The 52,548-nt window shown below is 38.4% G+C and overlaps 1 protein-coding gene across 2 annotated transcripts; it reads left to right on the top strand.

Moving 5' to 3' along the window:
• The first annotated feature begins 11,307 nt into the window (after positions 1-11,307).
• mob3c.S (MOB kinase activator 3C S homeolog) lies at positions 11,308-49,198 on the top strand. 2 transcript variants are annotated; one of them, XM_018259588.2, is made up of 4 exons: positions 11,308-11,590; positions 24,236-24,718; positions 44,139-44,341; positions 47,741-49,198. In XM_018259588.2, the coding sequence occupies exons 2-4, from the start codon at positions 24,301-24,303 to the stop codon at positions 47,768-47,770; spliced, it is 651 nt and encodes a 216-aa protein (XP_018115077.1). In that variant the 5' UTR covers positions 11,308-11,590; positions 24,236-24,300; the 3' UTR covers positions 47,771-49,198.
• The last annotated feature ends 3,350 nt before the right edge of the window (positions 49,199-52,548 follow it).

Genomic DNA, 52,548 nt, shown 5'->3' with positions numbered 1-52,548 from the left:
GCAAAATACTAGCCCTGAAAACATACAATGCAAACATTTTTTTAAAATTTGGGGTGGATACAGACCAAATGTAATATACTGTAACTAACTGTTTCAAAGGAAAAAAACTACTCTGTTCATATGTCAAGCAAAGGTGAATACTTTGAATAGATTTTCATAATTATATTACTATAATACACAAAAGTTATGAATATCTTGTAAATTATACATAGTTACATAGTTAAATTAGGTTGAAAAAAGACAAAGTCCATCAAGTTCAACCCCTCCAAATGAAAACCCAGCATCCATACATACACCCATCATTACTTTTAATTAAATTCTATATACCCATACCTATACTATATATCCTTATAAACGGTGAGTTCTGATGTAATTCTGATGTCACGTGACTCACTGAAATTTGTGGCCTTCGGCCTTGTGTTTTTATATGGTCATGAAACTCTTAAGTAACGTCTGATATCCTTATTTTTTACAATAGTACTTTATTCACTATATTATATATTATTGGTAAATAAAATCTTTGCCACAAGAGGGCACACTTGTACTTTTAATATTGTCAAATGTGAACATATGCATTGTTGTTCCTTTTCCTCACTGTCTTTTTTTTATCCTATTATTTTTCTTTTTATTACAATTCTCCTAAAGACATATAAAAAGCACAAAAGAGAAATGGCTCATTTTAAGTGATATTAAAAGATCATCCCCAATATTGCTAAGCAAAGGCTGGCAGATTATGGGATAAATCAGGGACACTTCTACAAAGTGCTGCAATTAGGTAAAGTGCAGCCCAGTAACCTGCATTTATTAGTCACATCCCTGGTTTTAAAGCAAGCTTGGTAACCTAAAGCTTGGCCATAGACGTGCAGATTATATTCTTTGTGAAGCACCTCTTCACTTCCTGTTGTTCCATTCATTAGGCTGGTCCATTTGGATAATCAGTACAATATAATGGTGGCCATAAATGTGCATGGACCCTTTGGTGATATCTGTCTATTCTGCCTGCAAGATGTTAGTTTGGAATACCATACAGGCTAGCCTGTGTATTGCCACCTTAATCATGCTGGTTATCACTGACAAATGTCACCTTTTCTAATTGACTGATTCCAGTATGAGTAAGCAATCTACAGCATGGCTGAATTGTCTGTAACAGGATGCACATTAATAGATGGATATGTCTCCTGGAAGAAAGAAATAAACTCTGTGAGTCGGTTGTGAATAAAAGTGATGGAAATAGTTATGAAAGACCAAGAGAGGTATGTGCTCAGCTTGGGACTCCCCAAGTAGGCCTAAGTCTGGAGTCAAGTGCTAGCTGCAGAATCATCTCTTTAGTGTTAACAGATATCTGTTGTTTCTATTTGATTATAAAAGGTTATTCACCTCTGAGTCCATTTTTAGTATGATGTAGTGAGTGATATTCTGAGACAATTTTCAGTTGGTATTAATTTCTTTATTTGTTGTGTTTTTTGAGTTATTTAGCGTTTTATTCAGCAGCTCTTCATGTTGCAATTTCAGCAATCTGGTTGCTAGGGTCCAAATTACCCTAGCAATCCTGCACTGATTTGTATAAGAGAGGGAATATGAAGAGGAGAGGGGCTGAAAAGTAGCAATAACAATACACTTGTAGCCTTACAGAACATTTGCTTTTTAGATGGAGCCAGTGAACTCCATTTGAAAGCTGGGAAGAGTCAGAAGAAGAAAGCAAATAATTAAAAAACAATAAAATAAATATTACAGACCAAGTTAAAGGTGAACCTCCCCTTTAAAGTGAAAACCGATATTCCTGAACCAGTTCCTTCTGAAAGTGACAGAAGATTCACACCCACACAGCAGGTTTCTGCACCCCAGGGGCTCCCAGCCCAGAGCATTGCCCCATGCCAGCAAGTATTGATTGAGTGCCCCCTGACCACCAGAGCAGTGCGGTTCATACTAGCAGCAGGTATCGGTGCCCCAGAGCTTCAGCTACGAGCAATGCAGAACTAACAGGAAGCCGGGATATAAGTGACACGTGGAAAGAAAGTTTTAGTGAAACAGATCGTTCCCAGCAGCAGAGAAGTCTCAGCTCCTTTCTCCGGCAACTTCCCGATGGCATCATCCCTGGGGGGCAAAATCGTGGGGTACCAGAGCGAACTGCTGGGCGGTGATCTGCAGCCCTCCAAATCCTAGAGCGGCAACGGAGGAGCAGCAGAGACCCCTTTTGGTCCTTCTCACATATACCTGGTACTGACACCCCTTGTCGCCTCAGCGCTGCATACTCGCACCCCTATCCACCCAGACACAGCACTTCTTGGCTTATCAGAAAATCCTTGGCCCGCGGAGCTGACACTCATTTTCTATGCCCTGCCACTGGATGTGTAAACAAATCAGAATGAGACCCTAGGCAGTTATGGGGTTGACTCATGGAGAGAAAGGGATGCAGGATGCACCAAATCTGGCCCTTGTAAAAAGTTTGGACACCCCTGACTCAGAGTCAGACAATAAGATAAAATGCACATGAAGTTCTCTGTGTCCCTTCTGCCTGATTCTCTAAATGCACTCCACATGCAACCACTGTACCTGTAAGAAAAGCAGATGAAGGCTTTTTTGGATAAATGTCTGGCCCTCCCAAGCAGCCTAAATGTAATTTCTGATTTTACATTCAGAATTGTGTCTGTGAATATAAAAGCTCAGGCTGCCATCTCATAATCACTGTCTCTTTCCCTAATAGCCACATTTTGAAAAATTAAATTTGTCCTTCGCTTAAAAAGAACAGGTCTATTATACATTTAATTACTGCCAAATTGCAACTCTCTTTATGTGTTTATTGTAGGAAAGTTGAAATGGAAGCTACTGCATGTTGGGAGATGAGAAGAGAGACAAGTAAACAAGCACGTACTCCTCCAAAAAGCAGCTTGTATCCTGATGTGACACCTCTAATGAAGCAGTTCAACACCACCATCAGGCCTCTGAGGAGCAGGACCTGCTCATATCTCTGTCAGCTTAGACAGTAAACCCCAGAGATGTAGTTTCAAGTGAAATAAACATATATCCAGTTAACTCTTAATCGGAGTGTTGCAGGTAAAAACAGTTCTAAAAAAGTCTGACTTTACTGACATTCCAGGTTGGTCTTTTAAGGGGAACCCCAGCTTCTAAACCAAAATTTTATAAAGGGGCCCACATAACACAGAAATCCTTAATATATTCATCACAGTTACCTGTTTCTTCAAAAAGTATGAATAAATGCCATTTACTATACTGAAATCCAGCTGTTTAAAGGGGTTGTTCACCTTCCAAATGCCTTTTTCAATTCAGTTATTTTTTTTGTTGTTCCCCAGAAATAAAGACTTTTTTCAATTACTTTCCATTATTTATTTTTTTACTGTTTTTCCAAAATCTAAATTTAAAGTTGAATGTTCGTGTCACTGGTGTTTGAGTCCGGCAGCTCAGTAATTCTAATACACTCTAAATTGTTACAATTTTGCCACATTTAGTTGATACATTTCTCAGTAGCATCTCTGGAGTATTTGCAACTTTTGTATCAATTCTAACAGCTGCCTGTAATGAAACCCAGAGATTCTGCTTAGCAGAGACAAAAATAAGAAATATATCAACTAAATGTATCGATTTGGAACAGTTTACAGGGTCGGCGACCCCCTTCCCAGAGCTGCTTCAGAAGGTGATGAATGAAACTTCACACTTCAATATTAGAAAAACAGTTACACATAGAAAATAGAAAGCCATTGAAAAAAGTCGTTATTTCGGGTGATCTATCTAAAAACAACTAGTTGTTTGAAGGTGAACCACCCCTTTAATAGTTCTTCTCTTTCTGCATCATTTGAAATCCTGGCAGGGAAGGAGGGACTAAACACTGATGTTACAAATTGTAACAACTTCTCCACAGCTTACAGGCAGCATGCAGGAACTACATAACCCAAAATGCATTGCACTGTGATGTTCCTTTCCTTATTTAAATCACATGTGCAGGGAATTGTGGGGTTTGGAGGATGCAGACAAAGGACAGCTGGCTGTTGATACAAAGTAACAGTAGTCAGTCAGCTCGGCAACGTAGTCAGACAGATCAACAGCAGAGCAGGGAGCTAGGCTTAGGGAACTGTCCCAAACCATTAAAAATCATAAAACGGCTGCATATTTTTTTAATTGATGTATATTGCAAAGTTGCTTGAAATTATGTATACTTTTCAAAAAGCTTAAGTTATGTTTTTGTGGAAAACAAAAACATGATTTATTTTACTACTATAAGAGTGATACATTATTTTCCCTGTAACACCCCAAAGGTACAGTAAATATTATAGTGATCAATGCATATGAAACCCACAAACTGTGCTGTTTTCCTGGGACCACATTAACCATGTTACTACTGCATCACGCTGGTTTGAATGCAAAGCACAATGCAGTGTATGCCAAATAACATATTTATTGAATCAAATTGCTATTACTAAACCACAATAAAAACCTCAAATAAAAAGCTTGCCTTTATCATTGATATAACTTGTAAAGCTATGCAATGCAAAAATTGTCTTAACAGCAACAATATGAAATAATAAATATTATACAGCAAATAGAGAGATTATTATTTGCCAGTACAGAAAACCAAACATCCAGCTGAAACACAGGGGGTTCATTTACTTTGTGGAGTCCTTTTCAAAATATAAAAGAAAAGCACTTATGTATTTTTCCACATTGCACCTTGCCCCTCGGTTATTTGCATTGCACTCAAAATGGAACGGAAAACATTTGCCCATTTATGTATGCAGTGGCAGTACTGCATTATATATACTGTATGTGTAGTCCTAAGCACAACCTTACTTTATGCATCATTCAGGACATACTAAAGAGAAACCTAGTTGGCGCAAAAACCCTCCCCCCTCCCGTGTGTTGCCCACCCTCCCTCCTCCCCCCTGGCCTACCCGTCCCGCTGGGCAAATGCCTCTAACTTGTTACTTACCCTTCTGCGCAGGTCCAGTCTACGGAGTTCACAGACGACATCTTCTTCCACGCGATCTTCTTCCTGCTTTGACCGGCGTTTTGGCGCATGCGCAGTAGGAGCATTTCGCCGGTACGGATCTACTGCGCATGCACCGGTCAAAAGCAGGAAGAAGATCGCTTGGAAGAAGATGGCGTCGGTGAAGGAGGGAGGGTTTTTGCAAAACTGTCTTCAAGAAGTTTACCTTAGAATTTGATCTCAAAATTATTCTATTTACTGTAATTGTAATATTGAGTTTATGCATAAGGATAATGAAACCATCTGTAGCCCCCTGCACTTATAGCATATAGTGTGACTGCCCAAAGGCAACGCCCCGATGATTCTGAAATGAGTGCACATCTTATTAAAGAGATACTGTGACAAGCAGGTGTAGCGTAAGCGCCTGATTGTATCAGAGGGAGTCACTTGTTTTTAGTGGATGGCACTGGATATCTTCAGATCATTGCTGGGGTAAATAGTACCTTGTTCTGTAGGAGAACAAATTCATTGACGGTTGAAAGAAAAGCCTCAGGGCTTCTAAGCCTACAAACGTCTGTGATGAAAATGCACTTTAATGTTATTAAAACAAGATGTTCCAATTGTTAAAATCTGTGTGGTAAGTTAAATAGCCCAAGGCTTTACAGAACCATAAAATGAAAATGCAAGTTCAAAAAGAAGTAAAAAAAGAACAGCTCAAGAGGAGAAGGAGAGCTACTTTGCCGACACTTTTATTTAACAAAGGCAATATGTTCAGACTAACCATTTACTGGTAAGGTAATCTATTGTAAGTCAACTGTTACCTGGCATATTATGCAGGAACATCGTGGATCCTACTAACTATTTTCTGGCATTACTGTATTATCATTTAGGAGAGGTCCAATGATACAATAATAGCACAACCTGTTTATGACCACTAGAGGTGGCATGGTTATGGTGAAACTGTTGCTGAGGTCTTCTTCCTGTAGTTTTGCGTGTCCCCTTCTGCTCTGCTATGGGTATGTAAGGCACCCCAGAGTACTAGGATGTTCTTACAAGCTTTTTTTTAAAGGATTTTAGTCCCTCAAATTGTACACAAAGTTCACACCATATTATAGACTGACCTGAACCCGCAGCCTACATCCCGAAACGCAACCCGCATATTTATCCACTTGGATCCACTACCCGACCACGGCCCGCAAATGCCTTATCCGCAACCTGCTCCGCAACCCGCCAACCCCCATTAAACAGGAAGTGCTGTTGCTGCAAACCGAAAGTGACATCATCAAACGTGGTGTCAATGTTTTGTCAAATATAGACAATATCATATAAGAAATATAAATGAGACCCGCAACCTGACCCGCAGACCTGCATCTATATCCGCACCCAAAAATCCAACCCTTATTCCGCAGGGTACCTTCTTTTTTGGACGTAACCTGCGTGTACCCGACTTGATGCAGGACTCCTTATTACATATTATAATCCCACTTCATGGGGGCACTATTTTGATGAAATGGTACTTAAAGGAGTGGTTGACCTTTAAATTAACATTTGTTTTGATGTAGAGAGCGATATTCTGAGACAATTTGCATTTTTTTAAAATATTTTTTTAATATTTTTCATTTGAGTTATATAATTTTTATTCAGCAGCTCCCCAGTTTGCAATTTCAGCAATATGGTTGCTATGGTCCAAATTACCCTAGTAACCATGTAGTGATTTGAATAAGAGACTGGAATATGAATAGAAGAGGGCCTGAATAGAAAGACGAGTAATGGAAAGTAGCTATAACAATACATTTATAGCCTTACAGAGCCTTTGTTTTTTAGATGGGGTCATCATTTGAAAAATGTAAAGAGTCAGAAGAGGAAGGCAAATAATTAAATAACGAAAAGCAATTGACAAGTTGCTTAGAATTACAGTTCTATAACATACTCAAAGTTAACTTAAAGGAGATATAAATCTCACATTCATAAATGAATGTAAAATTGCACTTTTGCAGCTTACAATATTATTTTTAGTTTAGTAAAAGCTATTAAGCTGTTATAAACTGCTAATACAATACCTTTATAACAACAGTGCCACCTGTACATTTAGTGAGGCCGCCAATTTGAAGCAACGTAGGGGGTTCTTCACAGTCAGGACAGTGAGGTTGTGGAATGCACTGCCGGCTGATGTTGTGATTACATAGTTACATAGTTAGTTACATAGTTAAATTATGTTGAAAAAAGACAAAGTCCATCAAGTTCAACCCCTCCAAATGAAAACCCAGCATCCATACACACACAACCCTCCCTACTTTTAATTAAATTCTATATACCCATACCTATGCTAACTATAGAGCTTAGTATCACAATAGCCATTGATATTATGTCTGTCCAAAAAATCATCCAAGCCATTCTTAAAGGCATTAACTGAATCAGCCATCACAACATCACCCGGCAGTGCATTCCACAACCTCACTGTCCTGACTGTTTAGAAGGATAACAGAGAACTAATAAGGAAGAGATCAGAAACCTCAGCTGACCTTTCAGTTGTCTTTCCTGAGCAGAGCAACATCCAAACAGTTTTCTGTTTCCCTTCAAAACCTGTTCTCCCCAACTGTGCAGGTCGAAAAACTGACCAGCAGGTGGTGTTTTTCTTACAGAATTCTAATTATATTTATAGTTAAAAATAAGCTTGATAATGCTGAAACAAAGAAAACAGATCCTCATGCATCCGGCACAAACCTCTGTACACTGTACACAAGGTTTACTAAAGTATAGCTGTGTATGTCAGCTTCTGTCACAACCGTCACAAACCCCTTTGCTTGACAAAGGGGTTTACCCCGAAACATTGCATTGCACTCTACCTGCTCTCAAGTAGGGTGTGTGAGTCCACACTATAATTGTTTGGACAACCCAGAGATTGCCATTGTATGGAAAATCTCATGCCAGAGGGTCTTGCATCACTTCTGGCATGTGACGTTAAAATGGCATTAGCATGTGATTATTTTTGTGCATTTTTTGATGTAACCCATGTTCAGAGTGGCAGTAGCTCTAGGGTTCACCAGCATCAGTAGATTCATAGCTACAGAGTTAAAGGAGAAATAAATTCTAAAATTGAATATGGTTAAAAATGTCATATTTCACATACTCAACTTATTTCACCAGCATAAAGTTTTAGCATCTCAATAGCAGCAATATTCCGTTACTTCAAACTTGTCACAGGGGGTCACCATCTTGGAAAGTGTATGAAACACTTACATGCTCAGTGGGCTCTGAGCAGCTGCTAAGATTAGGGGTTGTCACAAATTATCAAGCAGAAAGTTAGGATGGTCGGTATTATTAGCTGATGCTACAATGCTGATTATTAAATTCTAATGCGAATTGTGCTGATTTCTGAGCTGATGTAGTAATTATCTGTATTAAGTACTTATCCGCCTCATATTGTGACATCTGAATAAACAGTATATTTTCAGTTAGTCCTTAAGCTCAGTAAGTGACAGCAGCACAGAGCATGTGCAGTGAATCAGCAGAAAAGAAGATGGGGTGGAGCTACTGGCGCATAATCAGAGGCACAGATCTTTACTACTAAAGGGATGTAGTTGCCTTAGGCTGATACAGAATCCTAAAACATAATGTACAGCATTTCTAGCTACTTCTTTAGTTAGGCTTTAGTTCTCCTTTAGGTAGGGTTGAAATAAGACCAAAGTCCATCATGTTTAACCAGTCAAATTTAACCCAGTGCGTATATATAAGAACTGCATTAATTTTGGTGCAAAGATTTGTGTTAATGGGCCAAATGTTATACACAATTTTAACAAACTTTATTAATTGGGAACCTTAGTTGGTATGAGCGGTCAGTATGTTGGGTATGCTAATCTGTAACTGTACATAGACGCTACACACAGAACAGCATGGAAGCTGGATGCATAATGTTATTGTACAGCAAAAGGGTTAATTTATTATAGCAGTAGGGCATTACTACTACAAGCATCACTGTGATTACTTTTCTTAAGCCACAGGCTAGAGATGTGCCGTAATCAGCCAGGTTGTACAAGAACTCAGCTTTGGGTCATGCGGAGATGCTGTATCATGTACTATATTAGCAGTACAGAACAGGAAGCCTATTCTACATTAGAAAATATACAGAAAGACACATTGTCATTAAGTATACTGCAGATTAGCAATAAATAATAAAAACGAATTGTGGGCTGTCTTCTTTTCATTCACTCCTAGATATGCTCCTCCATGCCCTCTCACTGCTCTGCCAGTGCACTGTCTGCATTCAGCCTTATCTCAGCTACACATGTTCATGTTCTACCTCCTATGGTTCACTTATTTGCCTAGAAACATCCTTTAATTTTTCCCACTTTATGGCCCCTTCCAGCTGATAACATGCTGCACTTGTTATAGCATATCTTCTATTTTTCCCTGGCCTAATCAACCCCCACCCTGCCAGGGATAAAAAGAGCACAGTTTCTAGACAGGCAAGCTAAATTCAGTTTTTTTTTTTGGATTAGAGAGGCTCACAGTTTTACTGGTTTGTCCGGCCATTACCTACATATATATGAAGAGGTTTTGAACTGAATGTATGAGTCTTTCATATATTAAAAGACTGCCACTTATTAGGATATAGAGGGTGTACTGACAGGAGCATAAAGAAATGTTGAACACAGATACTTAGTGGCGTGGTGTTGTTAGAACAGGCCCCTATGGAGAAGACCAGGACAGTTAAATGAGAAATAAACATTAAAAATTAATATGGTGATTCTAATTAATTAATTCATCCATTCATTAAACTATTTAGTTATTATAAAGTAACATCAGCTGTTTATTTTGGGATCTATTTACTGAATGGTACAGGTGTTTCCTACATTCTCTTTTCAGCTGTCATATGACTGATTATTGGGCCCCACAGCAAGATAATTGGGCCCCTGAACATATGCAATTTATGTAACTTGTGGAAAAACTTACATTACTTTTGTAGAAATGTACTTAATCGAACTCTTTATATGAACTTCTTATTATAGAGTAAAATCACCCTCCATTGTGTTTTAGCAGTTTGCTTCAATTTGCCTACAGATTCTGCACCAGAGTGACATCATTTTTGGTCTATGATTTCCTGTTCATGGGTCCTGGGTCAGAAGGTAAGTTTACTCTTTGTAGTCTGGGTTGGGTAGGGGGTTTAGATAGGGGGGACGTATTGGGTAGCAGGTGTGGGTCGGGTCATGGGGCAGTGGGTTCAGGTCGGGCACGGGTCTGTCAGACTGGACCATTGCAGGAATCTACCCCAAAGTTTCTGATGGTGGCTCTGGTTTGAACACATTACCACATATGAGCCAGAAGGATGGGTTTTAGTACTGGAAACGGTTGTGTATCAATTTGTGGTGCAATTTGCTACATTTGTTGATACATTTCTCAGCAGCATCTTTGGAATATTAGCAACTATTGTATCGATTAAAACAGTAGCCTTTAGTGCAGGGGTGTCCAAACTTTTGGCTTCCCTGGGCCACATTGGAAAAAGAAAAATTGTCTGGGGCCACACATGAGATACACAAACACTTTTGATTTGTAGAAGTAAAGAAAATACACATAAAATAACTACAATACCAGTTGGATAACCAGTTGGAGCTATACACTGGAATATGGGCCACCTGGATATTACAGTAAATAGACTTATTACTATACTATTATGACATTTCCTCAGGAACCAAGTGTTTCAAGCTGGGCCGCATTCATATCCATCCTGGGCCGAAGTTTGGACACCCCTGCTTTAGTGAAACTCAGGGATTTTGCACAGTGGGGCCAAAGATAATAAATGTATCAATTTAGAACAGTTTACAGAGTCGGCGACCCCCTCCTCAGAGCTGCTTTATCAAGACAAATAGTTTCCCTTTGTGCATAAAAATGTCACTTCTGGGGTTACCGCACATGTTTAAAGGTTTGTTCTTGCAGTTACCAAGTTGATTAAAAAAAAAGACAGTTGTCCTTAAATTTCAACCCTTCACTGTATCTCCCTGGGCCATTGATCTGTATTACTACAGCAACAAAACCTTTATAAAAATCAACTTGTCGACTGTAACTATAATTATTGCCTCAGCAATCACATGACCTGGTTGATCTGACCCCAGACACCCCGTTGACTTGGCAGGGTCTCAATCGACCCCATCCCTTGCTCAGGCTTCTGACAATTCACTGACCCAGGCAACTAGAAATTCAGCAAAATATAGAGACAGGAAATAACCCAACAAAATGACATTTTATTTTCTGCTGGGCAATGGGCAGATGTATGTTTGTGTGAGTTACTAAGTTCAGCTATTCAGAGCGAGTACAGCGGGAGCCGGCTGCCTGCAAGTTCTGACACGAACAGCTGTGTATACTTCTAGACACAATCAGGATGTGACATCACTGACAGGAAAAAAAGCAGTTTGTTTGAAGCAAACTTCCCAAAGCTCAGCGCACACTGCACCGTCCTGCGTTTGCACGCAGCCAACAAGAACACGCTCCCTAAACTTTGGTTCCAGTTGGTTCCCCCCGTTTCACACACTTGGATTGGTCCTATCAGTTCCACACACTCGGAAGTGCCTGCAGGACCGCTGGACTTTATGGGGCAGTGCGGGGGCAGCAGCTGAATAAGCACATGATTTCTGACTGAAGGCACCAGTTCCCACGGTATGTACTTATGTGGCCCGGAGCTGCAGCAGTTAAATAAATGGGGAAAAGAAGCGGCTCAGCTTGTGTTATTTAGTTACACAGCTTTGCTGGGATGTGTGTGTGTGTGTCGCTCATTAGTATCTTAGTTACTGCCGGGAGGCGAGGAAATGAACTGAGGTATCTGTACCATGTTTATCCACGAGCTCGTCTACCTGCTGCTCTACTTGCTCACATTTTCAGTCAGCTGACCAGGACTATAGTTTATACTTTGTCTGCTGGCAGCTGACACATTTCACCATAGCAAATAGCAGTAGCCTATATATAAACAGAGTCCAAGACACTGTGGCTACCAGCCAGGTGGACATCTTTACATAGTGATACTCTATAAAGTAGGGATGCACTGAATCCAGGATTTGGTTCGGGATTCAGCCAGGATTTGTCCGAATCCTAATTTGCATATGCAAATTGGGGGCGGGGAGGGAAGTTGCATGACTTTTTGTCACAAAACAAGGATGTAAAATAAGTCTTTCTCTTCCCACCCCTAATTTGCATATTCAAATTAGGCTTCGGTTCAGTATTCGGCCGAATCTTTCACAAAGGATTCTGGCGTTCGGCCGAATCCAAAATAGTGTATTTGGTGCATCCCTAGTATAAAGTGTAAAACAGGTCACAGGTTTCATATTGTTGGTGAGATGTCGGGATGTTTCTGGTTGCCTGGTCTATGGGAAACTGTGTTCAATGGAAGGGAAATGAATGACATACCAGAGATGCCAGGCACTTGGCTGCCACGTTTACTGTATGGGCAGTGAGGGTAGAGACTAGGGATGAACCTAATCCAGGATCTGGTTAGGATTCTGCCTTTTTCAGCAGGATTTGGATTCAGCAGGATTTGGATTCAGCAGAATCCTTGTGCATGGTCGAACCGAATTTGAATTTGCATATGTAAGTTAGGCGTGGGAAGGGAAATCATGTGACTTTTATGTCCTAAAACAAGGAAGTAAGAAAAAATGTTTACAACTTTTTCCTTCCTGCCCCTAATTTAAATATGCAAATTAGGATTTGGCTTTGGTTCGGGAATTCGTCTGAAACTTTCAAAAAGGATTCGGCCGAATCCCAAAAAGTGGATTCGGTGCATCCCTAGTAGAGACCTCGCTAGAAGTCACAGGAGTGGAAAATCAGGTAAATTGTATACTCCAGTCTATAATTTAGACCAGCATAATAAAGGATATCAACACCCGCAGCCCGCCAAAAAGCCTTAGACCAGGCTCAATCTCAGTACTATTATTCTCAGTGCCGGGCCAATCTGAACCGGCTGTCCTAGGCGACCCGGCCGGTCACCGCGCTCCCCTCCGTGTGCAGTGTTTGCATACATGTGCAAAGCACCTGAGGGGAAGGCAGAGGGAGGGGAGGGAAGGTGGAGCAGCTAACATGGACTAGGGCAGGCCCGGACTGGTGATCAGTGGGTTCTGGCAAATGCCAGAGGGGTTGATGTAAGTTGCCATAGACGGTCACTATATACAGGGCCGGATTTACATAGCGGGCGCCCCTAGGCCCACTGTCGTACTTGGCCCCGTCCCCTCCCTTTTATTCGCTTAACTTTTCATCATCGGGACCACAGCAATGGGGATTGGCACACAGAAAATTTTAAAAACTGTCATATCACCTGCGCATCTTTAGTGTTTCTGAACCAATGTGGGTGTGGTTGGGCAACATGCTGCCCCCTAAAATACTGCCATCCTAGGCCCGGGCCTTGTTGGCCTCTGCACAAATCCGGGCCTGGCTATATACTGGGCTAGTGGGAGGCTGTTTGGGCTGCTGTGTGGCCTGTTTGGGCCTCCGTGTACCTGAAATGCCAGGGCCTATTGTGAATCTCAGTCCAGGCCTGGACTAGGCATAGGCAGAAGACTGGTACCTGTACCAGTGCCCCCTTCATTGCGCCCTAGGCAGGTGCCTCTTCTGCCTACCTCTAGTTCCGGCCCTGATTATTCTTCCTCTACTCACTCAACCTCTATTTTCTTTGTCTCTATTCTTTACATACTATAATCTATTATTTCCTTTATTTAGCCTCTTTGTCCTCATTGAAGTAGGGAATGACCATGAAATGCTGCTAATTGTTTAGCAGCATCAGGGCCCACTGACACCTGGGCCCACTGGGAGTTTTCCTGGTATCCTGGTGGGCCAGTCTGACACTGAATGTGGCCAACAAAAGGCTCTGTTTCAAATAGTTTCTCAATAAGATTCCCTCATCAGGGCAATCATCTTTTGTCCATTTTTTTTTGAAGATTCAGAGAAACCATGGTATAAATGCAAGTTAAAATAACGTTTATAACAATAATCTATTGTTACTTTATTATTGTTCTTTCTATTTGGTCCCTCTTCCATTCATCTTCCAGTCTATCTGTAAACAAATGATCTAGATGATAGCATGACGCACCCTAGCAACTAGCTATCTGTAAACATTCTGCTGACTAAAAACCGAAATAATTAAAAATCCATGAAAAAAAACCCCAAAGAACATTAGTAAACTAGCACAATCTACAGCATACTAAATTCAAAGGTAAAGCATTACCCTAGTGTGTGTGTCAATACATTGCATGAAAAAGTATTATTGTTTGATTGTTGCTACTAGTATTTGCAACAATGTTTACGGAACGTATTTTAGGACATCTTCCGGAAAATTCCTGTCCTCCATGCGATGTCCTACGGCTTAGGAATGCCGCATCGGGTGCTTTTAGCATCACTAATCCTACAAATCTGCAGTCATACCTCCGTCCTCTACCCTCCCTTCTCAGCCGTTAGCCATACGAACTCCACCCTCATCCCTCCGTCTTCCTCCCTCAGTCCTCCGCCCTCTCCCCTCCGCCCTCAGCCTTTTGCCCTCCCTGCTCAGCCCTCTACTCTCTTTCCTCAGCACTCAGCCTTCCGCTTTACCTGTTCATCCCTCCGCACTTTTCCCTCCGCTCTCCCCCCTCAGAACTCATCTGTCAGTCTTCTCTCTAAGCTTTCAGTCAAAGAAAGTGGAAATGTGTTTAAAACATCTCTATAATAATACTGATGGAGGGTTGAAGAGGTAAAGCGGAAGACTGAGGGAAGAGATCGTAAGTCGGAGGACTAAGGGCGGAGTTTGTATGGCTGACAGCTGAGAAGGGAGGGTAGAGGATGGAGGTATGACTGCAGAGTTGGAGGATGAGTGATGGTAAAAGCACCCGATACGGCATTCCTAAGCCGCAGGACATCGCATGGAGGACAGGTATTTTGCCAGAGGCAGGGGTGCTCTGCCAATGAGGTGAGTTGAGGCACTCGCCTCAGGCGGCAGCTCCCCCCTGGTTGCCAGGGCGGCAAAAATGCCGCTCCTGGTAACTAAGAGCCGAATTTTCATTTTCAACCTGGAAATTCGGCTCTTTTAGTGCAGAGAGCGCAATTGCGAAGTGGACCTCCCCGACCCCTGTCTGGCGCTGAAGGTGAGTGTCACGGGGGCGGCAAAACAAAGGCCGCCTCGGGCTGCAAATTGGGCAAGATCTCCCCTGGCCAGAATATGTCCTAAAATGCGTTCTGTAAATGTTAGCAATCTTCAGACATCATTCAGTAACTCTAGTTTAACTGAAAACAACTTGGAGATAAAGGTAGATTTCCTGTTCTGTGCTCTGAACAATTTAACATTTGCATTCATACAGTGCCTTATGTATTGCCACTTCATGGTCAGTCATATGACTGCAAATGGTTGTGAAAGCTTTCCTGTTCCTTGTCTCTATGTTCATCGGTTTTATTATTATACTTCTAGACTTCACTTCCTTTACTTGCTTGATTTGTTAAAAGGTTAAGTGCTCATTACCATGCTGTGTTTTTATTGGTTCACGTGGTATATAACTGGTCTGATCTACAGTATCAAGTATTGCATACAGTGCAATGATTTTTATTCCTCTGTGTTCTTTTTAGGCCAGCAAGAAAGGACATCTGTCACTAACCATTTCCTTTCCAGTTGCCCAATTGTCAAAATGCATTTTCATTAAATAAAACCACATGCAAAACGGAGGCAGCTCATATTTATTTAGATTATGCTATTATTTGGGATTTTGCTTAAAATTAAGTATGTAAATGAAGACTCTGATTCAGTTTGCTTGCATTTGTATTTGAACAAGTTTAAACGTAATGGACTTGGTGCATCCCTAACATTTATGAAAGCAAAGTGCTTTACATTGCTGGAATGTTTTCCTTAAAGTGATAGCAGGATGTTCTTAAAATAAGCATGTGCCCTTATTGCCTGTAATCAAAGGCTGCAACCTTTTGTTTGGCAAATGCCCCTAAGCAGCCCCTATCCCAGAGGTACTCTGATCCCTCCAATCCCTTTGGCCAGGCTAAAGTTGTTTTTTTTCCTGTTTCTTGTGTAAGGTTTATATTTGTACTCCAGAAGATTGCAGCCTTACAATTGATTATGCTTATATAAGCATTATAGGAGAATACACATAACGGCAAAGTATGTTGCATAGCCAATTCGATAGCTTTAACGTTAAATTAGAGATAATATATTATATAGTTTTTTAGCTGTAACTAGAATAGGCCTACATAGGCAGGGCTGCCATCAGGATGGGACTGGGGGGACAGATGTCCCAGGCCCGGTGCTCTTTGGGTCTTAAGGGGGCCCGGCCGCTGTACTCACTCTGTAGCCGGGCCCCCACTGCAGTCAGGGAGCTGTTTTCAGCCCAGATGATTATGTTGTATGCGGCCCCGTGACTTGTGATGGCAACCTTGTACATAGACCTTAATACTCACATAATAGCCAGTAACATCCCACTTGTAACTGAACAAAGCAAAATCTAAAGCAGCAGTAAATTTAGAACTGGACTTCAAACATGAGGCTTGTCAGCCAAAGTGGAACTTTAGGATGGGGTGAGAAGCTGCTAAATGTCAGGGTTTTCACGAACAAAGAAATCAGTGAATAATTGTATTTTTCCTTAAAATATTTAACCACCAAGCAAAAATGGCACAATGCTAAACCATATTGGTAATGAGGATTAAAGCATATTAAAGGCATTGCTCACATTCCATACACTTTTTTTCAATAGATTTGTTTTCAGATTGTTCACTAGAAATATACATTTTTTTATTATTTATTACGGTTTTTCCAAAATTTGAGTTAGAGTTTAATGTTCCTGTCTGTGGTATTTCAGTCGACAGCTCAGTAATCCAGGTGCAGAATTGGAACTGTTACAATTTGCTACATTAGTTGATACATTTCTCAGCAGTCTATTTGGAATATTAGCAACTTTTGTTTCAGTTTAACAGCTGCATTTAACGGGCAACTCCACAAAAAACATAACAAAGAATATGTAGACTTTTCATGATCTGTAATGGTTTGGAACAGTTCCCTAAGCCTAGCCCCCCTGCTGATCTGTCTGACTACTTTGCTGGCACTGTGGCAGACCAGGTTGCCTAGGGTGCCTGCCCAGTCTGGCCCGGCTCTGCCAAATGGTATTGTAGTTCTTTTCTGTGTACTTTCTTTACTTTTAAAAATCAAAAGTGTTTGTGTATTTCATGTATTGCCCCAATGTGGCCCAGGGAAGCCAAAAGGTTGGACACCCCTGCTGTAAGCTGTGGAGATGTTGCTACAATTTGTAACATCAGTGTTTAGTCCCTCCTTCCCTGCCAGGATTTCAAATGATGCAGAAAGAAAAGAACTGTTCAACGGCTGAATTTCAGCATAGAAAATGGCATTTATTCATACTTTTTGAAAAAAATTATAACGGTGATTGGTATATTAGGGGTTTCTGTGTTATGTGGGTCTCTTTATCAAATTTTTGTTTGGAAGCCAGAGTTCCCCTTTAATGAAACTCAAGGATTCGGCTCAGCAAGCCCATATATAAGAAATGTATCCGTGTAATGTATCAATTTAGAACATTAACAGAGTTGGCAATGATGAAAAATTGGTTTCAAATTCGTAACCTGAAGCCGTGAGTTAACCTGCGGGTTCAGCCGACCTCCACAGTACGTCTTTGCACCGCGGGCAAATTCAGGCTGAACCTTAGTCTCCATTCACCCTGCCTGCAGCCTTCTTCTGCCTCAGTGCGTACCTTTAAATATACTCATGCAGGCCCCACCCCTTTCATGACATCACAGCGGAGCAGGCGCAGGGGGAGCGAGCCGGGTTAGGGTTGGCTGCGGACTGGGGTGCAGCGGGTTAGGGTCAATTGAGTTTTTCTCGAGTCGCATATCACTGTCTCAAATAGAAAAAAAAATGTAATTCTTTATTTCTGGTGAACTCAGAAAAAAGTATTGGAAGGTGAACCAGCCTTTAACACTTTAAGTATGTTATAGAATGGTATATTCTGAGCCACTTTTCAAGTGTTAATTATTTTTTTTTGTGTTAATTATTTGCCTTTTTCTTCTTTCCAGCTTTCAAATAGAGGTCACTGACCCCATCTAAAAAACAAATGCTCTGTAAGGCTACAAATATATTGCTATCTTTCATTTCAGGCCTCTTCTATTCATATTCAAGTCTCTTATTCAAATCCATGCATGGTTGTTAGGGTAATTTGGACCTTAGCAACCAGATTGCTGAGCAAACTGGAGAACTGCTGAATAAAAAACTAAATAGCTCGGAAAACTCAAATAATAAAAAATGAAAACCAAATGCAAATTGTCTCAGAATATCACTCCAAACATCATACTAAAAGTTAATCTAAAGATGAACTGGTGCTTCTAAGTGCATTTATTTCATGTTCTTATTTTTTTTTCATGGAATTTGCCTGTATCTGCCTTATGTTCATCCTTTCTACTCCATCCACATTCATTGATTTAGTGTTGATTGGTAATCTTTAAACACAATGTTAGAGTAAAAAGAAATCAAATCCAATAAATAACATGTAAAATGTATTATGCAATCTTACAGTACTATAATGCCCATGCAGCAATTTGGGGGCAAAGTGAATGATCCATATTTATGAACAGATAGTATTGCTTTGGCTGTTGTGAAATGTTTTTTTATATATAAAAATCAAATCCAATCACTTTGTTGCAGAACAGCAGCTCCTGCAGCACAATACTTATTCAACTCTTGTTTCTATAATTGCCGGGCCCAGCAGGCAAATTTTAAGTCAGTATTGATGCAGTGATTACCTTGAAAAGCTCGAATTTTATTACCAAGTGGGTGTAGACTTATTAAAGCACTACATGTCTATCCCTTTGCTGTGTGTTGCTGCATATAGAGCACAGTCTTTCAGTCGTGTTAATGTACAATGGACTGTTGTGCTTGTAGGAGCTAAAAGGTATGAAAGATATTTTAATGTATGGAGATCGAAATTATAGAGCGATCCCTTTTCTGAAATTCCCCATGTCCTGAGCATTCCAGATAACCAATCCTATGCTTGTAACTCTTGTGCTGCATTAGGTCCAAGTCAATAATTAGTCGTGGGAACAGAAATAAACATTTCATGCTGGTTAGATTTGTAACTGATGTAGCTCCATATAGGTGAGTGACATGGCAACATGCCATAAATCCAAGAAGCTTTATTTTTTCAAAAAGTGAAGCCTATGTGACCGGGGGTGGGGGGGGGGGATGCATGGCCATATGTCAACCTCTGAGACTAGTTTTAGGGTCCACAGACTGATTTATATGCAAATATAAAAAATATAATCCAGCATCCCCATGTGTCCTCTATCCTTTGGACTGTACTTCTTTAAAGCAGGGAGAATCTGAAGTAACCTTGGAAAGGAAAATCAGAGCCCTCTTAATTTATAACAGGTGGGCACATGGCACTGCTTTAATCTATATAAATATTAATTTAGGGAGAGTATATTTGCGATAAGCACTTAAAAATATTTGATTTCCGTTTTGTAGATGTTCATTCCAAGGATGTTTAACCTTTATCTTAACTCCCAAATCTCGAACAGATTGCGGCTAGCCTGGTTCACAGACTCACCAAACATGGATGTCGAATATGCTTATCATAACATTTTTATTATATATCTTCCAAGTTGCCACTATCAGGGTGGAACAATCCTGATTATTAATATTCAATGAATTAAAAACAAAGCAAATGAAGTCTTTATACCTGGTTTACTGTTAACACCTATACTAAAATAAAAATGTTTGGAAGTAACCTTTTAATAGGGTAAGCAGTCTATTAGTGTTGATAGGGTGTTCATCTGAAACTTTAAGGTAACCAGAGTTAAATAAGTATAAATGTGTACTGTTTGTTCAAACAGGTAGTATCAACCTGTGTAAACATGTAGGCACTCTACAAAGGATAATAATGGGACAGCCAAATATTGATACCAGAAATGCCCCAAAGGAATGTTTTTTTAACGTCTCACTGTGTATTCCTATGTACAAGTTTACTTTTGACTTTGAAATGCAAACACACAGTGCTGTAAGGAGTGCTGCTGACTTGTCAGTTCCCAGATGCTTTATAACACTGCTATATTGTAATATTATTGAAAGATATTTTCTTTTTTCCTACTGCCATTCATTTAAACTTTCCTATTAGGCACTGTAGTTTGTTGGTCTGTTCCCACACTATCATATATACAGTGCTCAGAAAATGAATATACTGGAGGATTTCCTGTGCAGGATCTGAAATTTTAGTGCCTTACAAGGTGGACGGGAAGGATGTGATCACAAAGACCTCAAGCTGATCAGGAAAGGGAATGGCTGGAGAACAACAGGTTCACAGAACATCATGTGGGGGGGGGGGGGGGGAACAGCAGGTTTGCAGAATATTACTTGGGTCTCTGTAAGGCTTTTTTTTACTTAATCTGTTATCCTGGGTCACAGAAGCTACAGGGATATAAGAAATATATCTAAAATCAAAATGAATTCACTGTAAGCTTTACTTTATATGCATTCCTATTTAAGCTGTATATATTTTGCAGTTATACAGCATGTATTTGACAAATTAACTAAAATAAAGTGCAATGGTCTGCATGTTGAATTGAATATGGAACTGCCTACATTTGACAAAGTTGCATTCAGGTCGGTGAATGAGTGGTGGGCAGCACATGGACTTCTCATATAATGCTTATAGCTTGTGTGTCATTGAAACATGAAGGGGCAGATTTATCAAGGGTTGAAGTGAAAATTTTAATTAAAAAATGTAATTAAAAAAAATTCAAATTTCGAGCTAATTCGTGTGTACTTCGACTAGGGAATAGTCCAAATTTGATTCGAATTTGAAAAAAAAGAGAATTCAAATATCGAAATTGATCATGTATTGTCTCTTTAAAACTTTAATCATTCACCATCTAAAACCTGCCGAATTGCTGTTTTAGCCAATTGGGGGACCTCCTAAAACCCATTTTGCTTTGAAAAAACTTTGAATCGAATTCGATTGAATATGATGTACTTATTCAAATTCGAACGAAAATGGCCTATTCACCCAAAAAAAACTTTTTTTTAAATAAATTTCTGTTGGTTTTTTTTTTATTCGAATTTTGAGGGTTTTTTTTTTTATTCGAAATTCGACCCTTGATAAATCTGCCCTGAAGTGTAAGGAGCAATAGGGCCGGCGAGATCTATACTCTATGGCAGACATTAGAGATACTGACACCAGAAAATAAACTTTTTTTTTTTTTTATGTCGGTCATATCATTATCTTTGAATGCTATTTATAATGTTGCCATAAATGTATCTGCCTGATGCTTTTACATTACCTTTCTGACCCCCTTTTTTCTCTATGAGGGGGCTGTCAGGCCCGGACTGGCAATCTGTGGGTTCTGGCAAATGCCAGAAAGGCTGCTATAAGGTGCCATAGAAAGAGAGTATTTAGTGGGCTGGTGGGGGCTGTTTGGGTCTCTGTGTACCTGAAATGCCAGGGCCTATTTTAATTCTCAGTCCAGACTTGGGCTGCCATATCTGTGCAGCAGAAGTCCGTTCGCATTAGAAACTCTAACTGACAAGATGAGACAGTCAGGTTGGCAAAACAGTCAGGTTTAGGAACTTCAAATAACAATTACTTGCAAAAGCAGAACTATCTGCGAAAAATGATCAACATGACCTATAGGTAACTTTTAATGTAGATTACTATCTTGAAATAAAAATTTGTGTCAGTATCACTTTAAGTGCAAGGCTCTATTATACCAGACTGGACAGTGTAGTATGCAAAGCTCCAGCACAATTGGCAGAGCACAGATGTTGTTCCAGATACAAGTGCTCTGTACATGGGCACTAAGGAACAGAATTTTGTATCCCTTACTTGTATTTCACTTATTTCTGTGACAATTGTAAATTAACCTGGCCTGGACCTTATGTCCAGGGGTCATTAAAAAAAATGTTGCAGTATAGCCACTGATTTATTAATGTGCATACAAATTAGCACAAAAAGATCTGGCGCACGTAGAGCAGCAGAATTATTTTTTATCACACCCCCCTAATTACCATGTCCATTTTACAAAATTTGTCAGGTTATGAAAGTTTGAACACATTTCTGGGAGTTTTAATGCAGTGTTTTATGTGTTATAACAGTTGTGTAATGAAGTGAAATTGCACTTTAAGCTGCAAGTCTCTGTTTTCCCAAGAGATTTGCTTATTGTACAATTGTATCTTTGCTTATCTTAAATGATTCCAAATGTATCTAAGTGCAGGTGCTGAATGTTCTGGACTCTCTGCCAAAAGCCTCTTATTTTAATTAGGTTTCAGAAACTTTGTATCTTTTTCTGGCATCAGTGCAGGAGATCAAAGAGGAGCTCTGTACTTATTAAAGGGGTTGTTCACATCCAAACAACTACTGTAGATGTTTTCCGATAGATCACCAGAAATAATTACTTTATCCAATCACTTTTTATTTCAGCGTTTTTCTAATATTGAAATGTAAAGTGTCTTATTTCACCTTCTGAAGCAGCTCTGGGAGGGGGGGGGGGGGGTCGCTGACCCTGTAAACTGTTCTAAATTGATACATTTGTTTGATACATTTCTTATCTTTAGCCCTGCTGAGCAGAATCTGTGGGTTTCATTACAGGTAGCTGTTGGAATTGATACAATAGTTGCTAATATTCCAGAGATGCTGCTGAGAAATGTATCAACTAAATGTTGCAAAATTGTAACAGTTTAGAGTCTGCGCCGTCTTTAAATCTGTTGATGACAGTTTCTTTTTGAGGGTAGTATGGTGTTCTGAATCATAAGGACTATGTTGCGCAGATATCGGTGATACTGCTGCCAATGTGGGTGAATACATTTTTCAGTTGTACCAACATTTGCAAAGGACTCCTTTCATTGTGGTCAGTCAGAGGAAAGTTAGCTGCAGTGGCTGGTTACCTGGTTAGAGCACTAACACCCTGAAAACGTATTCTGCTGCAAGAAAGAGCTATGAACTCTACAAGCACTTCCTCTTTGCATGGAGCCACAGAAATGGCCCTTAAGACCTCATCATGAACAGGAACATGACATGGAAATCACCTTTTTATAAAATGAATCCCCTTTACAGTATTAATGATTCAGTATTGGTCATCCAGTGTCTAAAATAGTTACTAATGCATACAAAGTACAAGACTGACCGAGGTGGAGCAGGCAACCATATAAATGCAGGTTTTAATAGCCTGATCATCAAAATGAAAGAAATGAAGTCCAACTTTCTGAATTCGATGCTATTGACACGAAAATAATGAAGTTAATAATTTTTTAAACATTATATATATATATATATATATATATATATATATATATATATATATATATATATATATATATATATATTCCCCCACAATCACAGCACTCACGTTTAAGGATCTCTTCTTGGCCTGGGTGCGTATGTCCAATGTAAACTGTAGTCCTCCAAAGCAGAGACCGCACTCTCAGGGCTTATGAGAATATAAATTATTTTATTAGAAAAAACTTTTTTTTTCTAATAAAATAATTTATATTCTCATAAGCCCTGAGAGTGCGGTCTCTGCTTTGGAGGACTATATATATATATATATATATATATATATATATATATATATATATATATAGTTTGTATAGTTTATATAGCTTATATATATATATAGTTATATAGTGAATAAAGTATCCTCTATTGTAAAATATAAGGATATTATAATTTACTGAGTAGCTGCATGACCATATTAAAACACGAAGCCGAAAGCAGATTGCTTTTATACAGGTCATGGAACTCCGAGATTACTTCTAATATCCTCATATTTTCCAACAAGGGGTACTTTATTTATTATAATACACAAGTTTTAGTGAGCTGAGTGAGCTTTAGTGAATGGCTAGTCACCGTTTATAAGGATATTGTTTACAAGATATTCATGGCTTTTGTGTATTATAAATGTTTTATTGTTCTCTTTGGAAAACTGCCTTGTTATGCTCCGTGTTAAAATAGCTTTGCTCTTTGAAATATGAGTTTGGATGTGAGTTTTGGTTACCCTTGAGAAACCGAGCTGTCATTCTTCCGTTAATTGCAAATATACTACACAATTTCGGCTAGGATTTCAAGATAAACAATGAAGAAATATAGTCATGTTTCCTATAAAGTTTTGAACTGAGATTCAGTGTCACCAACTATGAAACGCAAGTTGTTGATTTAAATCTTTAATTTTTACTATACATGTAATGTTCTTGGTGGATTACTGGATTAGGGGATTATTAATGTTCTTGATGAGCACTGGTTATAAATATACCTCATGTAGACTGGAAACCTGACCTAGAACTTTCTATTTTGTTTCTTTGTATAGGTTAATACTTTGAGAGTGGTTATTCATATCAGTTTTGGAGTTGACTATATATGTAGTCAACAGCCATGGCTCTGTGCCTTAACCAAGTATTCAATAAAGACAGAACATTTCGTCCCAGGAAGAAGTTTGAACCAGGAACCCAACGATTTGAGCTCTACAAAAAGGCCCAGGCCTCCCTGAAATCTGGACTTGACCTTAAGACTGTGGTCCAGTTACCTCCAGGAGAGAATATAAATGACTGGATAGCTGTGCATGTGGTGGACTTTTTCAATAGAATAAACTTGATTTATGGAACCATGTCTGAGTTCTGCACAGAGAGGAGTTGTCCCATCATGTGTGGTGGTCTAAAGTATGAATACAGGTGGCAGGATGATAACAAGTACAAGCGGCCTACAAAGGTTTCTGCTCCACTCTATATGAACATGCTGATGGAATGGATCGAAACATTAATAAATAATGAGGATATCTTCCCAACCAGAATGGGTAAGTGAATGAAATTACTTCATTCTGGCTCTGTTACAGCTTTTTTAAACTGAAAGAAGAAAAATCTCCTGAAATATTTATTTATAGATGTGGATGCCTCAAAAGCTGAATGCTGCCTTATGTGATGCCAGGGAAATGAATGCTGTGTTCATTGTTTTTGTTTAGAGGGTTTCCCACAGAGCACAAAATACATTTGAAGACCAATAAATGGTGGGGCCTTCCTGCTGTGAAGGGCTTAAAGGAGCAGCAGTGGATTTATCAACTCTATCTTTTTGGAATTAGAACTGATCTCTACAAATGCTGCACATGCTTTTTGATAAACTATGTTTAATTATAGCTTTATATTGACTTTTATGTTCTCAAACAAAACTAACAACAAAATATGGCAACAAGCCTCCTACTATTGACCTTATAGTGAGAGTAAAACATAAAGGAAAATAATGTTTGTATAAGTAAGCAAGCTGTGATAGCCAATATTCGCTTGCAGTACTTTGTATAATAGATATCATTTTCATTTTTCTGCACTTTTTAATACATTAGGGAAGCATTTTTCCCTGCAGTTACATTATTAAAAGTTTTTTGATTTGGTGTTATGGATCAGTTTGGGGGCATGTTAATTACTGAGAAGAAGGCAGCTAGAAATGTTGCACATACAATTTTTGACTTGTGTAGCAGCCTAAGGCCACCACAACCCTTTAGTGGTTATAATTTATGCTTCTGAAGATGCTTCCAGTAGCTCCCCATTTTCTTTTCTGCTGGTTCACTGCACATGATCTGGGCTGCTGTCAGTTACCTGGGCTTAGGGAGTGACTTATAATATACAATATATATTATATCCAACATAAATTTCACAATACAAGTGTAATTCATAATTAATTCTGACTTACATTACATGGCAGTTCAGAAACCATGGCATTCTGCGTTATAATTTACCATAATAGGGATGCACCAAATCCAGGATTCAGTTCGGGATTCGGCCAGGATTCGGCCTTTTTCAGCAAGATTCGGCCGAATCCTAATTTGCATATGCAAATTAGGGACAGGAAGGGAAATCACATGACTTTTTGTTACAAAACAAGGAAGTAAAGAATGTTTTCCCCTTCCTACCCCTAAATTGCATATGCAAATTAGGGTTCGGATTCGGTTCGGTATTCGGCCAAATCTTTCGCGAACGATTCAGGGGTTCGGCCAAATCAAAAATAGTGGATTCGGTGCATCCCTATAATTTAATGAGCAGCTCTGTAACGTCAGTCTCTAAAACAGACAAAACCCCATTTTCTGCTTGATGACCTCCTAAGCTTAGCTTCTAAATATCAGCCAGAGCACACTGAGCATGTGCAGTGTCACTGACACATAAAAGTTGTCCTGGCAAGACCGTGATCTCCTGTTTATTGTTTTATTGTTACAGGGCTACTGAACCCCTGGGCAAGTATATTAAATTCTGTATAGAAAATAGACTCAACACACTTCCTGCTACATTATTGAGGTATCGCAGGAAAATATTGCTGATACTCTAGACATAAACAATCCCTTTGGTTTGGTATCTTATTCACTGTGCCAAAAACACATTTGGCCAGATTTAGTTTTGTTAGGAAAAGGTTTATAATGTGAAAATTCACCAGATCAGATTCACTTTGAGATGCAATTCAATTGACAAAAACTTCTCTTACGTTTATCACGTGAAAACTTTATTGAAGTCTATGAAAACTGAAACTGATTTATGAGAAAAAAACTTTTTTTCCTCGAATTGAGTCTTGTCCATGAATTTTCTCATTATAAAGCAGGACATAACTTTTCTCTGAACTGAATCTGGCACATTGTAGGAAATAACCTTAAAAATCACTGGAGCCAAATGTATCTCCAGGGGCTTGGGTGTTGAAATGATACAAGCCTAATATGGCTGCACATTAGTAAACAACGTATCAATAGTTGCAAAGGTTTTAATAATATTAGAGTATTAAACTTATGGCTAGAGTTATAGAACTGTAATATTTAATCCGTGTAAACAAGCTGAAGATGTTAACTGGGGAAACAAAATAATCAAAGCTGTCCAACTGTGACATCCTTGTCTTTTGGCTGTTTGTTCATGCTGGGGGTTGTTGCACAGCAGCTGGGGGGGGGGTTAAGCTGGCACATTCTGCTATAAATCTGTCTAATATCTGTCAGTTGTGCACTTTAAAATTATATATACTGCAGCCTCAAACTGCATATGTGCTGAGATAGCCCTGAGAAATGTCTGAAGAGCTTAGGCCTCAGGCTGTGAGAGAAGAATGAGAGCTATAATTCTCATGCTGAAAAAAGGCTGAAGGTTACTACCTTCTGAGTTTAGTGGTTTTCTGTAGGTTGCCATGGCAACTTGATGTACTTCACAGGTGATGGAAGTGGCACAGTGGCAGGTAGAGATATATTAGAATGTGGTTACCATGGCAATCTTATATGCTAGTCTAAACTCATGTTGGTGCCATTTGTTGACCCTTATGGAGTCATCTACCTGCTTTATCTAGGACTGAGGATAAGTTAAATCGAAGGATGCTACATGCATGATTATAAATTGTGTTGGGTTTCAAGTTAAAAGTTATGGTAATTAACATTTTAAAGGAAAAGTGATTGCCTCACTTACTAAGCATATTACAAGGGCTGGCCAGTTAAGCTGGTCAAAAACCCCCTTGCCACCTCTAACTTTTTCCCTCACAGGAGTAATACTACAGAATGTGCAGTGTTTTTTAAGTGCAGTCCCGTCAGTACAAATCCCATAGATAAGAAGGCAGTCAGCTAACTCGCACTGACGTTCAGTGGAATGCACAAAAAAGCTATGTGTACAGCCCGTGAAGCAAATTGATGCTTCCCAGTAGTGCATTGCATGTTTTTTTGTACTTGGTCAGGCAAACTTTACATTTTGATCATATTGCAATGAAAATATGACTTTTCTGTGTAGACTGTGGAATGGCCCGATTTCTCTTTGAACTTAACAAATGTGCATTAGTAAGTCAAGATGTTACAGATTTATTGAAACGCGATAAATCAATATTAGCATAGAAGCTGTTCAGAAAAACGTGGTATAGTTTAGCTAATGTTACCAGATTGCTAAAAAAGGATCAAGGATAAAGGCCCTAAGGTGGGCCAAAATATTGGACACACAGATTGAATGCAAAAAATGTGACTTTATTCATCTAAATAATTTGGAGTGCGGTTCTATGTGAAATTTCATTTTCTGTAACAATGTGGCTCACACTGTTAGAGAGAGAGTCTACAATGACCATAAATTTAGATTAATAAACAACGCAGTGCTAGTGCAAGGAGCAACCAGCAAACTGAATAGCGACTTTCTTTTCATTTAGCACCAGATGTAGCAAATAATAACGTGGAAATTATGCAGAAAATTAATAGTATATTTATCACACTGAGAATGTATATATCATGTTTGTATACTACCTACAAATGGAATTAGAAGAGGATACCTTGATGTGTGATTGTAGTGTATAGTTAAAGCAATGAACTAGACTTTTATGTAGAATATTTGAATAAACTTTCATAATATCTTAAAACTAAATCTAAATAATATCATACATTTCCTAACCCAAAACAACCACAAATTTTCTTTTAAGTCTATATTTCCGCACCTCCCTTCCTGTTTATCTCCTGACACCTCTGACATTCACATTATATTAGCCTATGCAGCTATGTGTGTCAGTAATGTGAATAGATATGCCACCTGTTCCGTTTTGACCTGGACAGCCTGGTTTTTGGTGGGCTAGGGGGAGGAGGGACGTGGGGTCTACATAGGGTAGGGGGGTAGTTTTAGTTAATGGTTAAATTCTCCTTCAAAGTTGATCAAAGTGCTCTCAGTTTACTATTTAAAACAAATCACTCTGCGATATGCTTTCAGTGTTTGTTTCTGTTTGGAGATAAAAACACCTGCTCAATTCCGAATGATTAGCAGTATGCACATTTGGGCAGAACCGGGCCTGGGCATGGGGTAAGATGCACCTGAATCACTTCCCGGTTGTCCTCTCTGCACCAGACATCACATGTCAGAAAAGATGCTCTAGTGTCAAGTTTTTCCATTCTAATGAATGGAAGCCAGCAGGGGTGGTAGGGTGCTTTTTCTGCCATCTGAACATGTGACATAAACATTTGGCTAAGGAGCACTAGGCATTTTGAGTTTCAAAAACGCTTATTGCTTCTCATTTATGCCAAAGGGAATGTTGCAGTCTATAGTGTGATTAACTGCTTGGCTAGCAGTGGCTTACACAATTCCACTGTGTTGTTACAGGTGAAGCAGTCAGATAAGCACAGTAATATTTGGTACATTTATGTTAACATGGCAGGTATAACTGGCCTGCTCCATAATTTCTCTCGGCTTAGACAAGAAAGAGGAAATAGGAACAGGAATATAAATCATAAGACAAAATAGCAGAGGGTCCTTAACCAAAATATCCACACAAGCAGGTTATCACCGTGTAGCAGAAGCTTTTGGTAGAAGTGTCTATCAAAGGCAGTGTGTTTTCCTTGCATGAATTAGAAACCGCTGCAGACTTTGACTACTATTGAACAAACTTTCTTCAAGGTGAAGCAAAATAAACACAATTTTGAAATAAATGTGATGGAACACACACAACATTTTTACTCAAGCACTAAGTAAAAACACAAGCGGTCATTGTCCTAAAAAATTGTTGATTGATCCCATTTGACTTTAATAGAAACTCAACAACTTCCCAAGTTTTTGTCCTGCAACTTTTCCCTATTTTTTTTTTCTTTGAGATATCTCGAATATTTGAGGTTCTGCAGATATTCTTGTTTATATTTGTATAGGTGCTTTATTGCCAATGTCTAAAACTGTTATAAATCTCTCCCTTAGTGTATGATTAATTCCTAATTTAACATTTTTCATGCCACCCTTCATTTTGACATTGGGACAAGAATGAATGACCCTAGCATCTTGTGGCAAAAAGTACTACATTCCAAACTGGGTTTAAGAACCAAGAGTCCAATAAATATAAGACTAAAAATTGATATCATTGATTGATATATTATCTTTCCTTTAAGAATTCTGGGTGCCAAAATCTTTTGCATGATCCTACCTGTCTACACCTAGCGGATGTCTGCCTGAGGGTCTGTGATTCACTAGCATGCTTTGTGTTGGTGGGCACAAAACTTAAAAGGTTTCCTAAAAAGATTTAGGGGATTGAAAGGCAGACAGACCCATTCATAACGAGCACAGAACAATCATAATTCACAAACTGTTTACTTTAGTGTGTGCAGCTTGCAGACAGTACAGTACACTGTTGTCTTTGATGTATTCCTATAGTTATGTGCTGGTAAAGAAAGATTCTTAGAGGCTTATTTATTAAAGGATTTTAGTGGTGTTAATGGTTTTTAAAACCAAGGCTACACTCAAAACAACAGGAAAAGCAGCGCTTTTCTAAATAACGCAAACCAATAATTGAGATAGTACCCATAAGTGTGTAAAAATCCAGGCTTGTAAGAAACCACAAATAATTAAAATTCATTAATAAGGTTTTTGTGATGTTAAAATTCATGTAATCATATATGTGCACAATATATTGCAATTCTATTCCAGTTCATATAGGAGGAGAGTCCAAAAAGATTAAAAATGGTCCACTAGGATCACTGCAGCTCCCATTGACTGACTTCTGTAGGACCTTGACAGCTTTTACTTGGAGCAGTTTTGTTTTAGTGGTTTTCATGTTTTCTACACTTAATTAATATTACGTTTTCAGAGTTTTTTTTTTTTAGCACTCAAGAAATTTTTATTTTACTTCCAGTTCACACAATAAAAAAAATCATACTTTCGCAGTTGTACAGTATATCCGTTTCAAATGTTTATACAATGCTGTATGACTCATGTATTGATTACTGAACCAGATAATAAAAAGTAACAAAAGGAAAAGAAAAGCAAGAGAATAAAAAGATAGATTAGAAGATGGATCCCCCACTCCACACAATATGTAAGCAAAACATAGCTTAGAGTATTACCCACTATAGCTCCATTATATTACTGCAATGCAAGACGTCTTGTAACCATATAATCCTTCCAGGACAAAATTTCAAGGAAATTGTCCATATTATCTTGTATACGAGCAGTAAGCTCTTCCATTGCGTAAATAGCATTTATTTTGTGCAAAGTTTGTTGCCAAGGTACATCTGGAGATAACCAGCTGATTGCCAGGGTCCGCTTAGCCTAGCTGATCTATTAAGCAATGTAATTGGAAGATTATGCAACAATTCCCATGGATTTAATGGAAATGTCACTGAAAAGAGTTCCTGTATCAAAGCATGTACTTTATGCCAATGATGTTGCGCCTTGGGACAATCCCACCATATATGAATTAAAGAGGCAATATCATCACAGCCACGGAAGCAGAGAGGCGAATGCATTTGCGAAATTCGATGTTTTCTTTGAGGTGTCATATACCATCTGGTCATAAGCTTATACGAAAGTTCTTTTATCGCTACATTCTTAGACGCTTTCTTAGTAGCCATCCAAATTTTATTCCAGCCATTGCTAGGAAGCATTATCGGTATATCTCGTTCCCATGCGATGCAGTAAGCTGGGCTAGCTTTAAAAGTAGTTGAAAGCATCGGAGTATAAAGTGTTGAAATCATACCTCTAGTAAGTGGGGAAATTTTGCATAAAGCTTCAAAATGGTGTTGGCCTGGGATGTCATATTATGTATGAGACCCTATACAAAATGTCGCACTTGAGCATAAACATATACTTCAGAATCAGGGAAGTCATATGCACATTGTAAAAGTTGAAAAGACCATGTGATAAGGCCCTAAAGGAGATTGTACAGTACTTAAACCATTTTGCGTCCATTTTTCGAAAAGTTGTGCTTGCAGCCCTGGTACAAAGGAAGGATTACCTACAATAGATTTAGGTTTACACAATGAATAACGATATTTACATGAATCCCAAATCCGGAAAGAGTGTTGTACAACCAAATTCTGAATCCCAAACTTATTGTGTGGAGGCCTTGTTTTAAAAAACATAAAATCTATGTTTTGTCCACTTAATAATACGTTTTTCTGCTTCAGTAAATTGCAGATCTGCCAATTCACGTTTCAGTACCTGTATCTCTGCAGTATTTTGACCTGGACTGCCAAAACAATGGGTTAATCGTCAAGTTAGCTGATTTATTTTTTGTTGTCTAATTCTTTTAGTGTATGCCCCTATTTTAATAAGATGGCCTAGTATAAAAGGATTAAAGGCTGCCCAGACCAAAATTGGAGAAGAATCAGTTGTACAATTATGCAAAAACTATTCCTCAATCTCCGACTTAGTTTTAATGAGTTTTGGGAATTCAACAATAACGACTCATTGAAAGACCATAACCGAGTCCGGGGAATTGAAGGTGCCATATGGATCGTCACAGTACAAAAATTATGGTCAGACCAACCTACCGATATAATGTCGACCTCCTGAATCTGCGGAATGAAATCAGAATGCACAAAAATATAGTCAATCCGCCCCCAGCCCAGTGTGACTGAAACAACTAAGGAAGATGATTTAATGGTGTCGGAGGGTCGCCGTTACTATGGTTCGCTGCGGCTTTAGGGAGCTTTTAGCTGCTTATATTTCACATGCAGCTTCTTTTCACTGATACAGACATGTTCCTATTTTTATAGGAATGTGTCTGTATCACTTTAAGTCTACTAGAAAATCATGTAAACATGAAAGGACATGTCAAGCTTATTTTTAGGTTTGAGCATGGCTGCATAGATCAACTTATCCCAACTTGAACCGCATTAATTGTGCTCCCAAATTCGCCTCCTGAGCCCTACACCACTGTGTTGTTCCTGGCTGCATTCGTTTACCCGGCAGCCATTTTTCCTGCATTATGTTCTTCCGGGTGTATTATGCATGTGCCGATAGTCCCGCCTGCCTGACCTCCCATTCAGTTTATTCATTCAATAAAACTTTATTTAAAAATATCTACTGTAACTGAAAACGAACACTATTCTGAATAGTGCTCTTAGTTGGGATCAAGTACAAGGGACTGTTTTATTATTACAGAGAAAAAGGAAATTGTTTTTAAAAATGTGGATTATTTGATTATGGATTATTTGAGTCTGTTAGAGACTGCCTTTCCCTAATTTGGAGCTTTCTGGATAACGGATCCCGAACATGTACTTACCTTTTTATTCAAGTCATTTAATATTCATATTCCAATATCTCATTCAAGGCGCTGCTAAAGTAAATTAGACCCTAGCAACCAGATAACTGCTGAAATTCCAAAATCAAATCAATTAAGATCAATTGAAGTAGATTATAGGAATAGAAAGAAATAGATGAAGCAACAAGGGCAGTGCTGTATGCCAGTCTTGACAATGTGATTCACTTATTTACATCTGTAACATATGATTCAACGCAGTCCACAAAGTGGTGTCTAATCACTGGTATTTCACTTGTCTGTACCTGCTGATATACTTGATATACTGTCAGCTTATTATCTTCCAACTTTAGGAGACTGCTAACCATCAATATTCCCAGCAGCACGATTTCCCTTTTAATATAAATGTAAGTAACCAGCAATCAGAGTCCCCAAGACACAGAGCTGGCAGACACCGCTGCATCTTCAACAAATTGGTTTACATTTTAATAAGATTCTTGGAAGCATCTGCTGGATCTCTTCCACTGAAAGAGCATCTGACTTCCCTCGAAGCGCTTCAGCATCTGCCTCCAAGCTGAACAAATGAATGGCCATTATAGTTTAACTCCTTCAGTAATCTGCAAAGCAGTTGTAGACCACATTGGCCAAGGTATTTACATATTATTTTATGCTTTGTGTATTATAAAAGTGCTGATTATACAAATGCAATCACAATGATTCCCGGCCCTTTAGAAGTTCATTCTAGGGGGTCTGACGCAGGGACTTGTCTGAAGTCCTGAAACCTAACAAGGAAACTGTGAGTCAGATTTTCTTTGTAATTAAATCTAAACATAAAGTCATAGTTACAGAATTGTTGACTATTACAGTTGATAATGGATTAAGGGAATGCCCAGTATTCAGGGGACACTGGGCAAACATCCCATCTAAACATTTTGGCGGAAAGTGGTTGATTTAATATTCTAGTACTGAATCTTTATTTTATATATGTGCACAAGAACTCGCAGAAACTTGGTTCCAAATAAAACAGTGCATATATTTATTTATTTTTTTCACCGTGAGGTTGAGGTTAACAGAGGTGTAGGCCTAAAAAAAACAAATAAAAAAAACAAAAACCTTTTGCCTAATATTATGTTTATTTACCATTGGTAACCTATTCCTCACAGGTATTCCAACAAGTCACCTTTCACAACTCAAATCTGTTCTAAATGCAGCCGCTAGATTCATTCATCTATCTCACCGCTCAACATCAGCTGCTCCCATATGTATGTCCCTTCACTGGCTCCCAATCTCCTCTAGAATTAAATTCAAATTACTTACACTCACATTCATGGCCCTTAATAATGAAACCCCTCCCTATATTTCATCTCTGATCTCCAAATACACTCCTTCACGCAACCTTCGCTCTGCTTCTGATCTTCGCCTCTCTTCTCCTCTCATCACTTCTGCCTATTCTCGTCTACAAGACTTCTCTCGGGCTTCTGCTTTTCTGTGGAACTCTCTGCCTCGAGCTGTCAGAATTTCTCCTTCTTTCCAAACTTTCAAGCGCTCCTTAAAGACCCACCTGTTTAAAGAAGATTATTCAATGTACCTTAATTAATCAATCATTGCTGTATCAAAAATCACAAATTATATCTAAAATCCTAATGTCTCAATTGTACCCTAACCTTTAGTTTGTAAACTCTTATTTGTAGGGCCCTCTAATCCTATTGTACTCTGTAACCCTTGTTATCACCATTGATTCCCTGTTTGTTATAACTAAGGTAAAGCACTGCGTCGGCGCTATATAAATAAATGATGATGATGATTGCTAATCTTCCAGGGAATTTGAGAAGTAGCAGGATTAACATACAAATTAAAATGGTTCTGTACAATTAATGCTAGGTATATATTATACTCCCCTGATGGATCAAACACTGTTGCTGTTCATTGCCCCCTTAATAGCCTAATTGGTCATTATGTGCTATATTCCAATTCAGTTTTTCTATGATTGAAACATGTTCATGGCAGGAAGCTGCATTCCTCTTTCTTCTCTACTATTTATGCATTTTTGCTAAGCAGGCTGGAATGTAAGCTTCTCTCAAGGACTGGCATACGCTATAGCAGCCCATACAATGAAAACAATTGATTAGAGTAGTAAATCAGTTAATCTGACAAGCGTTTTTGTCTGAGGATTCATGTAGCAACAACAACAAAAAAAAAAACAGTGTTCCTAATGCAAAATGGCTTTACAGACTGGAACGATTAGGGACCTATCTGTGCTCCCCTTCATCAGAGATTAGTAACCCAACACTTTGGGGAGATGCTTCATAGCAGTATATCTGGTCATTTAACTACCATTTATTTTTAATTATATCCACAAAACTTTAAAATGAGTGTTTAATATGCTGAAATGATTGGCAAAATGTGTGCATAACAAGCTTTATTTAGAAGTGAGAATATTAGCCTGAAAAGACCTGAGTTCATTAATGTGAAGTGTATTGTAGACAGGCGGATAAACAGCTTTACTCGTTTCCCACTGGACTGCATTTACATCTTGTTGATTCACATAAGCATTGTTTATAATTCACTGTTTTTGGAATGAAGCCGTTTTTGTAAATCATCACTACTTCAGATCCATTTTGCAATCTTTCCACATGTCCTGTTTCTTTCTTTCCTGCATGAAAAATGTCTGACTTCCAACATTTCATGATTATGCTTTATGTCTATCCTAAATAAATATCTACCCCAAACATGTTAAAATCTTTGGAATAACAATGATTGCAGACTACTATTTTGCCCTATTTAAATAAATGGAAATACAGATAAGCTGCTCCATTTAAAGGAACAGTTCAGTGTAAAAATGAAAACTAATATTCTATACTAGAAAACCTTTTTATTTTTTGAGAATACAGATTTTGGTGTAATATAAATCACTACTTCCTGTAACCCATACAAGCCAATGAGCCTGTAGAATTTAGTAGTCTGCAGCATTGATGAGAAAAACTATTTGCCCCCTTCCTTATCATTACACAAATGTAGTATTAGACAAAAGGAACATAAGTAAATAAATTTTTAATTTGTTATTGTATTTATTTAAGGAGCAACGTTATCCAACACCCATATCACCAGTTTTAAAAAGTAACTGCTATTGGAACTGTTTCAGTAACTGTAACTAGTTGCCAAAATGTAATTTATAATTAGGCTTCATTACAACCAACTCACTATGTATTTATCTGTATCATGAAGTATTATACAACAAAGTTTCAACAAACATGCTATACCATGATCAAATGAGATTTGTGAACACAAAAGAGAAAAGTTTAAAATATATTATCTGGAAAGGGTTACAAAAGTATTTTTAAGGCTCTGAGGCAACATCAAGTCAGTAGGGCTCATTCAAACTTCTTCATGAAAAAGTTATGTTTCCTCCCAAAAATTAAATGGGTGGTTCACCTTTAAATTAACTTTAAGTATGTTATAGAATGGCCAATTCTAAGCTAGGGTTTCTACTAGGGTTACCACCTTTTGGCCTGTCTAACTCCGGGCAGGGGGCAAAGCAGTGACGCGATGGGGGCATGGTCGTGACAGAGGGCTGGGCTGTGACGTGGCGATCGCTGCGTCAATCATATGAAATCCTGCCCGGTTTTTCTAATTCGTAAAACTGGGCAGGCAGTTTTGACCCAGACAGCCCTTAAAATTACTGGGCTGTCCGGGTCAAAACCGAACAGGTGGCACAACCCTATTCATATTATTGACACACAGAAGGGAGGTAAGACAAAATTCTGGTTGTTTTGTGCTAGGAAATGTATAATTTTGCCTATTTAGTTTTCAGATATTATAAAAGTATATTCTGCATAAAAGCCTCTAGTTCGTTGCTTTAAATATCCATTACAATCAAACATCAAGGTATCCTCCTTGCTTTTGTATGTTGTATACAAACATGATATTTACATTTTCATTGTGATAAATATACTATTGATTTTCTGCATAATATCCACAGGTTATTATTTACTACATATGGTGCCAAATGCTTAGAGAGAGAGACACTTTTCAGTTTTCCGTTTGCACTAGCACTGTGTTGTTTATTAAACAAAACTTATGTTCGTTGTAGAATCTCTATCTAACAGTGTGAGCCATACAGAAAATAAAATACATTTCCCATTATTGAAAAGGCAACATCAAAGCAAATAATGATGGTACGCTCGTCTGAAAGCAGCACATCAACATTAAATATGTCCAAACCATTCATTAGAATTGAAAAAACTTGACACTAGAACATCTTTTCTGATGTGTCTGGTGCAGCGAGGACAACCGGGAAGTTAACCGGGTGCATCTTGCCCCATGCCCAGCTTCCATTCTGCCAAAATGTGCATACTGCAAATCAATTGGAAAGGAGCAGATGTGTTTATCACCAAACAGAAACAACCACTGAAAGCATTTTGCAGAGTGACTTGTTTAGGCCTATAGCAGTAAACTTTGAGCACTTTGATCAACTTTAAATCTGATGAGAATTTTTTTTTCTCTTGTAAAGTAGATGCAGCTGGAGTAAATAAATCAGCTTCACACAAACTCCATCCTAAAACCGGGAAATGTTGGCTACATACTAAGCCTCATGCATTAAGTGTAAAAAAAAGTGTCTTGTTTTTTTCCATGTTGTCTCCTGTCTTGCAGATAACACCCTAGGTGCATTTCTGCCACAAAAACAGCACAGCCTGCTTTTGGCAACACTGTATTCTTGAGTGGCGAGGCTGGGAGCGGTAAGAAGAAGTCCCTCTGTATGACCCCTAACTTGTATGTCATTCAGCAAGGTGCTATGAGTCTTGTCCTTAACTCCTGCTCATGACATAACATATGAGCTGCCAGTGGCATAAATATAGAGGAAGCAACCCCCCCCCCCCTTGAGGCTTGGGGGGACAGGGAGGCCCAGACTGCAGGGTCTGCATCTGCTGCGAGGAGCAGGGAAATATAGCCAAGTGGACAGGCTGGCAGGTGGATGGAATGCCAGATATGTGTGTGCCGGCCCCTCCAAAGATATTTTTGAAGGGGTTCTGAGCACACCATTCTTACGCCACTGCTGCTTAAGCTGCCTTGTGAGCAAATGTGTTGCAGTCTATACCTTGCACTGCATTAATCCAATACAAGGTACAATAGCCATTGCTCCCCAGTGCAGCAGGTTAGTGCATGGGCTCTAAATATACTTTTAGTATACAAAGTGCAACTGTGTTTTGTGGAGAGGCATAACAGGTGGTTTCTCATTCAAGTGCATGAAACTGCACCTGCCCATTTACTTGACATTGCCAGCACAGTAATGGTATTTTTCAAACCCGTAATCCCACATACATCAGTCAGGCAGTGATTGGGTGGTCACCGTGTCAGTTATAAGAAATCCAGCCTAGTTTTCCTAATTTGGAAAACGGGGCAGGCAATTTTGACAAAACCGGACAGATGGCAACTTAGTTTCTACATTTATATTGTATGAATAAAAGCATAAATAAAGGGCCTTTAAAGGCATTCATTTAAACCATAATCCTAAACAACTCTTGTGCCAACAAGATATTTCTTCAAGAACAATGCAGAATTGTCTGTGCCTAGAAATCACCTAGAAGTCAGAATACCACTAGATTTGTTCTTAGGGCTTCCAGATTTATCTAAACTAGAAAAAATCTGGCGTGTATTCAAGGCTTCCCAAAAAAGAGTTTCTTAGAAATGTCATATTATGTGCTCCAAGTAAATACACTACCTGGTTTTACTTTTATTATACCAAACTTACATGGCCGTTCGGGATAGGATGGTATTCATCCCAGGGTACTTCGAGAGAGCTTAGCTCTGTGATTGCCAAATCTCTTCACTTAATTTTTCAGGATTCATTGAGGTCTGGCATAGTGCCAAGAGACTGGCGTATTGCTAATGTGGTGCCACTATTCAAAAAGGATCCGTTCTCAGGCTGAAAACTATAAGCCAGATAGTCTGACATCAGTGGTAGAAAAGCTTTTCGAAGGGGTGTTAAGGGATAAGATACTGGACTTCAATGCAAATCATAATACTATGAGTTTGTACCAGCATGGTTTTATGCGTAACCAATCTTGTCAAACAAATTTAATTGCCTTTTATGAGAAGGTGAGCAGGTACCTCGATTCTGGGGAAGGCAGTGGATGCTATCTACTTAGACTTAGCTAAAGCATTTGATACAATGCCACACAGAAGGTTACTGTTTAAATTAAGGAATATTGGCCTGGAACATAGTATTTGTATCTGGATAGAGAACTGGCTAAAATATTGATTACAAAGAGTGGTGGTAAATGGAACATTTTCTAATTGGACCAGTGGTGTTAGTGGAGTACCACAGGGCTTTGAACTTGGTCCTTTGCTTTTCAACTTGTTTATTAATGACCTGGAGGAGGACATTGAAAGTACTGTTTCTATTTTTGCAGATGATACTAAATTGTGCAGAACTATAGATTCCATGCAGGATGTTGCCACGTTGCAGAGTGATTTGTCTAAATTGGAAAACTGGGCAGCAAACTGGAAAATGAGGTTCAATGTTGATAAATGCAAGGTTATGCACTTTGGCAAAAATAATATATATATATGCTGGAGAGAGTGCAGAGACGGCAACTAAACTGGTTAGCGGGATGTCCTAAATGCCACAAAGATGGTTAAGTATGAGTGGGGATTGGCAAATTGTGGATATGGGATATAGGAGAGCTTGACCTGTAAGGTCTTTGAGATTTGATTTTCACCTACCAACTGTTCATTGTCAAAAAGTATGGCCTGCTGAATCCCGGCATAGACAAAAATCTGATTTTTTAAGTGTTGCCACAGATGTAGCTCATGCTTTTACATAAACAAGGAAATATTTATATAGCCTTCTGTTCCCATGACATTAAAAGCACTTCATGGATTACTGTCACCAAGGCAGCGATGACTTTGCACTCAATATGCAAGGACTTGTCACTTGTCATGATTCACAAGGAACTTTCACACAGATTTAAAACAAATTCTCTACAATTCAGTTTCAAATTGAGCATACTTAATTCTTATTACAAAGTCAATTTTGTCCACTGTATATGCCACTGAGAACCTGGAACATATATATTCTAGTGCATTTATAGTACTATAGCTAAAGTTTTCTCTGGGCCAGTAATCCTTCTTAATTCATAATCAGTTAACATTTATATCTTTATGTCTGTACTAAATTGTATGAGATGATGGGGCAGATTTATGAAAAATCTAATGTGATTTTTTTTTTCATAACCAAATTCACACATTCCAGTTCTAACTTCAAAAACTTGAATATCTGAGTTAATAAGAAAAAAAAATAGAAAATTCAAATGTAACAATTTGGTTTTTATCCAAAAACTCAAATCAATTCAAGTTTTTGGGACATAAATTTGATCGATTCAAGTTTTTTCAGGACATGAACTTGATCACCAGAGTTTTTTCCTCATACAAGTTTTAGACATTTGGATTTTTCCATAAACACACAAACATTTGAAATTCTAGTTTATGTGAGGTAGAAAAACCCTCACACAACTCCTAAATCAGATTCTTAATAAATATGCCCAGTTGTCTAGTTGTAGACAATGATTTACCATATTTTATTAAAATAGGCTCCATGCTTCCAAACCATTACAAGAAACTACTAGAGATTCATTTTGGATTCCATTGGCAGCCCAAAACGATAAAATATCTAGGTACAAATATACACGCAGAATACACTATGCTAGCGCAGGACAATTACAACAAAATAGGCCAAAAGGTGCTTGCTATGATAAAGAACTGGGAAAAACTGAACCTATCATGGCTAGGCAGAGTAACTGCATAGAAAATGTCTGCCCTCCCTTTATTACTGTATTTATTTCGCACCTTACCAACTTTTCCCCCTAGAGGTCTACTTGAAACCTTTACAGAAAGCCTTTAACCATTTTGTTTGGAATGGAAAGCGAGCTAGACTGAATTTCACTAAGGCCTGTTGCAACTACCAAAAGGGTGGCCTAGTAATCCCTAATTTAAAATGCAATTAATTAGCGGTGCAACTTGCCCATTTAGTATCCTGGCATCAGGCAGAGAAAGCTCCGCTCTGGGCCCAAATTGAACAAGACTCCATGCCGGAAATCAATATGAGAAATTTATTCTGGCTCACAAATTCAACAATAAAAACATACAGCAATCCGATAATAGCCCATTCCATAAAAATTTGGTCCCAAGCAAAAGGATTATACCATCTTGTCTCTCCTCACAAACCAGCCATTTGCTTACTTAATAATCCTCCAGGTATGTCGGCCCGAGCCTTCTCTTGGTGGAAACAGTACCATTTAAAATAGGCTCCATGACATAACTTGCCTGCAAAACACAGGAAAATGGGACCAATTTGTTCAAATAAATAGCCAATAGAGTTTCACTGGTTTTGAGTGTTTTGTATCTGCAGATTTTAAATGGTAATGATAAAAGGTTTGACGACAATCTCAGCAAATGATGTTGTACATTATAGAAAACACAATTATTGTGAATCTGGTTTAAGGCCTTTATAATTTGTAAACACAGTGCTAATTGTCAGTCCATATATGTAAAGTGAGAAGGGTAATAAATCCCCTGCTCATTAGAGTAGGCTTCCATGTTCTTAGTAGCAGATTTCAACAGAAAACATCAGCTGTCATCTTCTTTAGGCCTCTTAAGTGCACTGTAGTCCATAAAACAGATATGTGCATTTGTGTTATCTTTAAAATACATTAATATAGTCATTAAATGTGTCATCCATGTCACGTAGCATAGCTTATTTACTTTACATAAAATAACTAGTGCCCAACATGTTATGAAATGCTGTTTTGCGCAGTTCAGTGTGCACGTACATGGAACACTACAATTTAAATACTCACGCAAATTCTTAAAGCTTTATTTTCTCATATATATTGTCATCAGTGTTTAATCAGTTAGTCAGATGGCGTGTCACCTTGCATTTAGATTTAACATGAGAGATTTTTTATGCCTCCCTCCATATCAGATAAAACTCAAAGATCATCAGTTCTTGCAGCTTAAAAGAGTGTCTAGATGACAGAAGCTAATGGAGATAAGCAAACTATGGTCAATACATAGGAAAATAACAGGAAGATGTGTCTGATTTTAATATCTAGCCACTTTGCTGTTTCAGACTCTGCAGCAGCCTCACTGGATTACATAGGACCATATATGGGATTGTGCCACTAGATATTTAAATGAGTCTAGCCACCAGCCCAGTGAATATCATCTTAACATTTGAGAAGCTATTTAAGTACCACATAGAGATCTAGTATTGCAGGACCATGTAATGCAGAGTGGATATTGCAAATGAAACTCATCTGCTGGTATAACAGGACCCTAAGAGCAAAATAAATAATATTTTATGTCAATAACAAGAATTAAAGGAATTGTTCAGTGTAAAAATAAAAACTAAGTACCGGTACATAAATAGGCTGTGCAAAATAAAAAAAATGTTTTTAATATAGTTAGCCAAAAATGTACCCTATAAAGGCTGGAGTGACTGGATGTCTAACAGAACACTACTTCCTGCTTTGCAGTTCTCTTGGTTTCCACTGATTGGTTACCAGGCAGTAACCAATCAGAGGCTTGAGGGGGGCACATGGGTTATAACTGTTGCTTTTTAAATCTGAGCTGAATGCTGAGGATCAATTGCAAACTCACTGAACAGTTATGTCCCATGTGGCCCCCCTTAAAGTCGCTTACTAACTGGGCGTTAGAGTTGAAAAGCAGTAAGTTGTGTTCTGTTCTGTTAGACATCCGCTCACTCCAGCATTTTATAGATTATACTAGACATTAAGCCAGTTAAATTAACGGGCGCTAGAACATATGTCGTCCCATACCTCCCAACATTTCAGAATGGGTAACATTAGTAGGCAGGGCCTCCTTTGTAGCACTGGTGGCCGGGGGGTTAATACTGGTGCCCAGGGGGGTGTTAACATTGGTGGCCAGGGGGGTGTTAACATTGGTGGCCAGGGGGGTGTTAACATTGGTGGCTAGGGGGGTTAACATTGTTGGCCAGGGTGGGGTTAACATTGGTGGCCAGGGGGGGTTAACATTGGTGGCTAGGGGGGTTAACATTGTTGGCCAGGGTGGGGTTAACATTGGTGGCCAGGGGGGGTTAACATTGGTGGCCAGGGGGGTTAACATTGGTGGCCAGGGGGGGTTAACATTGGTGGCCAGGGGGGGTTAACATTGGTGGCCAGGGGGGTTAACATTGGTGGCCAGGGGGGTTAACATTGGTGGCCAGTGGGACTTACCTGTCAAGTTCGCCGGGGCCCTTTCACGCAGTTTCTCCTTAGTGACGTCTTCTTCCTCGGCGGTGGCTTCTTCTTCTCCTTTGGCGGCGGTGGATCCTCTCTTCAGACGGCGGTGGATTCTCTCTTTAGACTGCGTCGGTGGATCTTCTCTTCAGACGCCGGCGGTGGATCCTCTCTTCAGACGCCGGCGGTGGATCCTCTCTTCAGACGCCGGCGGTGGATCCTCTCTTCAGACGCCGGCGGTGGATCCTCTCTTCAGACGCCGGCGGTGGATCCTCTCTTCAGACGCCGGCGGTGGATCCTCTCTTCAGACGCCGGCGGTGGATCCTCTCTTCAGACGCCGGCGGTGGATCCTCTCTTCAGACGCCGGCGGCGGATCCTCTCTTCGGACAGGTAATTCCAGCAGCTAACGGTCCGTGGGGCACATGCGCAGTTCCAGCAGCTAACGGTCCCTGGGGCACATGCGCAGTAGCGCAATTCCACGGACACAGGGACTGGACGCAGAGACACTTGGACTTTATTATATAGGATTTTTGGCTAGATATATTAGAAATATTTTTTTATTTTGCACAGTTTTTATTTTTACACTGAACTGTTCTTTTGATATATAAACATTTGTTTATGCTACTGCTTGAGGCTTTAATAAAAGCCCAATTCTGAGTACTTTAAAAAAAATAGAGCAAGGTAGGATTCATACATAAATAAAAGTGATGGAAAACTGTAAATGAGTTATTTATCCCAATAAATAAATATTAGCTAATTCTGTTCTTTCTAAATCAAGCAACATAGAATAATATTTGTCAAAAATCCTATCCAATGTTAGAGGTGTGACGAGAACAAAACAGCAGTTTATATGTCGCTATTAGTTTAGCAAAATAATTTTCTGCTGCCTTTAAAGTGTAGCAATGAAAACACATTTGTAGCATTAAATTCGAAACAGAGGGTTAAATTATATACAAATTTATATCTGAAATATTTTTGCATAAAAGAACAATATCGCTCAATTTTCACCAGATCTAGTTTGTTTTGCAGGTGTCCCCTTTCCAAAGAACTTCCAACAGGTTTGCAACAAGATACTCACCAGGCTCTTCCGAGTTTTTGTTCATGTCTATATCCATCATTTTGATGCCATCATCAGTGTGGGAGCTGAAGCTCACGTCAACACCTGTTATAAGCACTTCTATTATTTCATCACAGAATTCAGCTTGGTTAACCATCGGGAGCTTGAGCCACTGGTAAGGAAAACACATTTTATTAGAACAGACAGAATTATAACATGATGAGCCAGTCTTGAATGAAAACACAATTTTGGGTAGATTTTAGATTTAATGTTAATTAAATGCAGTTTATACATTATTTGAATAGGTCAGTTGCCTAGAGCACAGATGGAAAATATAAAGGATCACAGCTGTGTACTGTATATATAGTATATTCCACCATGTTACATTCTCACTGCTTTGCTCACATAATAATGGGTGCCATTAGTTCTAAAATTGGTATTGCTCACTATTTAACACTAAAGCCTGTGTTTTCAGCTTATAATTGACAATAGTGTAGTAACAAATGCTGTGTTAGTTTATCAGCATGCTTTCATTTTTTCCATAGTTGAAAGTCATTGGTAAGTTTGTAACAACTGGACAAGGAAAATACCTTCATGTTTTGATTGTCAGTTGCTGTGGGAGATAACGTTTTTCATAGATTGTAATATCTGCCATGTGCTTCATTCTTCTACAAGGCTCTGTGGCGATATTATATAATGCAGATTTTTTTTCAATAAGAGATTGTCATTTAATGAATCATAACTGTACAGCTAATGAAACAAATATGTGTGCAATACATCTACCAAGGACAGTGAGTGTTTCAGAACAGAAATATGTATGTGCAAAGCACATCAAAGATAAAGGACTAATAATACCAAAGTAATGGGTAGTACAATAATTTGCAAAAACTGGGACTGGGATTGGGACTTTTATTTGCTCCTGGTTAAGTACAGTTCTCACCTTAGCTCATGGCAAAAACAACTCTTCTTTACTAGGAAAATGTAGATACTATGACATTATAGAGCAGCAGTTCCCAGCTTCAGTGATGAAAGTGCCCCAGCAGCTTCAGAATGCTGTCAAATGCAACAGCCAGTTTGATGGAAAATTATCATATTAGTGCAATACAATGTGATTCATGACAGTAAGGAAAGTTTTTAATGAATTGACAAAAATGAATCAAAGAAAATGGCTCAATTCCTCAGAATGTTTTCAACTACTCTGTTAATGCTCTTCTGAGTGGTAACTATATTTGCAGCTCATTAAAATGTACCAATATATAGGGGCATTTATTACGTTTTGAATGGTAAATTCGAATTGTGGAATTTTTTTTGTGTCGAAATTTTCAAGTCAATGGCAGAGGTCCAGTGAACCATTTGAATATGTTAATTGCCTTCCTGACATTTAAAGTTTTTTTTTTTTTTTTTTTTTTGGAGGAAAACTCGAATTGAATTTGATTCTAATTTTCGGGTCGGGCTATTTGATCGAATATTAGACATTCGAGTTTTTTCATAAATATCCTCCCATTTGAGTTGTGAGTACATTCAAATTTATTAGAGTAAAAAAAAATTCACAAATTTGAAATTCGACCTTTGATAAATAACCCCCTTAATGTATATTATGCTAATTAATGTTATTTTGATAGCACCTTGAAGAAACATGTTAAATACATGAAATATGATACATAAGTGCCACTCAGAGTTTAAAAATAGCTGTACAGACACACATATACTGAATGTAATACTTTATGTATATATTAGTGCATGCTACCAGGCAAGTATAGAACCAGAAAGGGACATCTTTTCTTATGGTTTACCTTAAATGGAATAATAATGTGCCACTCAAAACCATGTAAAGCAAAAAACGAAAAAAAAATCAAATGTGAATACAAGTGTATTATATAAATGAGAATAAGCAAGAGTTTTGATTCACTTTACTGCACGTGTCACATCTGAAATTCCAGATTACAGGATGATAAAGCAAGAGTGCTTGAAGAGACTGTTTTAAGGAGAAATTTTAGGAACCCCCCAGTGGTTATAATCACTTAACTGATACCTTGGGCTAGTGGGTAGTGGAAAAATGCACTGGCTTGGGATCATTTTTTTGACAACCACACAGAAAGCTTCTTCTTCTTTTGCTTCTTCTTTCTTCTGTTGCCCAGTAGATAATAGTGAAAAGGCTGACTTTTTGCTTAAAGTTGGGCTTTTTACTTTATTGTGCATATGCACCTGGCGAGTGGAAGGAAGAAGCTGAAAAACGTTTGCTGCATGGTGTTCACTGAAAAGTACAGTTTTCTGCTAATAGGAGCACTAACCTGAGGTATCAGGTAAGTTATTGTAGTAACTGGGGGATAACAATTGCTACTCCCAGTAATTTAGACTTTCCTTGCTTTTTTAAACAGGAAACATTCTAGATACACACTATAAATAGGTTAGGCGTCATTCACAAAATCTCCAATTGCAAAATTGCGCTCCCTGGTACTCTATCACACAGCACTTATGGCACGTGATTTGTGTAGCTTGCTCCTTGCAAATTTTGCTAAATCCTGCGCAAGATGCAAGGGGCAGCACTGCAGGATCAATGCAGCCCTGTACAGAACTCTGCTGCATCAAGTGACAGTACTCACTAACATCAACATATAAATGATGTGCAAGTTAGTGGGGGGACATCTATATGCATCTGAAAGCCTCCCCTCATCAATACAAGCTTTATTTATTGGGATGGTGTTGGTCACCATGTCTATTTTTTGCACATTGTACATTGTCCCTTTTGTCTCTTAAAGAGGATGCTGGTAATGTAGACATATCTTAACTATGCAGCTTTAAGTGTTTTTCTAAATATAATCAATTAAACAATAAAACTCTTTCGAAGATCGTTTTCAAAATTATCCATGCATTGTAAGTATTTTTCTAGATAAACTCCCTTATTTTATCTAGAAAAATGTTTACAATGCATGAATAATAGCAAACAATTATAATTTATATTGTTATAAAAAAACAGTATAACATATTAGCTTTATCCTTTTAACTGATAGTTTTAGCCTATTTTTAAATACAGTTATGGGATCCCTTATCCAGAAACCGGTTATCCAGACAACCCCAAATTACAGGAAGGCCATCTCCCATAGACTCCATTTTAATCAAATAATTAAAATCTTTAAAAATGATTTCCTTTTTCTCTGTAATATTAAAAGTACCTTGTACTTGATCCCAACTACACTATGATTGATCCTTATGGGAGGCAAAACAATCCTATTGGGTTTATTTAATGTTTAAATGGTTTTGCGGTAAACTTAAGGTATAGAGATCCCAATTAAGGAAAGGACCCTTATCTGGAAAACCCAGGTCCCAAGCATTCTGAACAATAGTTCCCCTACCTGTATTTGCTAGATGTTTAACATCTGCACTAATAATCTCACCCCCCTTTCCAAATATGGGTCCACCATGCCAGGAGGCAAAACGTTTGGAAGGGACCTTGCTATTATTTGACAAATTCAATACATTGTGTATATGTATTGAATTGCTAAATCATTGATCTTCGAGACGAGTTGGATGAGTTTTACCTATACGTCTAATTGTATTTTTCTTGATTCCACAGAAAGAAATGACTGAGAAGATCTGCCACTAAACCTGGAGCCAAGATGCTTTGGTTACTATACATATATGTATATATTTTTTTAAAATAAGGACTGGATGATGGAGTCTTATCTGTTCCAAGAATGTGAATCTGTTTTTTATACTAGCAAGAGGCTTTTTATAATCCTTTTTTTAACAAGGATAAACATGTTTATTTATTTAAATGATTTTCCACATACACACTTTATTTCATCACACCAGTATTTTATATACAATAGACTCCATGAAACTAGACTATTTTTGATGCATGACCTAAAACAAAACAATGTTTAAAAGACCTACAGGTATATATTAGAATGTACACAACTGCACCAAAATTACTGCTTGTGACAAGATCTTATGCACTCACCAAAGCACAGATGTGTAAATGCAAAGACTTTATAGTAATAAAAATATTACTGCTGCAGGATGTCAATAACTGAGCAAGCACAGGGTTATCAAACAAATGTATATTAACATTTCACTATCCAGTTAGAAATTAAAAATGTGTTGTTTTTTTTTTTTTTTTTGCTGTGGACTTTTCATAAATGGGCAAAAAAGCACCTGCACAAAGGGTTCCAACATCCGCACTTATGGTGTAAGGAGAATACTGTATATCTCTTTAGCAGCAATGTAGTCCCTCATTACTATGACACAAGCACCACCTGAGATGCCCCGGGATTACCTGATCCTAGAACACAAAACTATAGCTATGTGATACAGTACTAGCTACAGTGCTTCCATTACATATCATTTCATCATTGACATTGCTGGTGTATGTGCAGTAAGTTAGAAAAGTAATGACACTTTCTTTATGGGAGATTGTCTTTGTTTACCCTAGGCCCCGCCCTAAAACAGCACTGGCTATCAAAGGCATGTTTGGAAAAAAATGTGTAAGATCATGTGGTTATATTTAAACTTTTGTCATGTATAAACAAAGTGGACTCCCAAAACTATTACTTCACCTGAGATTTACTTTTGTCATGACCATGTTGGGATGTTTTACTTCTTCACCTACTATAGTTTAACCAAAACTAAATGAAGTCAAAAAGTCAGCCTAGAAAAAAGAATAAACCATAGATACCATCATGTTACCTTCTACTATGCTCATGCTACCTTCACATTTATTTGGACTAAACCTGCCTGATTTGGATGAAAGATCATTGCATTGTTCAATTTGCAGTTCCATATGCTTTCATGAGTAAGTAGTTACTGTAGCTGCACTGTCTGAGGTGTTGTGGGTTCTGTATGGACTCATTGACTTTGTTTCCTTGACTGTCACTGAAGACTTTCTAAGAAGCCTTTCCAAATCTTTGCAAAGGCAGTCATGCAATGGAGTGTTCTATTAGTGGCATTTTTCCATTTGCAAAAACACATTTTTCACAGTGAATTTCTGCATATTCCTTTTGATAAAAGTGCAATTATTCTATTTTTGTATCTACAAAATATATATCTAAAACAAAAATAACTTGATGTGTCTTTCTTTCCGTTGTACACTTTGCAATTTACCTCTAAGATCCAATAAAAATAAAAGGATATATGTTAACTAATTTTAAAATTCTTTTAGTATTTACTTAAATGTTGTCAGACATTGGTGAATACTATTAAAACAAATAGATTTCAATAGTCCATCAAAATGAGTCTTGTGCAGTAAATTATTCACAGACTTTACAAACGATTTGGGGGTGGGCATATTTGATCTTCTGTATGCATGTCTAATTATCATTGAGACTTTGTGTTTATCTTCTGTTCCCCTAGACACAAGGAAAAATTTCTTGCTTCACGAAGCCATCTTCTGAAGATGAAACAGTTGGTTCACTGCTCATCCTCACAGAAAACAACTCTAATTAATAATTTTAAAAATAAGCTTAAAATGAAAACCAAGCTATGTTCTTATCTATCTTGTGCTGCTTGTTTTAATTAATACAAGGAACATGTTTTGGTGCTCTGCCTTCTAAATAAATACTTCGTGAACGGGAGTTCAAAGAGTAAAAAAAAAATTGAGGGGGAATATACAGAATAAAGAAATGTTTATCTGTCACCAGAGGGGCTTTTAGATGTGAGATGTGTATTACAGACTGAATTGGGGCCAGAGCCACATACTCTTGCACCACCAGGGCCGGCCTTAGGCCTATTGGACCAATTGGGCCCAATAGGGCCCCGCACCTCTGGGGGTCCCGCACCACAGGGCAGCACAAATAATATTTCCCTCAGCACATGATGCTGCCTGGCCTGCCCCCAACTTTGAGAGTCCAGCCCATCCCCAAATCCATAGGTCCAGCCCACCCCCAACTTTGATAAGCCAGCCTATCCCCCAACTCCATAGGTCTAGCCTGCCCCCAACTCTCATAGGCCCAGCTTTCCTCCAACCTTGATAGGCCCTGCCTGCCCCCAATCCAACCAAGCCTGCTCCCAAGATGAATCGGCCCCAAACTAATTGGCCCAGTCCACTCTCCTATTTCCTCCCTCTCTCTCTTACCCTGTGTGCCCCTATTTCATCCCTCTCACTCTCTTACCTTGTCTGCCCCTTTCCTTTCTATTTTGTGCCTGTATGCCCTTATTTTCCTAAATACTTGGTGTGTCAGTAGCCAGCAACAGTTTGTCTAGGGGCCCCGCCAATATGGTCCCAATTGGGCCCCACATTTGATAGGATCAGCCCTGTGCACCACTATAGCTGAATCTCTGTTTAACTTCCAACAGCATTTCTTTATATCTCCCTCCTAGAGTATATCCATATATCTTTTGACTAGAAATACCAATAGTAATCGAAACATATGCCCAGTTTCACTCCGGTAGGTGCCACTGTAGAAATACATTACCAAGATACCTATAATTAGTTTAAAATTGAACTTAATGGTATAAATAATATCTTGGGATTTCTTGTAATGCAGACCTCCACCTATGCCTACCGTATTATAAAAAAAACAAAACATTCATTAACCAAAGCCTTCCTTTATTCTGCTGGATATCTAAAAGGGGACTATAATCAGGGAGGCCTATTTATCAAAATTCTAACTTGTGAAGTTTAGAGTTTTTGCTACTTCTAATAAACCCACAATTAATAAAAGATTGTAAAAAACTTGATTGAATACAATTAAATTCAAAAATTTGAATTTAAAAAATGGCTTGAATTTAGGACAACTCCCACTGAATTTTACACAACTTGCCAGCTTTTAGATATCGATTTTTTACATCGAGATTGAGTTTTTTTGCTTAATAAATACCAGACATTTGAATTTAAATCATAATAAATCACCCCCCTCGTTGTTAGAAATTCATGAAGACATAAACATAAATCATCTTGATTTAAAGCTTGCCATTGCTTGTCATGCAGTAGCAGACTGGAAAAAATTATATGTTCAATATATATGCACACATGTCAAAAAAAAGGCACAGTTATATTGTGCAAATGTGCTCTTGTTCCAGCCCTAAACAAAGTGAAATGCCTATATCCTCTTTGGAAGGTTAACAACCTCATTTCTTAATTATAATGTAACCAAATTTTTAACTTGACAAACAATTTTCTTTTGTTGCCTTTAGAAAAATCATTTTCTCTTAAAGCTACAAAAGCAAGGGAGTACTGAGTTAATGTGTTGTAGATATACTTGTAGCCATCACTGTTGGTAATTTGTATGTATTTGTATATTTGATTTATGCACCCACCTACTGCATTATGCTGTGGAATATGTTGGCACTTCATAAACACGTTAATAGTAATAATTTAGCCAATTACTTTTTGCACCCAATCTTGCTCTATAGAGTTGCGGATGAGTGGCATTGTTTTATTTGTGTTTTAGTTCCCCCAGCCCCTGCCCTTTATCACTTCCCCTGTGCCAAACATGCTCCTGATCAAACACTGCTAAGCAACATGTGATTGCCATACATAAATTTAAGTAAAATCTGGAAACATAAAATCTATAGGGGTTATTTTCTTATGCCCATGCCATAAGAGCAGAAGCACTATGGGGAACAAAATCATGCTCTTTTGTTAAACATTAGCGATGAGTGATTTTTTTCACCAGGTATGCATTCATTGCAAATTTCTGCATTTCCCCATTTTCAATTTTTTTCACAAAACAAAAAACTTCGCTGAGACAAAAAAAATGCCAAGACAAAATTAACACAGAGACAAAATTTTGCCATAAGAAAGAATGCCCATTGCATTTGAACAAAAAAGGTAGCCGAGACAAAAACGTTGCATGTAAAAATGTGTTGCAAGTAAAAGATTTTTGACACCCATTGACCCATTGACTGGGGCAAGGTGCAGTGGACAATGAGTGGGACAGTAAGGACAGGATCCATAGCATGATGTGTCCACTGGCACTTCCCATCTTCCATGTATAAATTATATACAAGTCAAGGGTGGGAAGGGTGCCACCAATGTGCCTGAGATTTAAGGCCAAATCAAAGTATAGTATATTTCTTACTGTATGTAGATACTTCCATTGGAGGAGACAACATATATGTACCTCATTATATGTCACAATACACAAGTTTAAGTGAGTGACATGATATATATTCCATGTATTATCATCTCTCACTAGATGTTCCATGTTGCCTGCGTGCACGCCAACTGTTTACTCGATAGTCCCCATGATCCTAAGATATAACTATTTCTTATTGTTTATTATTTTTTACTAGACTTAAGGTATGGAGAGCTACATAATGGAAAGACCCCTTATCCAGAAAACCCCAGGTCTGAAGCATTTTAGATAACAGGTCCCATACTTGTACTGTTCTTTAATTATAAATGCGTGTTTGCTTTATTTTTGTCATCTCCCTTAATTCCTC

Source organism: Xenopus laevis, chromosome 4S (genome assembly GCF_017654675.1).
Source record: "Xenopus laevis strain J_2021 chromosome 4S, Xenopus_laevis_v10.1, whole genome shotgun sequence".
NCBI classification, from domain to species: Eukaryota; Metazoa; Chordata; class Amphibia; order Anura; family Pipidae; genus Xenopus; species Xenopus laevis.
Note: the sequence above shows the minus strand (reverse complement) of the source record. Positions and strands in the feature narration are given on the sequence as shown.

Excerpts from the sequence above, each read along its gene's own strand:
- mob3c.S (XM_018259588.2), top strand. The coding sequence starts at position 24,301 with ATGGCTCTGTGCCTTAACCAAGTATTCAATAAAGACAGAACATTTCGT. Across the intron at positions 24,719-44,138 it reads TATCTTCCCAACCAGAATGG|GTGTCCCCTTTCCAAAGAAC; the intron begins GTAAGTGAATGA and ends TTTGTTTTGCAG. Across the intron at positions 44,342-47,740 it reads ATCGGGAGCTTGAGCCACTG|AAAGAAATGACTGAGAAGAT; the intron begins GTAAGGAAAACA and ends TTGATTCCACAG.